Source organism: Gorilla gorilla, chromosome 12 (genome assembly GCF_029281585.2).
Source record: "Gorilla gorilla gorilla isolate KB3781 chromosome 12, NHGRI_mGorGor1-v2.1_pri, whole genome shotgun sequence".
Lineage (NCBI taxonomy): Eukaryota > Metazoa > Chordata > Mammalia > Primates > Hominidae > Gorilla > Gorilla gorilla.
Window position 1 is genome coordinate 127,172,115 of NC_073236.2, and position 72,089 is coordinate 127,244,203.

Below are 72,089 nucleotides of genomic sequence, written 5' to 3' on the forward strand. Positions count from 1 at the left end.
TATCAAAAATTGTAAGACTTGGACTTGATAGTGGTTTTCAAACATATTATCTCAGTCCATTCAGGCTGTTACAACGAAGTACCTTAGGCTATGTAATTTATAAATAATAGAAATGTATTTCTCCCAGTTCTGGAGGCTGGGAAGTCCATGATCAAGGTGCCAGCAGGTTCAGTGTCTGTTGAGGGTTACTCTCTGCTTCAACATGGTGCCTCTTGCTGTGTCCTCACACGGTGGAACGGACAAGGCAGCTCCCCTCAACTTCCTTTATAAGGCCACTAATCTTATTCATGAGGACAGAACCCTCATGACTTACTTCCAAAAGGCCCTGCCTTTTAATGCTATCACATTTGGTATTAGTTTCCAGCATATGAAATTTGGAGGGACACAAACATTCAGACCATAGCACATATATACAAGTGAAACTTTTCATTTTCCTTCCTAGAAGTCTACATAACAACTAATGTGTAAAAACTGGTAAAAGTGGAGCTGCTTCGGTTGCAGCAGGGGAGGGTCTCTGTAACCTCTGTTTGACGGATCCTAATAGATCCTCCATTCCGGTACCACTGCCCAGTCAAAAGAACTCTGCCCTGGAATCCCTGTGGCTGATCATAGTAACAGTCACTATTCCAGCCTAGGCAGGGCTAAGCCCTTCACACACTTTAGCTCAGTCAACCCTCCCAACAGCCTTGGTCCTCATAATAGGTAAGTAGTTCACAGCAGCGTAGAAACTCAGAGCCCAGGCCTGCTACCTCCCCACGCCTCTGCCCTCACTCCTGTGGCCCAGGCCCCTTGACCTGCCCCAGGTCCAGATTGGTAGAAAAAAGGATAAAGTGTCTATCCCCAAGGGGATTAGAAAATGAAAGGTTTCTACTGGCTAAGTCTTCAGAGGGCAAGGGAGCAGGAGCTTGCTGGGTCTGGGTTTCCACCGAGATGGAAGCTCATTATATAGTGGCTTGGGGTGTGCATGCCAGCAACCCACCCCCGGCCCCCAGCAACCACACAGGCGAATGGTCGACAGTGCACGAGTCAAATGGGCATTCATTAGGCAACAGACCCATGTCTGCTTAATCACAGGCAGGGAAAAGAACAAAAAAAATTGGATCAGCCTATATGTGCCCTAGCAAAAGCCAATGATAGGTGTCAATACTTACGAAGTCTGCTCCTGTTATAATAATGTGCATCTTAGACAGCCAGGGTTGGAAGGAAATTTTGGAGCATACAGAGGCCACCCTCCCCTGGCACAAATTATATCCATGAACAGTTATTTGCTGAACACCTCCATGTGCCAGGCACTGGGTCAGGTGCCTGCTGCTGAGCCAGGCGCTAAGGACACAGAAGGGATGTCACTGAATAATAAGCACTTTGTGAATTTAGAAGACTGGTCCAATTGGCCAGGAAGCCTCTGCTTCAGCCACATCCTCTTGTAAACCACAAACTCCAGTCTTTGCAAGATCTTTTATGAACTCCATCCAGGGCTTGGCATTCATGGTGTTAACTTGGATAAGTCTCTAAATACTTCTCACACCATCCTCCCTGCATAGAGTGCTGCTGCTGTCTCTCTTATTATCTAAGTTCTTTTCGTTCCGGACTCTGCTTCAGGTGCTACCCCTTCCAGGACACCTTCTGACGGACCTAGACAGGAGTTGTCCATCTGATGGGCTTCCATCAATCCTGGGTGTGTGTACCCCACCACTTGATTCTACTCATTGCATTTGTCTGTTTCCATGTCTCTTCCCAGCACACACTGAAATAACAGGTGTTCAGCAAACATTTCAGGAGAGAATTGAGCTTCTCTGGGCCGTAGTTATTTCTGTTAAGTAAGGTGCACTACAGATGTGACTGTCTATTGAGCCCCAGCAACCTTGATATTCGCGGATCTCAGACTCAAGTAAGGGCTGCTGGGCAGATGTTGTTGCTGGGAGTTGGGTGGTCTCCTAGGAGGGTTCCACTCAAGTTTGCAGCACATGGCTTTTCCTGGGGAAACCATGTGTAGGCCTGGATTACTTGTGCCCTACGCAATCCTGGTTACTCCAGAGCTATTACTGCACCCTCCCTGAGAACATCTGGACTCTTAACATTGTAGAAAGAGTAAACAAGCTTTGTGGCTAACCAGACATGGGGTCCAGTCTTGGGCCTAGCACTTACAAGTTTAACCCTGGACAAGGCATGCACATTTCTGGGTTTATTTCCTAATCTGTATTAGGAACGTAAGTTAGGTCACCTACAGTTGTTGTGACGATTAATTCAGTGTGAGCTATTGCATCCAGATTGGACAGCATATGCCCCAATACGATGAAAGGGAGATTCCATGTCTTAAAAGTAGTAGCAGTGGCTCACCCTGAAAGAGCAAATGCCTGTAAGATGTGAGCTTCTGCCTGGTGTGTGGTGACCACAAAGCACAGGTGGCAAAAAAAAATCATCATTTTCCAGACTCCAGCATTTTAGTTAAATACGCACAATTTTATTGATTGAAGAGATTAGGACAAAAACATTAAACCAAATACAGGACAAAGCACCAGAGGCCATAGATCCCCACCATGCATGTCACCAACCTCTCCTCCTCCAAGGTACTTAAAAAATAGGGGAGAGGGAAAAAAAAAGGTCCTTCTTGACACAGCACCATCTTCAGAATGTTAAAAAAAAAAAACAACCTTCTCTCCTTTCTATCTTCCATTAGCAAAATAGAATCAAGGGCAAATCCATGGCCGCCTTGTCTCCTGGTTACGAAGGGTGAAGCCGCCCTCCTGGGAACGTGAGGACAGGGCTCCTGCTGCGCAGGCATAAAGCATCCAAGAGTCTGCACATACATGCCACACACTATTATGAAGCACAGATTCAAGTAACATTTACATACTAGAGTCCACGTGTCACCTACCCAAAAACAGGACCATTTCACAAAACATATACAGGCAGTCAAATCCGAACAAGTGAGGTACTGGGAACACAAATATTTATGCCAAAAGAGTTCTGTATCATACAGCAATAGAAAAGCCGTAATAAAAAACATTTTGCCACTCGAAATCAAATAAAGCTATCTAGAAAAGCCAAGTAAAAGGTTATTTCAGAGACAGAAATACTCAAACAAGGAAAAAGAATTATAAATGTTAACTACAGCATGTAATATGTCATCCCAAGTCAACCCGTAATTGAAGTACTGGCTTAATACATCACAATGTGACATTTTCCTTAATAAATAGAAGAGTTCTTGAAAATACAAAGGTGCGTATTGGGATAGAGAGCTGTTTTTATTTATATCATCATAGCTTTCAGCTAATTATCCTTCCCGCTTGTCTCTACTGAGGGTTTTTGTCCAAACCAGAGGGCCTTACAAGCCAAAAGGATCATTCTCCGTAAAGAAAACTAAATAGCTGCCCTGTATTTTATACATGTGGGACAACCTGCTTTGTTTCACTAGTTTCTAATAAAACAAAGACAAATGTTTAGTTGCGATCAGAGTACTGCAAAAGCATCAGACTCCAGGAGCTTGCTAAAATCTCAGGCCATTGCTATCATCTCAGCAAAGAGGAATGCCTGTCACACAAACCCTCATTGTTCAAAAGCAAAACATGAAAAAGGAGTTGGATTTCTCTTTTCCTTTCTTCTTCCCTTTTCTTTCCCCCTTTAAACTAAGATAGCAGTAATGCATCTGGACGTTTGACTTCTAATAGCTTCCTGCCACGAACCAATTGACACAAAACAGAATAGCTTGTTAAAGGACAGATTTTTTCCCCCTTCAGGGAGCAAAGCATTAACATGTCATTTCCTGACCAGGATATTAAATAGTTTATTTAGAAGAAATGAGTTGAAGTGAGCGATTAAGAGACACAAACTGGACTTTTGTTTTCTTTTACTGTAGCACCCAGGTTTCATGTCAGTCTGTGTGCACCGAATTTTTTTTTTAAGTGAACCTCATTAATTACCAGCTAGGTGGTTGGCTTGTTTAAAAGAAAAAAAATTCTTGGCCAACTGTTCCTTCCCTGAATCCTAACAAGAAGTTAAATGCTAACAGTGCGATGCCAGGATGTGTGTTTGAGGCAGAGAGTTTTGATTCTGTCAGGATCTGCAACTATTTTGGAACAAAATGAAAAGTGGGGTAGGCGGAAGTGGCCCAAGTGGCAAGGGGTGGTCTCCCAGGCTATGTTAGGGAAGACAAGCTCCAGCGGGCTCCCATCCATCTCACCCCAATCCCCATCCCACGCCTCTTGCCCCCATGCTACGTGGTCAGTCAGCTCCTTGAAGGTTTTCCTGCTCTGAACCAAGAAACTTAAGAGTGTGAGTGTCTTTCTTGCTACTCAGCCAGGCAATTCGTGTCCCCTGGAAGAACTCCTTTCCGCTGCCCTCGCTCACTCCTGGAACCTGCTAAGTCTCCGTGGGGCATGAGCTCAGTTAAAGAAAGGGTCCAAGTTCTCTTCCATGTTGACGTCCGGCACCAGCTGGTCAGACACTTCCTTAGCACCATATCCTGAATTCGAGACGCTAAAATCTGTAGAAAACCAAGGATGGTCCAGAATTTCCTGCGAGGTCAGCCGCTCTGAGGGCTCCCGACGCAGAATGCTTCGGATGAGGCACTTGGCCTTGGGCGACAGAGTCTCTGGAATGTTGAACTGGCCACGCCGGATCTTGCTGAAGAGGGAGCTGGGTTCAATGTCATGGAAAGGGTACCGCCCCACCAACATGGTGTACAGCATCACCCCCAGGCTCCACACGTCGGCTGCTTTGCCCGAGTAGCTGCCACTGGTGTTCAAGATCTCTGGGCTTACGTAAGCCGGGCAGCCATGCTTGTCGGAGAGGGAATCATCATCTCCCCGCAGAATGTAGGCGTCTTCCAGGCTTTCCAGCTTGACCCGAGTCCTGCAAGAAAGGAGGAAAACATAAGCTCCTGAGGGTGCTCAGAGGCACGTTACCACCAGCATCATAACATAACCGACTGTAGTGTTTCTGAAGACTCCTCATTCACATTCATTCATTCACGCATTCATCTGACCAGCCAAACATTACTCACTGAGCACCTTCTAGCTGCCAGCTACTATTCCAGGGCTGAGGACACCCACATGGGTGAACAAGACTGACAAGGTCTTTTCATGCAGCTGATAATCCACTGGGGAGCTCAAACCTTGAGCACCTTAGCGAACCATGAATCACATTATCATCACCCCTGCGATGAGGGAACAAGAGATTAACTAGCTTTCTCAAAGTCACATTTGCATAATGATAGGGCACCACAGAATTCAAACCGAGATCTAACCAACCAGGAAGCCCACAGCTTTGTCTACAACTTTTGGCAGACTTGTAACTAACATGACAGACCACAGTCCACAAAGACCTTTCACCTTACTTGCATTTTGGCCTCACTACAGCCCTTTGTATTAGACATGTAGGATATTAATATCCCATTTTACAGATGAGAATATCGAGACTCAGAGAGTTCAGGTAACTTCCCCAAACCTGTTAGGTGGGAAATGGAGAAGACTTGATCCCACATCTTCCTAAGTTGATGCTGCTGCTCTTTCTGCTATACCATGTGCCTCTCTTTAGGACCAGGCAGGAAGCAGGGAATGTTCAAGCAGGAGTGGACTCCTATCACCTTGTCCTTCTGAGGCAAACACCCTCATATCAAGACCATCTTCTTTCCCTGGTCAGGCCCAGTGTCTCAAACCTGTAATCCCCACACTTTGGGAGGCCAAGGCGGGTGGACCACCTGAGGCCGGGATTTCAAGACCAGCCCGGCCAACATGGTGAAACCTCATCTCTACTAAAAATATGATAATTAGCAGGGCGTGGTGGTGCACACCTGTAATCCCAGATACTCAGGAGGCTGAGGCAGGAGAATCGTTTGAACCCGGGAGGCGGAGGTTACAGTGAGCTGAGATCGCACTACTGCATTCCAGCCTGGGTGACAGAGTGAGACTCTGTCTCAAAAAAGAAAAAACCACCTTCTTTCCCCAGATTTCCTGCCGCCTTTGTCTTCTGTCCTGCCCCTCAAACTCCCAAGGCCTTGTCCTTGACCAGGTTCTAACATCTGACGAAGGTCACCCACATCTTCTGCCTGTGCACATCTGTGATTCCAATTTCCTACGTGTCTGCATGCGTAGGGTGTGTGTGAACAGAACCATGAGCCCAAGATCCTTCTCAAACTAGGCATCCTACCCCCAGTCTTTCCCTCCCATTTAAGGGCCATCGTGGTTGCTGACAGGAAAGTAGAACTCTCCAGGGTATGCTCAAGAAAAGAGGTAAGAAATCCTGCATTAAACTGCCTGGAACCCAGCATGCATCCTTACACAGTAAGATCTGATGTCATCGTTGTGTATGACATAAATTAAGTGCTCAGGAAATACTTTTGGAAGTGAGTTGAATTCTTATCATTAACTATACCTAATCTACTGTGAGGGCCAGGATGCGCGGTGACTTGTTCAAGGCTATGGTGAAAGTCACTGAGAGCTTCCTCCACCCAGCGCCCCAAGCTCCTAGACCAGCCTCCTCTCCTTAGCTCAGGGGCCTCCTAAGAATTCCTGTTTTCCTGCCCTACTGTTCTTTGAGTGGAAAGTTAGGAATTGCTACCTTCCCGTGCTCAAAATTGAAATCTTCCTCTGACTCTCCTGGCTAGGGCACTGCCTCACAGAGTTGTAGGTAGTCCTTGGGTCTCAAAAGCTCAGTTAATCTATCCCATCATCACACCCCTGGAGGCTTGCAGAGAAGGTGAAGAGGGATGGGGAAGAGTTGGAGTTAGGATTAAGACAGCATCCACAAGGGCTGTCTCACTCACATCACGTATTTCCTTCATCTCAAAAGCACACATGCAAGCGCACGTGCAAGCATCTGCCCTGTTTGCCCCGAAGTGCAAAAAAAGCTCAAGTAAGCATTGAATAAGAAAGAGCTTGGAAAAACCACATTGGGTCATAAGTCAGAGCTTGTGACTCAAGTCCATCTCCTGCTGTTTCTCTTCCTCCGTCTGCCTGAAGGTCTTAGCCTTTCAGCGTGATCACCACAGCCACTAAGAGCCATAGAAGGGGGGCAAGGTTCAAGTTAACCAAAAGATTGCTGCTGGGAGTTCTCTACAGCAAAAGGTTTGGTGAAATCCTGGGTTGACTCTAAGGCCTCATATTTTGATTACAGGAGTTCAAAGCTCAAGGAGTGACTACTTTCCGTATTAATTTCCACCAACGAACAAACAATAGTTGTGGTCATGGGAAAAGGCACTGGGCTAAGAGCTAGGAAGGCAGTTTCCAGCCTAGGCTCTGTCTCTCACCTGCTGTGTGGCTATGGCTGAGTCACTCAACTTCTCTGTTATTCAGACCTAAAGAGGAGCACTAGACAAGGAAGTCTTTAAAAAAAAATTACGTGGTAAAATAGACACAACATAACATGTACCATCTTAAACCAGTTTTAAGTGTACTTCATTGGCATTAAGTACATTTACACTGTCATGCAAACATCTGGACAAGGCAGTCTTAAAGTCTCTGCCAGTTTTATCATTCTGGCATTCTGTAATACCCATCTCTCCCCTTTTTACGTGCTCACTCACATTCTATTATAATCTATGGAATACATAGTCTTCGGCGCCTATAGCTAATGTTCTACAAAAACAGGAAGAATCTACATGTGCTAATCTGGAATGGAGCTGATTAAAAACAAATCTCTTTTGTCCTTTTGCGTTCCCTAATCTAAGGTGGCAGGTGGAGCTGGCCCACGAGACTTACTAGCTGTCGAGATGCGACGGAGGTGAAAAGGTGAAACCCAAGGGGCAGAGGAAAGGAGGAGGAAGGCGGGGATCTCGAACCACAGGCACGGTGAGTTCTCTCCACAGCTTCCTCTACCCCATTCTCACCCAGCGCAAGCCAGACTCCTCATCTCCAATTTCACTGTTTTAGCAGCAGAATAGCTATGGAAAGAATTACAACTGTGGAAATAATAGTAAGAAGAAAAACAAGCTCTCCCATCTGTGGGACAAGGGGCGGTCCAGTGGAGCAAGCATGGACCTTGGTATCAAAGGGCCCAGGTTTTGCCCAGGTTCCTCTGCCCCAAACCTGCAGTGGTGATGCAGCTCATCCAGGTGGAGGCCTAGGGCTTGGTCACGGCTGCAGGGTGACCCCCAGGGACTCTCGACCATCTCTTGGACCACACTCCCTCTCTCTCCATCCCAGCCTGTTTGCTGTTCCTCACATGCCCTGCTTGGCCCCAGTCCTTCTGAGGCCTTTGCCACAGTGTCCCCTTGCCCTAATTGTGCTTCCCCAACTGTGTGACAGCTCACTTTTGTCTTGTCTCTGCTCCAATGAAGGTTATTAAACTTGATCCTGTCCATCCTACACTACGGAGCACGCCCTCCTCCTCTTTTCAGCATGGGAGATATTGTACATTTACATTTCATGATTTACTATGTATCATTATGGTGATCATTTCGGGATGATCACCTCACTTCCCACCTCCAAGAGCCCATGGGCATGTGGTTGATGTCATTTTGTACGCAGAGAACAACACTTAAGTTTGCTGCTGTACCTTGAGTACCTAGATAAGTACCTGGCACAGGGCAGATACACAGTCCATCAATGACAGGGACAGTCCTGCTGTCGACCCCAGGGGGAGCTTCAGTGCACTCACCGGGAAAGGAACAAGGGCCGGTGCTCTGCCTACCTGGCCAGGGTTTAGTGGCAGTCAATGAGAGCTCTACAGAGGATGGGCTTTGTAAATGACAGCATCAAGGAATCTCCCATAGTGATAAGGGGGTGGGGATATCAGGCATCTGTCAGTAAAGGTGGGAGGGAGATATGACTACAGGGACTTGAATTTCTCCTCGCTCAGTCTTGTCAGGGTGCAGAGCTCACCACCTCAAGCTTTTCGTGCAAGGGACCCTCGACCATCTCCCTCTCACTCCTTCCCAGCCTGTTTGCTGTTCCTCACATGCCCTGCTTGACCCCAGTCCTTCTGAGGCCTTTGCCACAGTGTCTCCCCACCTGGATTGTGCTTCCCGACTGTGTCAGCTCACTTTTGTCACATCTCTGACCAAATCTGAGGCCCTTTTCCATTCCTATCCCTTTCCAGGTCACAATTTTAGATTCTGACTTTTTCCTTCACCTCCTCCTGCCCCCAGGTGTCCCCACATTCAAAGCATCCTAACCCCTCTTTCTGGAAGCCTCAGAAAATGGTTAAGGCCTCCACTCTGTCCACTAACCCTGGCCTTCTCCCAAGCTGGAGTTCACCTTTCACCTTTCCTACCTCAAGATGAGCACCCAGAATCTAGGCCCGATACTTCATGAATTTGAGAATAAAATGAAAAGACCATCCCACATGCTGCCAAATACCAGCTGCCCCTAAGCTCATCTATCCAACACTTCGTGCTCCTTTCCTTCAGAGGCTGAAATTTTAGTGGGGAGGGCCCAGGTCTGCTTGTCACATTTGGTTCGGCACATGCTGCAGAAGGACAACCACAAAAACCAGCCCAGGTCAGAGAGCAAAGCAGTGTCCTGAGGCCACAGAGACCTGGGTTCAAGATCAGGCCTTGAAAATTACAAAGTACCAAATGGCAGATGTCATCTATGTACCTAATGCATGCGAGGCACTTACACGTATAGTCTCTTTAAAGTTTAGGAGATCCATTTCCAAGGCAGGTACTATGATTCCTTTTCTCATGGACAATGAGCCTAATGCTCAGAGAGTCTGAGTAGGCTTCTACGGCTGCCAAGGCAAGGCAGTGGCTGGGCGCTCACCTTTCTTAGGCCTGACCCCACCTACTCAAGCAGCTGGCGGAGGAAACCACATCAGGGTTTCTCAGTTCACTAGGCTCCATCAAGGTGCGCTGTACATGTGCTTCCCCAGTGTCAGGGGACAGCCAATCCTTGGGGCAGGAGCCTGCTCTTTCTCTAGGGGAGAATCTGCATCCCAGGCAGGAGAGGGGCAAAAGAAAAGAGAAGCTGGGAGAAAGGATGGGGAGGAAATGCAGGCTTGCTGGCCTTGGTAGGTCATTCTTTTGACCTTGCTTCCTTCTCAGAACACTGTGAACTTGTTTACAAAACTTCTAGGCAAGGGTCAAGGCAACTGGTCTGGATTACGTCTTTCAACGAGGACCTTTCAGGATGCATACCACGCGAGAGGAATGGAGGGAGGTGTGACAGGCGGGGGTGAGTGTCAGCTCTGGTCACTGTGGACTTGCTGTGTAACTGCAGGGAGGCTGCTGAAGGTCTTTGCGCCTTGGCTCCCTCCTCTGGGAAAGAGGGCTGCCAGTCACGGTCTGAAGAATGTGTATGGGGAGTCCCTGCTGGGGCTCTAGCACATGTCAGAAATGGGAGCAGAAATGAATGAACAGTCTTGCAATGGCTCATGTCCCCTCACAGTCTGGGCATTATGAATTTTCCAGGCAAAGGAGCTGATTTCCATAAAAACCAACAGAAGCATCTGTGGACCTAGTAATTCAAATGTCCCACTAGTCATGCAGGCATGTAAAAGACATTTACCGAGCATTTACTCTGCTTGAGTTCCCCAACTAGGCACTGGGGAGACAGACATGACAACACCCACCTTCTCCGTTTTTGTGAGAATTAACTGTAATAATGCAAGTACGGTATCTACCGAGGAGCCTAGCATGGTAGATCTGCAAAAAACTGGGGGCAACAATAATGATCGATCTTATTATTAAGAATGAACCTTTGCACCTACCCTCAACCCAAAAGCCTAGTGGAGAAGACAGGTGAGGAAGCACGAAGTGCAAGTCCCCAGCATACGGCCGTAGATGTGAATTCTCATTCCTTCCTGGGTCTTTTGCACTTGTTCCTCCCACGGGCTGGAATGCTTTTCCCCAGCTCTGTGCCCAGCCCAGTCCCCTCACTTTATTCAGTTCTGACTACAGTAATCAGGATATGCTTCCTGGAAGTGGTGGTACCAGAGACAGTCCGAGAAGAATAAACATTCCCCAAAGAGACAAGGGGTGGGGGGGGTGGTGGCAATTTTTGTGACTAAAACGCTGTAAATGACAATGGTTATCTCCAGTAACTTCTCAGGGGAAGAGACATCTCCCTGCCAGCCACCAGCCTGGGGCAGGATTGGTTTGGCCAGAGAAGCTGGATCCCTGCAGGCCTTTTGCAAACTGTGCCTGGCATAGGAAGAGAACAGCCTGCTTTGCTCTCAACCTGCTGAATGAACAAGGCTTACACGTGGGCAGCCTGTGTACTCAATGACGGCCCAGCCCAGTGCCAGGCCTTGTGTCACCGGATCCCGGTGCCAGGTGAGGAAGCCAAAAGCAGCAGGGTGTGGTTCCTCTCCCAGCATCTGTGGAACAGCACAGGTCAGCACTGAAAGCCCCGATTCTCCCCCCACCCCCATCCACTCTCAGCACAGGCTCCAGAGCTCCCTTGGGCCACTAAGTTGAACTACCAGCGTGGCCCCTGGTTCTTTTGGCCTCCGTTTCCCTTCTGTAAAATAAGAACAAATAGCTACAGGGCCTGAAAAGGGCTCGTCTAGCTTCAGAATTCCAGATTTTAAAGTTTCCTTTAATTCTTAAGCTCTAGTGATTACAACACACCATATGATATCCTAATAATTATTATAGTAACAATAATAGAAACTATGTGTGAAGCATCTATAAGATGCTGAGATTACTAAAGCTTGCATCCTTATTTCTCAAAACAAAGTAAAAGACAAGTATGATATATGCATGCTTCCTAATATATAAGGAAGCTGAGGCACAGGGAATTAAATGCCCTAGGCCATACACAGAGAAGCTGAACAAGCTGAGCTCTGAATCTATGTCTGGACTCTAACGCCATTGTCCTTTCCAAAATACATTCTGGTACTAAAATCACTGATTTACTTAGGGCCAAAGAAAGAAAAACTTTTAAAGGGAGACCCTGAGATGATGGAGACAAATCTGGTGCAGTTTATTCAGCACTAGATCTGATACAAAACCATCCCATTCACAGCTAACTGCTATAGCTCATGAAGTAGATACAGGTGACTAGACCTGCCCATTTACCGGATGAAGAAACTGAGGTAACAGAAAGTAGATGTGACTTGTCCAAGGCCACCTCGCAAGCCAGTGGCAGAGCTGGGATTCAAACCCCGGTTTTTAACTCCAAGTTTAGTGCTCAATCCACAAGATCAAAAATAGTATCCACAAGCAAATCATGCCGTACTTTCCAATCTTTAAACAGCACCGTGGGCCCTTGGCAGGAAGAGATCAGGACAGGGTGGGCCAGGGTGGGGCTGAGCTGGGAGTTCAGCCAGACAAAGTGGGCCTGGCAGGGATGGGAAGTCCGGTGGCCTAAGGTCAGTGAAATCCAGAGAAGTCACTGAAGGCCGTCCGGTCAGGCGGTCCAGATAGGCTTAAGGGTCAAGTGAAAAGATCAGCTGCTGCCAGATCTGACCTTGCCCTGACTGTTACTGAAAAAATCCTCTGGGCAGCCAGTCCAGCTGTGAAAGCCAGGGTCCCACCTGGGGCGGCTGCTACCAAGGGCCTGGGAAGGACCACCTGGCACCATTGGCACCATCATGCCGGCCTGGCAGCTGCATTAGAACTTCACAGGCCACTAAACGATGCCAAATAAATTGTCGTTCACTTAATTCTGGTTCATGTATGCACAGACTTTTCCAACAGTCACCTCTGAGAGCCACCTCTGCACCAAGTCTTGTAGAGTCAGTGAACCACCCCAACTCCTACCTCAAATGGCCCACAAATTAGCAGGGAGAGCAACAGGTGAGCCACAGGGGAAGCATCTCAGGGCATCGTGGTGGAGGGAGAGATGTCTATAGGGAGAGAATATGCCTCTTGTGACCTTACAACGCCACACAATCTGGAAGGTGGGTGTGCCCACACCGATTTGATGCAGGAGACTACAGCAGCTTAGAGACAGATGAAGGAACTTGCTTGGAAATAGCACAGTTGGGATGGGAAACCCAATCTGACTCAAATACTCAGGGGTTTTCTGCAGTGCCATCTACCCGGCCACAACAGAACCCCTGCCCTGTCCGCATGCAGGTGCACAATCCTGCCCCTGACTCCCATCCATGGTGCCTGGATGAACAGGGGAGTCTCACTGTACCCGAACACCTTCCCATGCCCCCATGCAGACACCACACAAGCACAGCCTGCAGGCCACCGGAGCTTCGCCGAGGAAGTCCATCCTGTCGCCATAGGAACAGAAAGGGAAACCCAAGAAAGAGGAAGCCATGCTGACAGGAATTCCTCATCAATGCTCCATTCACTCCCTGCATTGAGACATTCAGCCATGGCTCCTGAAGAATCCCTCCTCCCCCATATCAGTGGATTGGCCTCTCCGCAAAGCTTCCGCAGGCTCAGTGCTGGCCAGGGGCACCCAGCGGTGGTGTTGCTGCCCTGCCCGGTGGCTTAGGAGTGCTTCAGGGTCCAGAATTTTCCCAGTCTTGTTCCAGGTGTGGGGTGGGAGTTCACAGAGCTCAGGGAGGCCTGTGAGTGCATCTCTGCACCCACTCGCAGGGCCAGACGGGGACGCTGCACTTGACAGGGAGCCCCACACAGGCTTGTGGAGATGTGTGCGTAGGCACGTAATGAATGAAATCAAGTCGTAAAACCTGGGTCCTGCACTTGGCTGTGCCACGGACACATTCGAGACCCTGAGGACGCCACTCTCCTCCTCATTGTTTGTAAAGATAAAAGGGTCGGGTTTAAAGCCCCACTTGTTGCCCCCAACTCTTCAATCCCACTGCCACAGTCTCCGTTTGAGCCACTTCTTCCTAGAACCCATGCCCGGCTGCTATTACCCAGTTCATCCTTCACATATACTTCCGGAATCACAAACCCGTCCCTGCCATCCAGAAAAACCTTTCAATGGTTCCTTCTGGGCTTCAGGTCAAGTTGGAGGTGAGGGGTGTGTCTTTCAGGCCCTGGACTCAGCCTCATCTCTGTCCTGGCACAGGGGACCCTCCAGCAGCACAGCCCTCCCTACACATGGCTCTTTGTGCCTCTGGCTTGACTCATGCCTTCTGGGACCTCCCCATCCCTACTACAGCACTCAAGCCAACCTCGTGCAGGAGGTCATCACCTCCCGGAGGTGACCATTCTCCACACCGTACTCCACTGTTGGAACTGTTAAATAATGCTTACAGCTAAATAACTATTGAATAATCATTACATCCATTAGGCAAGGACTCTCTTGTACTGATTCCTGTACCGTCAACACCTAGCACCGTAGGACAGAGTAGGTGCTTAATAAATGTTTGCGAGATAGAATGACCCCCATATCTAAGATTCCCCAACTCCAACATTCTATCTGGAGTTCAGGGCATCTAGGCAAGACTCTTCTTAAGCAGGGCAATGTCTAGAGTCCAAAGAAATTTCAAATAGCCTGGACTCGGTTTCATGATTTAGAGAAACTCCCAAGAGTATTGAGTAGAAAAAAACATTGAAAATGAGTTTCCATCCACTGCATTCCACTGTCAATATGGCTAGTTGATTTTTCTTATGATATTCATGCCACTGGGACATAAGGGGCTATTTGTACATCCACGGCATCAATGGTCACACATTCCTAAGTACTGCTAAGTCCAGTGCTAGGCATGGGGGATAGAAAAAGAAATGAAGCCCATTGTATAGTTCCCTGGGGAAAAACAAAAACAAAACAAAACCCACAGAATGGAACAACAGGACATAGGACTGCCCGCAGGGTTGGCTCATTGGTGGCCCAGTCCATGACTGCTCAGGAAAACTGAGTCGTGAGCCGAGTTTTGACCCTGGCTAGTCAGGTCCTCCTGGTGCACACCTGTTACCTAACTGCGTGAGAAAATTCTTTCTCAGGGTTGGGCATAAGAGATGGTATTTTACCTGTTGTCTATTTCCTGGAGACAACCTAGTATTTGAGAGCTTGGGCTCTGGAGCCAGGGGCCTGGGTACCAACCCCAGGTCTGCCACTGGTTGGCCATTAGACTCTGAGGATCAATTTTCTTATCTGTAAAACGGTGAAAATAAGAGTATCTTACTCACTGGGGTTAAATTGATTAATTTAAATACAGTAGCTAATCAGAATTAAATTTGTGAATCACATGTTATGAGTAAAACACATGGTGAGCCCTAGATATTATTTCATTGAAATGTAGGTCTCATGAGAACAGGGTTTCTCTCTCACTGGGCTCTGTAGTGTCCCCAACACCAAGAATAGTGCCTGGCACATAATAGGTGCTCAATAGATATTTGTTAAATAAATAATTGAATCTCCGGGCTGTTGGGTTATGAGGCTCAGTGACATCAGAGGATGCCCAATAGCAATAATGACGGCTATGTATTCAAGTAGCCGCAGTGCACCAGGCACTGTGCTGGGCACCTAACATATTAATATATTGTCTCTTCTCATGATTTCAGGGAAGGCGGGCTAAGACCATAGGGCTAAATGGAGTAATAAAAAAATCTGACCACTGTGCCTCTGCTTGGTTTGCTTGAGGACCCACACTAGCCCATCAACTAGTTACTAAGTACAAGCAGTAAGCAGCCCAGCAAGAAATCCTGCTGAAGAATACCTACTATTTAGTCTACTTATAAGCATGGAACCTGGAGGAAGCTCTCCCCTTTCTAACCGTGATTAGAAAAGCCCTTCATGAATAAAATTACAGCCTGCCATAGACACTGAAAACAATGTCTTAAATAAATGTCACTTCTGCATAAATCATTAAATTAAAAGGGAAATGATGGGTAAATTTCTCACTTGATGGGAAACTTTGGAAATAGCTCTCTTTGAAAAGGTGTCTCCACAGGGGATGTATAAGTTTTCTGGGCTCCCATTGATTCCAGGCAATGACCTAGACGCCAATACTCTATTTACCCCTACCTCTCTCTTTCTGTCATTAGAATCCAATCTGAGCTGCTCCCACTCAAAAAAGGAGACATTCCGTCAACAAATAGCAAGGCCCAACCTGTTCCAGGAGCAGTGAACATGAGACAGCCTATGTCCCCAGGAAGCCCCCAGCAGGGGACAAGGACAGTCTACAGATGCACACACGGACCATCAGAATACAGCAGGAGATGAGCTCTGATGAGGAAAGGGAGTGCCATGGGAGAGAGATCACTGATCCACCCTGGGGAACAGGAGGCTCGCCAGCCTTCCCCAAAGGTTGGCAATACCTCAAGTACATAAAGGGGTTTCTCATAAATAAGGGAATTCCAGGAGCTCCATTTCCTTCAAAGCAAAAACGAAAGGTATTTTCCCAAAATACAAAGCGCCTACAACTTGAAAAAATGTACACAGCTTTTAATGAAAGAAAAGCTGAGTCTGGTCTCCAGGGTTTCCATGCCTGCCCTCTGTACTCTGTTAGATACTGAGACCTCAATGGAGGCGGGTGCAACTTGAAGATCTGAAGGAAGAGCCAATAAAGATACTAAGAGCTGAGAAAAGAGTGCCTTGACCTCTGTTGGTGGGGGAAGGAGAAAGGCCTCCACCCCACAGGGAGGCACAGGTCTGTGAATCTGGGCAGGTGGCGCTTATTATACCGAAAGCCCCCGGGCCACTGAGTTCCTGCAAACAGTCGCAGCTTCCACCCTGCTGAAGCGGGTACTGACCGGCTTCCACAAAGCAGAGGAAATGAAACCTGTCACATCAAGAGATAAAGATCTTCTACCCAAAGAAGAAACATGTAAAGAGGCATGTTTCTCAGTTCACATGGGGTCCTTCTGTGCAAGGAAATGTCAACACTGAACTGAGACTGGAGGCAGAGTGGCAGAGGGATGGCAGGAAGCCTTGAACCCAGAGAGAAATCCAATGGGCAAAAGCAAACAGGAAGTGCTGTGGGAACAAGGCCCCACCCACCTTCCTTGAGCAGCATAAGGGTGCACCTGCTCAAAGGGCTCTTCGCATCTTGAGTGAGCCAGGGAACTGGCCCTGTGACCGCAGAGCGACACTGAGTGCAGAGGAGGCTTCCATCAGCAGCAGGAGCTCCCGTCTGCTGATGGCTGACTGTGTGCTAGGCATTGGGCTCCCTTGTATTAATACATTTAATTCCATGATGGAAGCCTTGTTGTTATTTCCACTTTGCAGATGAGGCAATCTGGGCACAAAGCTTAGGTAATTTTTCAAGGTCCTTTCCTAAGAAGTGCAAGAACAGGGATTGGAATCCAGACAGCAGCTGTGACTCTACATAGAAATAACAGGACTTCTCCCAAGCTCAGGCCTTCCCATGAATTAAAATGGAATTGGAGGGGCTTGAAACATGGGGCTTCTAAGAATAGACTGATCAAGCACGTCACCCCAATGCCACAGCAGAGAGGGGGAGGCGGAGTGCACAGGGCACGCGCTTTGGGGATGTGGGTACTGCCTTCTATCAGATTCTGAGCTGTAACCAGCAGGGTGGCCGCTACTACACACAGACCGTCTGAGATTTTACTACACGAACTGTGGATGCACAGGGTGTGGCCAGGTGAGTTCAACTGGGATTGGAGATTAACTTCCTCAAAATGCTGCTCAATGCCTCTGGGCCCTGAGGTTTTCCTTTTCAGCAGTATAAACAAAAAGAACCAGGCTCTGCCCTGCACAAACATCCCTGGGAACGAAGGAGAAGCAGCAGTCCAAGGCCTGCAACACAGAAGCTGATTCAGGCACGGTGAGGTATGATCCTCCACTCCCTACATGTGCCTGTGGCCGCCTACTCCAGTGCACATATGGTCAATCTGGCCTTTCTGAGCCTCAGGTTCCAGACCAGGTGCACTTGACCTTTGGCACTAACTTAATGATTATAATTAAACCAAACAGAGAGGAGAATGTGGCCTAAATCTGAACCCCTATGTCACAAGGGTGCCACTCTTCACTGAATAGGCTGCCCAGGCGAGCGACTTAATTCTTCAAGAACCCACTGAGTCCTGGGAACTGCTCTCCCATAATGGTACTATTTCGTCAATGACTCTAGGAACAGCTGTCCCTTCATGAGTGCCTGCCCTGCCCGGTGAGTCACAGAATCATCTCATTTAACCCTCACAACTGCCCGACAGGAATGCCATTATTATTTCTGCTTTGAGGAACCGCAGCTTAGAAACATTCAATGACTTATCCAAGATCAGGTAGCTAAGAAGAGCCAGAAGTTAAACCTAAAACTCAAATCAAAGTAAAATGGAAACAGAAGACTCTGAGCTACTGCCATTTCTACCCAGCAGCACAAGGCTTGCTGGCACTAGGTCCAAACATAACGCTGGGTGTCATCTGTGTCTGCCTGCAAAGCCACCAGTGGGGGACTGGACTGAAGGCGCTGGCAGTTCCACTAAGAACGTTTCCATGGATGGCCATGGATGCAGAGTCCCAGATGGCACACAATCGAAACTTTAGGCATAAGGAGTCAGCCCATAGGCAGGTCTTCTTCTGCACCAGGTGGGCCTCAGCCAATTTCATACGTAAAGCCTGCACTTTCGATCGCTTTCCAGATCACCAGAGTTCAAGAAGCACATCACTGAGAAGAAGACTGATGCGCAAAAGAGGTGTGTGATGGTCAGAAGATGAATAAAGCAGCACTTCCCAAATTTGCTTCTTTGCTTTTTCACCGTGGGACCAATGCCCAAAAGGTGAGAAAACAGACATTAACTCCGTGGTTTAGCTTTCCAAAAGCCTTTAAAATTTAACCCATTGCTTCCTTACACTTTCGATGTTGTTGAGGGAGAAGGAAGCTTTAGCTCCACTAAAAGTGATGCAATTAGGGTGGAAGATGAGAGTTCCCAGCAGCAAGCATGGGGCCAATGAGGTCCTGGGCCCCTGACACTTGGCCTCACACTCTTCCCTCAGGAAGTGCTGGCAATGTGCTCCATGTAGGCCACCATGCAGGCCAAATAAAAGAGAATCTGCCATGAAACTCAATGCTGCCAGGAGGCAGAGAAGGAGAAATACATTGTGGAACAAAAAGCAGAAGTTTCACATTCTGGAATCGAGAGGTTAAAATACAAAACAACGAGAAGAAAAAGGTGACTAGGCATGATTCCCCTTTCACAAAAAGTTGATAGTTGGATTTTAGAAAAACAAAAAAGCTCTTTATCAATCAATCAGCTACTGCTGAGAACATTCAAAATGTCCTTGAAAACAGAGGTGACCTTCTCAGAGCTGCCCAGACACTTGTCATGTTCCTGAAAGGCAAGCCCACTGGGACCTCCATGTGACTTGGGCTGGAAGAAGAGCTCTGGATGGAATGACAGGATTGCTAGGCTGGCTGCACCCTCAGACTGGCTGTGTAACATTAAGCAAGCAAGGTGACCCTGCCATGAGGCCAAGTAACCTCACGGATCAGATGGAGGAGTTCTCATTTTCTCCAAGGTCCTACAGGGCATCAGCCTCAAGGCTGGCCCATGGGGCAACACGGCTGCATGGCCAAAGGGGCTATCACACATGCCACCATGCTGTAGGGACTATATAGGCCAGCTCCCTACAGTCCCTTACATTCTCTTTTTACCTTGGAAAATGCTCTTGAAAATGAAAAAAGGATTTTGCTTTGACATGTTTACTCCAGGCAATTGTTTCAGTTTCACATTCACACTGGATACTCCTTTCTGGTTGGACAGGGTCATGCTCTTTCGCAAAAGTCAAACGTAACTTCCAGACGGAATGTCAGAGGCACACACTCCTGAGGTTGGAAGCTTCTTCCCTGGGTCCTGGGACATCAAGGATTTTGGCTGTGCGACGACACACTCATAAAGGAGAAGCAAAGGCTGGGTGGGAGTAAAAGCCCTCCACAGCCCAGGTGAGGCCTGGCTATGCTTCACTGGCTCCTAGCTAGCTGTGTGCACTGGGGCGTGCTCTCACCTCTGGAGTTCTGCCTCCTGGCAGCAAACCAAGAGAGTGCCACACAGACTATGCAACCTCCGGGTCCACTTTTGTTCCCATGTTCTATGACTTGGGGACCTCCACCCTGCTCTACTCATTTGCACAAACATGTATTCACTATGGGGTTCCTATCCCTGAACAGGCCATTCCTTCTACTCGTTGGTGCCCGAGAGTTCCTCCCTATGGAAACACAATCAAAGACGACACTTAAAAACACAGATCCCTGCGAGAGAGGGCATTTGCTGTCCCCATGCCCTCTGGCAGACAAATGAATTTCTTGAGAGCTGACTTACTAGTGAATGTGGCCTTACTTCTGCTCTTTCCTGTCCATAACTTTGGGACTTCACCACGTTGCACTTTGGAGCTCTCATCTATACAATGGACATGATGACATTCACTTCAATAGGGAGAGAGAATTAAACTTTAACCTTATGGTAAGAGGTAAACAAATATGACCTCTTATTTTTGTAGGTGCAGTTATTAAATCTCCAAGAAAGGTGGAACATAGAAGGGTAGAGAGAATACCTTTGTCGGTATCATTGGGGGTCAACATATATTCATCTTCTAAATGAGAATATTCAAAGAAGCACATACGCCAATTTATTATTAATTGAAAAGACCTTAGAGCCAATACAGCATACAGAAGGCAACAGAAGGAAAAATATGAGGCTGGTAGAGGGAGGGTGGAAACAGACGAAGGACCAATCCGAGATCACAGAGGGTATCAAAGGCAAAACCAGGGGAAACATCTCCAGGCTCCACGGGCAGAGGCATCTGAGCGGAAGAGAAAAGGTAAATGTGGTTCCACACTCTAGATCTTCCAACAGCTGCCCCTTCTCAGTTTGTTAATAAAGGTAAAGGCATTCACAAGCAAAGATCAAGATATGAGCTGGTCTCCACATTATGTGGGGCCTCATTCAGGAACTACGGTGAGCAATGAATACAGATTTGTTGCCTCTGTCCCTCTAAACTCATATTCTTAAAAAGAAAAAAAAGGGCTTGAAGGAGTTCTTATAATCAAAATCTGCTGGGAGAGAAAGCAGGGCCCCAGCAGGGTCTGCTAAATAGAAGGTAATGAGTTAATGGCATAAGCCAATTGCCTGCATCCTGTCCAGCTGTCTCCTCAAATAACCAAGACCTCTGCAGTGCCATGCATTTGCATCAGCAGTTTCCTCACCTGGAATGTGGTCTTTCCCACATTTCCTGAAATACAGTCATCTTTCGAGTCTTGGCTCCAAAATCACCCCTCCTATAAAACCTTCCTTGACTCCCCAAGTCCTAGGGAGAACTGACATGTCCCCACCACCCCAGTTCTCATCCCACCCAGCACGGACCTCTATTCTGAGCTGGTAGCATTTCCTTTATAGGTCCGTTGGCTATCTAATTCATCTAGATATTAATAGTACTGAGAATTGTGACTAATACCTAATATAAGCTTAGGTAAGAGCTACTGAATGAGTGCATGGATGAATGAATTATAAATGACTGATTCTGGGTGCTGAGTGTTCTGCGGGTAGAATTTTCAAGGCCCTGCCTTTACTGGCATTGAAAATGTTAAAGAGGTTTGCAGCCACCTTCGGAATTCAAGACACCTAATCATACGTATTCATTGGGTCACAGAATATCCTGGTACCTGTCCTTTGAGCACCAGATGACACCTTTAGAATAGTAGCTATTTGTTTTCCCAAACACTTGAAAATTGCAATATTCACTTCCTTTTGCCCTCCTAAGATTCCTTCCCCTCATCTGGACCACAGACAGTAAAAAAAACGTCCATTCAAGACTTTTCTAGGAAGCTGTTGTTAGGAGCAGTCCATCACAGTACCCAGGTCTGGACAGGATGAGACCTACCTCTCTTCGTCCTTAAAGATGAATTTCCGCAGCTTGAGGTCCCGCAGCACCAGCCCCCCGTCATGGCAGTGGGCCACTGCCGAGGCAATCTGGTAGAACAGTCTGGCTGCCTCCTCCTCTCTCAGCTTCTTGCAGGTGCGGACGAAGGAATGCATGTCCCCATAGCTTCGCTCAAAGAACACATAGGCTTTGGTCTCACCCAGGATAATTTCAGTGATTTGGTTGATGTTACTATGAGCAGACAGGCAAAAGCACGGTGCCAGGGATTCCTGGTAGCAGCTGATATCAAACACCTACGACAGGATTAACAGTAAGACCAAAGTCAGAGGTGCCTCTTGTACAACCAAAACACATAATGCTGCACCTCCCACAGGTATGGGCTTTTGAGATGACAGAAAATATGCTGAACTTGGACCCAGACCACATTGGCCCTGCCTCCTACCAGCTGTGTGGCACTAAACAAGTCACTTAACCTCTCGGAGCCTCCAAATCTTTATGTACAACATGGGAAACTGATACTTGACTCACAGTGTTAGGAGGACTATATGAGAAAATGAAGGTGATAGTGCTTTGCAAAATGTAATGCAGTACAGAAATAATAATTTTCATTATTTTTGTCTCTAGCCCAATTGCGTGTTTATAGAACTAAGGCAAAATTGGAGAGAAAGTGATCCACCTTAAATGACATCAACAACACTTTATTTACCTTCAAAAATAAAAAAAAAGCAATGCACATAAACAGGCATTATACAACACATGAGCAACTAAGAGAATAAATAGCTAGCTTTTGCCCAGTGGTCTCTAATTCAATACTTTCATTTTACAGATATGGAAACTGAGGCTCAGAGAATGAGCCAAAACTCAAGCCCCCAGTGGCAGAGGTAGGAATACGATAGAATCCTTCTGAATAGGGAAGCAGCCTTGCTTCTTCCTCTCTTCCCTCCACAGATATCTAACTCAATGAACCAGTTATGCAATGATTTTCTATGAATCAAAATTAGCCTGCGAAATGCCAACTCATTGTGGGGTTGCTTAAAAAGAAAAGGCACCATCAATACCTTTTGAAACAGACCTAACAGAAATTAACACTACAGAGAATTTTTGAGGTTATATAAAAGGCGCTTTCATTCATTTCAAGACCTCCACTAAATCAGGAATACAAGTCCCTGGGTCTGGAATGTGGTTTTTCTATCTGCCTGGGATGTGGGTAAGATGAATCTATTCAGTGTGTGCGTGAGCCAGGGGCATGCGTGGGTGAGCTTCGCTGGAAAGCATCTAAGGCAGGAACGCCCTAACAATACACTGCATGCTATCAGTTCACAATGACTTAGCTGCCTAAATCGCTTTTTCACTAGTTAGACATACTTTCTTTGATCATCATTTTGCAGTGTGGTAGGAAATATGCTGGACTGGAAGTCGGCAACCTTGAGGCACTAATCCTGGCCCTGCCACCAATAATCTGGATGAGATGGATAAAGAGCTTAGGGTTACTGGACCTCCCTCCTCTTCATAAAATGAAGATGTTGATTTAGAACAGTGTTAACCTTTTTTGGGTCCTGATGTCACATAAAATCTGATAAAAGCTCTGTTCCCTCTTAGCTGACAATGCCTGTTCTCAAATGCATGCACGATACCGGATTCATTTTAAGGGGATTCACAGGCTTTCTGAAGCCCATCCAAAGCCACAGACTGCTATTTAAGAATCCATGAGTTAAGTTGCTCTAAGCTTCAAAAAACTGAAACAAAATCTGTGAGTCAAACAGGGATGTAAAACCTCAAGAGAGTTGCTGCTAACCCGGCCAAGGAAGGAAAGTTAACAGTAATGTTGTGAATGAACCATAATGAGGCATCTCAGAAAAGCGGCACAGCTGCTGCCACTATAACCTAGAATTTAAGAAAGAATACTTCAACATCTCCAGAGACCACAAATCACACACTGATACTGTCAAATGATGACCCAAGAGCAGTGACCTAAGAGGCCTGTTCAATTAGGAATCTGAGATGCTTGAATCAACTTTAACACCCTGACTGCAGGCAACAGAAACCCAGGGAAGCCTCAAAAATTTCAAGGAGTAATAAGCTTTGCAGTGGCTAACGTAAACACTGCATTATATAATGAAGATGCTGTGTTCTGAAATACCAGGTTGCAGCTTCTGTCGCCAGTGCTCACAGAGTTATGATTATTTATAATATACTTCCTGTTTCCAGGTGCATTTACAAAAACATAAAAGGTGACTTTTGCTCAGCACTTTTAGCCTATTTTCCTGCTCCACTGCTGAAAAACTGAATGGAGACAGAATTTTTAAAAAACTAACATATTTGTGGCAGCTTCAAATGTAGCCATACCTTTTGCAGAAGAGACCAAATTCCAAGATGGTGGACAGAGTATGAAAAATAAAATAAGTACTTATGTTTTCCCACACGAGAAGGAGCCAAACTTTTATTAGTAGCTATCAGGGGCATTTAGGGGCTTGGACTGGTATTTAAACCATCATCTTCACGTGCAAAATCAAGCCACAAGCCTGGTGCCAGCTTCTTTACATGTTTAATTTGGAGCCTTGGTTATGTAATGTGACAGTTCAGATAAGGCAGTAAGATTAGGCCATCATTAATAACATTTGCAAAAAAAAAGTACCCATTCTGCCAAGATAGTAATTATGTCAATCTGCACAGTAGCTACCAGTATCTCCATGAAAACATACAGTTAAAGACTCCTTAAAGCGCCTTCATTCATCTAGCAAAAGTAGGCACATGGAGACAATAAGCAGCCTTGATTATTTTGTTTAAATGACTCTGGAATCTCTATTCCTCCAAATAGTGTCCTATGGAATTCTCTACGCAGACCCCTACAATAAATAGCATCTTTACATTTGATCTGTTTTTGCAAAGAATTTTTTCATTGGTCAACACACAGCTAGGAAACGTGAACCTTCTATTCTAAGACATCAAAAGGAACTGGATTCAATGTGTAGATTTCACTGAGCCTTAAAGTAAGCTAAGAGACCACAGCATATATATCTCTCAGGGCAGTTCAGAGAAGCAGCCTTATAAAACTCTCTTGGAGCTTCTTCGGAGATACACAACTATGCTTGCATAAGAAGTCACCCACATCATCTATGGTAAAAAGTCAGGAAAACAGAAGCTGCTGTGTCTTAAAGGGATGACCTCTGTCAAGCAGAACAATGATACTGCACTTAAATCCACTTGCAGCCACACTGTAATTGGTGAGGGGCTGATTCAATCTTTGCAATAACTAAACCAGCAGATTAAGTCCAATTTGAGGCCAGAGCACAAGTCTGCAAATGACACTGTAAGGTCAGCCCAAAGTGAAATATGTCTTGCAAAATCTGGAGAAAGAATGAGCAGAGCCCAGAGTCACCTCTGATTTTAAACAAAGAAGTAACAGCCAGATGCCCCTGCAGAATTTGGCTGCAGAGTCCCTATACTTAAAAGCATCTCCAGCCTTTGAAAAATATTAAAATGCTGTACTGAAGTTGAGCAAAAGGAATGAAAATATTCACTGCTGGGTGATTGTGCATATTTCATACAAGAGTGGCAGTTCTGTGGAATTCATTCATTTCAAAGGATGACTACCCTATTGTGCAACCTTGCAGACTTCTGAGAATTCAATCCAGCTACTGAATTTTGGTTAACCGGGCACAGTTGCTCTGGGTCTCAATAACTTAGAGAAGATGCAAAATACCAAATGCTCAGTACAAGCAAAGGGCAACATTTAAAGAGTCTCCGATTTCCCCCTAAGGGCTGAACTGAACAATCGCAAAACTGCCTGGAGATCTCCACTAAACCCAAATTTTGTAATGAAATACTCCAGTCCACTAGGAAATAAGGCAAGTCCACAAAGTAGTCTGTGGTGAATGGCAAAAGCGCGATGTGTTATTTGCAGCACAACCGTGCCCAGTGACCATTTCAAAGGCAGAATGGGTCCCCCACTCTCCCCTTACCCCCTTAAAAAAAAAAAACAGTCAGCAAATCTAAAATTAAGTGACAAAGAATCCTTGATCTAGGTCCAATTCTGGGTAGTAGTATGCTCTATTATAGTTATTTTCTTTTTCGCAACTATTTCGCCCCTCATCCACTTGTCTGGGGCCCGGTGGGTGCACACAAAGATACACAGACACACATATACATAAACCAGTCACTGTTCAGGGTTAAAGACAAAAAAGGAAACCGAAGTGTCCATCGCAGTGGTATTACCACTGCGGATCCCTAGGGCTCCAAACGGGAGCCTCTTAACCTTACAGGCAAAGGTGTGTGTTCAGGGGGGCACGGAAGAGAGGGGATGAGCAGACAGGGAAGTCTAGAGATGGGGAGAGAGACCAAGACCAAAGAGAAAGACCCAAAGCATTCACTATTCACCAGAAAGTGCTCAGGCTTTGATTTCGACCCCAACCCTCCTTTCAAGCCTCCAGGCAGAAGAAAGGTCTTTGTAAACTCCTTCCCTGCGCTGGGCCCCTGGGCTCAGCCGAAGGGGGCACCTTTGTGTGTCTGTTTTAAAGGGCACCTTCGGAACAAAGGTTTAACACCTGCCCGCTGCTAAGAACAATGGCTGCGAAAAGAACGAAGTCATCAGTCTTAAAATTACCGGGGGATTCCCTAATCCTTGTTGGAAGGGGAGGGGGCTAGACACAGGAAGAAATCCCCCCCGGGCAGCGGGACCCGGCCTCGCGCAGAGAGCTCCTGGAGCCTTCGGTGCACGCGTGTCCGTGGCCCCCGCGCAGTCCCGCCGCCCTCCCCTCCCCGGGCTCTCCCCGAAACGCCCCCACTGCAGCCCGCCCCATTGTCTGAAACGGTCTAAAAACTTCGCAACTTACCGAACCTGAGCAAATAAATAAATAAACCCATTTAATAAGGCCACGGTAATTATCCCGCGAATCTCCCTCTCCCAGACTCGAGGGCCTGGCGCCCTCCCGCTCCCTCGGGCCCCTTCCAAAGACAAAAAGCAACCCACTGGCCCTTTACCTTGCACACCAGCTCCTCTCCGCTGTGCAGATGCACGGCACGAAAAACGTGGTCTCCCTCCAGAGGTTCCAACAATAAGTATTTCCCGATACAAGAAACGCAATGCGACAAGTTCGGAGTCTCGGGCGGGCTCGGGGAGCCGAGGTTCGGGCTGAAACTCTGGCTGGGCTCCGCGGACCTTATAGACGACAACTCTTCGAAATCCTGGGTTTTGTTCCGCGATCTCCCATATCTCGCTATTGTGATGGGGGTAGACCTGTGTATGTTCATGAGTGTGAGGATCGCACACGACAAACAAAAAAAAACCCGCTGGAGAGATGAGTCGCTGGCGAGTGCGGCTGCAGGCGCCTCGGTGCCACTGATTTTAAAAGGGAGCGAGAGGGGAGGGGACAGAAGAGGGGCTGCGTGGAGAAAGAGTTAGAAGCCCCCAAATGGGCGCCGCCGGATACCTCGTCTGCTCCGAGCCCGGCTCCCGGGGGTCCTCGGTCGGCAGGCAACTCGGGTCTTTTTGTTACCCCAAAGCAGTCGGCGATGTGCAGAATCGCCGCACTTTTAGTTACTCTGTGTGTGTGTCCCCGGCGTGGATCTGGATGAGTACCCGGGCTGCTAAGGTGCGGAGCTGCAGCGCCAGAGCTCCCGACGCGACCCCCAGGCCGGCTTCCGAATCGCAGACGGGGCGGAGGAGCCCGCGGTAGTTTGTGCAGTCTTCGGGGCGCTCACGGCGGCGACTCAGTCCCAACGCGTTAGAAGCCAAACAAAAAGAGAAAGGAAACAAGCACGGGTCTACCGGCTGGCGACGCACGGCAGCCAGAATCCGCGCTGCACCCCCTTTTTTTGGTGGAAAGGGTGGGGGGCGTGTAAGGGGGGGGTGCGGGAGAGGGCAGTTACCTACGTTTTAACTGTAGATGGCGTCTGAGGCTTTTCCAAGATCGCGAGCTCTCCAAAAATTAAACAAACAAACAAAAAAAAGAAAAATTGCAAGGGAGCATTTAACTTGGTGCGGTCAGCGCTGCCAACAAAAGATTGCAAAAGCTGGACGCAGAGTTGCGGCGCGGGCTGGGCGCAGGTACCGCGACAAAGCCCTGGGCTCGGCCCGCCGCGCGGAGGTCAGCACAGGCTCATGCTGTCGCCGCTCGCTCGCGCCCCAGGTCTTCCTCCGAATGCAGCCAGACGTGCAGGAGAGAACGAGGACAGATCGGCGGTCTCCGATTTCGCCGGCACGAGCTTGCGGGGGTCCTGCGGGCGCTGCAAGGGGAGCTGCGTCCCTGGCCCTTCCAACGCGCGGCGTTCCTTTGCCCCTTTCCCGCTGGAGAACTGGATCTCGTCCTGGAATAATTTGCAATCACCCCGTCTCCCCCTACCCCGAGACCAAATTGCCCGGTGGGGTTTGTTTTGGAGAAAATTGACGGCTTGTCTCCTCCTTCTTTGATTTCTTGCTTGCCCCCCCTCCCAGAGAAAAGAGGGGACCGTGTATTTAAAAATTAAAGGGGACGGCCGACGGTGCCCGAGGCCAATCCCCGCGCTCAGCACGCCCGCATCCCCCGGCGAGGCGGTATTAATAGTTACTTACGTGGCCGGGGATCTCGGAGCGAGCGGGGCCGTGTGTGCGCGTGTGCGCGCGCGCGCCTCGCTCGCGCTCGGTCTCCCCATTCAATGTCACCGACACATTTCCACGGAGCCTCCGCCCCCCCCCGCCGCCCCCGCGACTGGCTCAGCCCAGAGCCGGCCCCGCCCCGCCCCCGCCCGGGCCCCCCTCATTGCGCCGGGCGCCCATCAATCAGCCCAGCCGCTGCCAGTCCTCGGGCGGCTCCCCGCGCCGCTGCCATTGCAGCTCGGTGCCGGGGGCGCCAGCGCCGGCCTCGCAGCTCTCTCGCCCGGCCGGGGAGATAAACAAAGTGAAATATCCTTCCGCGGCCCGGGGCCCCAGGCGCAGCACGCTGGGTGTCGGCTGCGAGCCCAGCTGCGGGCGGCTGGGCCGGGGTTACCAGCAGCGAGTCCCGAGCGGTTCCCCGCACGCTGCTCCCGCAGCGCCGGCTTCAGCTCTTCGTAGCTCGTTCATGTTCCTGGCGCTTTTCCCCAGAAAGCCAGGCACGCTCTGAGCATTGGGCCCCCAGGCTCAGATGTGGCCCTGAATGAGGAGCAATGTTTTGGAAGAATGCGCTTGCATCGGTATTGCTGCCTGGAGTTTCGAGAATTCGTTTCATGGTATCTCTCCGACATCCTCCTCTCCATTTAAAAGGAAATCCATTGCTTCCTTTTAGTTGGTGTCACCGCTTGCCCCCGATCCCCACATCCTGGGCTTGTATTTCTAGTGTTTTCAGCAGAAGAGGAACTGAAGGCGTCTTTTGACTCAGGTCAAATTTAATCACCAATTCTTCCCTTCCCAGTGCATTGCCTGGAGGGCCTTGGAGGCCAAGCTAGACAAAACTTTGCACCCACACCTCCAGGGAGCGCTGTTGGGTCCTATCCAGGGTGCTGGGCGTCCTGAGCCCTCTTCTGTTAGCCAGGTGAAGGCTGCACTTTCACGCCCCACTCCACCCCCCATTTCGCCACCCCCCCCGAATTATTCGTAACTTCCTTGGGAGATTCCAGTCCGCGGGCTTGGACAGGAACACAGGAAGAAAGGGGCTTGAACTCAGGCAGAGGCTTCAAACGCCAGCCCTGATCTAAGATATCCTGGTGGATGAAAAGCGATCTAGTAGAGGACAAACTTAAAAAAAAAAAAAAATCCCAAGGAACTGAGAAAGGGGAGTTGGGACGACTCCTGGAGCCCTCTGAGCTTTTGCATGCGTGTAGTATATTTTCCACTGGAGGAGGGGACTACATTATTGTCCACTGCAGGACACTTTCAGTAAAAGAAGGGAGCTATTTATAATGATGTCCACTTGGGACAACAGTCACTCTAATGATCAGGAGTCCTGGGAATGTTTCCAGAGATGGAGAGGACATTGGCTATAAAGCTTCCACCCAGCAGCACAGAGTTAAAAGGAAGGTTAAGAAGTGGACCCGTGCCTTCCAGCACCTCTCACCATCGTACTCCCCACAAACCTGCCTAGGGTTCAATCCCAGATCCCAGCAGAATAGATCTATTTCCCTAGGCGATCACCAGGACCACTGACCGAGCAGGGTCCCCTAATCCAGTCTTACCCCAGGAAGACAGTTGGCCTGTGTTAGGAACAGTCTCGAAGCAACCTCTGCTGTTGAGTCAGAAAGAGAGGTGCCTAGCCTCCTCTACGCAGTGGCCAAGAGAGCTTTGTAATAATTAGGGGTTGGGACACCTGTGTGCTAGCCCTGGCTGGGTCTCTGATTTCAAATGGAAATTGGGTGAAGACCTTGTTTTTTCTCCCTAGGTCCCTGTTTCTTCATCTGTAAGATGAGAAGCATAATACCCGCCCTGCTCACCTCATGTGGTTGCTTTAGAATTATATTTTCAATTCCAGGAAATCTATGAAGGCTTACTATAAGCCGGGCTCTGTGCTGAGTGTTAGGGATCCAATATGAGTAAGATCTGGTCTCTGCCACCCAAGAGCGCAGGGTCTAGCCCGGCAGAAAGACTGGGAAACAAATAATGTCATTGTGTAACAATGTGGCAATTAGAATATCAAGGCCTCAAGGGAGCATGGAGGAGGGAATGACTTTTCCTGAACCTCAGGGAGTTTTCCCAGAAAATGTGATTTTTATTACCTTGAACTAATCCAGAGCAAATATTTATTGAAACCTACTATGTGCCAGACACTGGATATGAAGATACAATGATTTAAAAAATATATTTCCTGTCTTCATGGACCTTGAAATAGCCCTATGAGTCATAAAATAAAATGAATAAGAGATTGTTGTTGGCATTTCAGGCAGAGGGAAGGAATGTGGAAAAGCAAGGGAGTGGGACGTTCTGAAATTTCTAGTAATGCACCATGTTCCAGCAGTGGCAGCTGGGAGCAGTGGCCAGGCATGTGGCTGGCAAAGTGGACTGATTGGGATTAGATTGGGAAGGGGTTGATAGACACAACTAGCAACAGTGGTCTTCCTAGTAGAGGAGATGGGGAAGCACGGCTGACATTGGGAAGTGACATGGTCGTTTGTGGGATTTAGATCCTGCTGCAGATCACAGGGAGTAGATACTACTGGGCTTCCAAGGAAAGAGAGAGCAGAAATAGTATAAACCTCTAGTGATGCTGTACAGGATTAATAGTGAATTTATGACTTCTGATGAAATTACACAGTGGCCATTCTCCTGCCTGTCCTTGAAGGCCAAATTCATGGCTTAGTGCTATGTTTGTTGATTAAATTCATGGAGCTATTGCAGTGCAGGATAAATTAGATAATTTGTATCAAGTGCCTTAAATATTTGTTATGTCTGTTAACTCGGTAATTCTTAGCAAATTGGAAAAGAAAAAAGCATGTAGTAGGAAGATCTGGGTGGGGATCTTTATTCATTCACTTTTTAGCCATATGACTTTGGTGAAGTCTGGAATATTTTAATCTATAAAGTGAAATTACAATAGAAATTTTGTCTTAATGTATAGCAATTATGGAAGATGTGTATAAAGCATCTGGCACAATGTCTTGCCTATAACAAAAACTCAAGGCCGGGTGCGGTGGCTCACACCTGTAATCCCAGCACTTTGGGAGGCCAAAGCGAGCCGATCACGAGGTCAAGAGATCGAGACCATCCTGGCCGACGCTGTGAAACTGCGTCACTACTAAAAATACAAAAATTAGCTGGGTATGGTGGCACATGCCTATAGTCCCAGCTACTTGGGAGGCTGAGGCTGGAGAATTGCTTGAACTTGGGAGGTGGAGGTTGCAGTGAGCCGAGATCACACCACTGCACTCCAGCCTGGCAACAGAGCAAGACTCCATCTCAAAAAAAAAAAAAAGAAAAGCAGCCGTTACTATTTTACTATTGTTGTTGTTGGAATTCATCCACAGAAAGCAATCCAACATGAAGTAATAGTAATAGATAACATGTTTACAGTATTGGCAAGGTGTGTGGGAGTTGTTAAACATAGTTATAAGAATGGTCCTATACAGTATGCAACAATAATAAAATATGTGGCAATTAAAAAAGGATTATATAATTACAAGGGGGTATATTTAAACCAGTCTACTCTGCAGTAGGACAAATCCAGTTGTCTTGGGTCAGTAACATGTTGTGCATGTTTTCTAGAACATTCTTTATTCTGAAATATATTTAGCTGCTCCTTCACTCACTCATTCACTTTATTGCTCATTAGTTCATTCATTTACAAACACACAGTGGACCTCTGCTAAATGTGAAGCCCTAAACTAAGTGCTGTGTGCGTTGATCAAATAATAATAAATGCTTTTGGAGAAGAAACCATAAGACTACTATATCACTTTAAGGCCTTTACCATATGTGACAACATTTCCCCTGTTTCAACTCTGGCAGCAAGTCATGTGTAGGCTCAAAACTATTTGACAAACTTCTAGGTTAAGTTGTAGAGAGTTTCACGTCATGCTGATGTGCATGCAGACTGTGGCCTGCTGAACTCCAGAACATTCCATTCTCACTGACAGCTCTGTGAATGAAACCCTGAAGTTGTGCAAAATGCAGTTGTCCTGGTCTGTTTGGGCTGCTATAATAAAATATACGCTGGTGGCACATAAACAACAGAAATGTGTTTCTCACAGTTCTAGAAGCTGGAAAGTCCAAGTTGAGGCATCAGCCCGTTTTGTGTCTGGTAAGGGCCAGAGTCCTGGTTCATAGATGGCACCTTCATACTGTTCTCACGTGGTGGAAGGGGCAGGACAGCTCTCTGGGGTCTCTTTTATAAGGACACTAACCTTATTCTTGAGGTCTCTGCCCTCATGACCTTATCACCTCACAAAGACCTCATGTCCTAATACAATCACATTGGTGATTATGTTTCAACATGTGAATCTGGGGGGACACAAGCATTCTGACCAAGCAGCTGTTAGAGCCTTAGACATAAACCCTTTGGCCTGAAATTCAGGAACTTCCCAACAACTTCATCTCTCACTCTTGGTTACATACCGGCCAGCTGCTCATCACCCCATGGACTCCAGGCTCCTACTTTTGTGTTTATGACTTGGATCATTTCCTCTTGCGTTTTTGGCGCCTCCATGTTTCCCTGGAATCTTTTCCAGGACATTCCCTTTACCTGGCTGCACTCCCTCAGTTCAAGGTTACATTCCCCAGTTCTCTTATTTGGCTGTGTGGATGTCTCAGGTTTTAAATGACATGTTCAAAATCCAGGTGACATGGTTGTGCTTGGACAACAATGAGGAGGTTTGTGGTGTTAATGCCTGAGCTCCAATCTAGATACTCCTGATGATGGAATCTACAGATTGCCTAGTGTCAGTCAGTAAAGGTAGCCAAGAAGATAAGTGCTCCCACTTACTGCTTCATGCAAGATTTAACCAATCCATGAATGGGAAACCCAATCAGGATACATCCTGCTCTGTAATGTTTTAGAAGGTGCCATATCTTAAACTGAGTCCTTCACCATTGCCTTAGTTCCACTGTTAGTGTTACATTACTTTGCATTCAATTTCATACTCCCTTGCTACCTTCCTTGAATGTTCTGCTAACTTATGAAGAGGTTCTGTCATCCATTTGTGTAGGTAGAGAAGAAGGAAGAGGTTCAGGGAAGACGGTGCACACCTTCATAGCTGCAGCCACTGGTCCACGTGATCCACATGATCCTTTGCTTTGAAGATAGTCATGCTGCCTAGCTGCATTTCGGTGGCCATGGAGTCAGTGACTTGCTGCTATGCTTTGGCTCATGTTGACTGTATTAACTCCTTGTCATAAATTGCCCCATCACTTTGAGAATATTCTCTGTTACTAACTTTAATAATAGTTGTACTTTAATTATGCCTTTTGAATGCTAGACCAGCCACTTTCTTTCTCTCTAGTTCTTATACAAACCTTTGAATTATTACTCCATTTTACGGATTGAGGAAACAGGACCCAGAGAGACTAATTAATTTATTCCATGGTAGCCCATTACTCAGTGGCCCTGGAGGTCATGTGTATGTGCATGTGTGTGTATGTGCATGTGTGTGTATGTGTATGTGTGTATTGAGAAGAAAGGGGGCAGGAGAAAAGTTTATTCTGAAACTATATGATTATTTTTTACTATATCACATTACTTGTCATTAGGCTTTCTAGAGTTGACTGAACCTTTGGACTGAATGGCCCATGTAAAATCCTTCCATAATGGTGGTTTCCATTCTCAATGTTTTTAACAGCTCGTGTTGGAGATGCAGCTGCTTATTTACAAGGTGTTTTTTAGTAGTACCTATTAAAAGGTCGCCTTTTAGATGTCACCTTTTTATGCAGATGTACTTCCCTGTTTTGCAGTGGTTGATGTTGTATTTATATGAAATTCTACTCACAGGGCCCCGATGCATGATCCAATAATTGTCTTCGATTTAGAAGGCTATTTGGACACAGTAGGTCATAGAGGAGGAAAAGGGACACAAGGAGAAAGTGCAGGGGAGACAATAGGGAGTGGCAGGAAGGAGAACTGTATCACACAAAGATCGCAGGATTTTCCACTTGAGTGACCTATGCCTTTTTGCTTGTTTGTTTGCTCACTTGCTTACTTTACCATGGCTAGGCTGGGGATGTGTTTTTGTCTCTGGATAAATTGTCCACTGGGAAAAGACCAGTGTATAAATACAGAATAAATAGTAATATTAGCACCACTTCTTTCTAGGCCCTGGTTTTGTAACTCTTCTTCTCATATAGGAAAATAGCTGTTGTGTGCTCACAAGTGAAATGAGATACAAGAAAATTTTGTTGTCGTTCTTAAATTAGAGTAGGGTGGGAAACCCAACATATGGGAATTTTCTGAGTGTTGCAAATTGCCTACCGTCCTGTTAAGTATTGCTGAGCAGCTAATAAAAAAAAGTAAAAGCAGGTAAAATGAAGCAGCTAGTCCAGGAAGTGCTACACATTTACATATTATGTAGAGTGCTAGGTTACTGTAAATGATTCCATTTGAAGGGTGTTCTGGTAAATCTAGTGCGTGTTCCCACACCTAGCACACAGACCTCAAAGGAGCAGACAGACCTGGGTCCAGACCTCCCCTGGTTTCACAAGCTTCAGAGGCCTTGAATGGTATTTAACTTCCCTGACCATCGTTGCTCTTAGGTGGAATGGAGATAATAATACCTTCCTTATGAAGAAAATAGGCAAAATCAAATTATCACTTAAGATTCCCTTCAGCTTTTACAATATAACCTTTAGTGTGGGAAAATCAGGCATGTAACAAGTAGACCAATATCTGAACACCGATGCATTGAGATTCCATCCAATTTGGGCACCAAATCAGTCATCAACTTGGCCTTGGATGACCCTGAGAACTCAGATTAAGGTTGAAGAGAATTAATATGTGTACCAGGCTTGCCAATTTAACAAACACCCTTATGCATTTTGTCTTATTTAATCCAAACAACAACTCCTTAAAAGAGGTTTTGTTATTAGCCTCAGTAGAAGAAACCTGCGTCTCAAGGAATTTACTAGCCCGTGAACACAAACCTGGTCATTCTAGTGGAAAATCCTGCAATCTCTGTATGATACAGTTCTCCTTCCTGCCACTCCCTGTTCTCTCCCCCTGCACTTTCTCCTTTTGTCCCCTTTGCTCCACTTTTTATTACCTTCTGTGTCCAAATAGCATTCTAAATCTAAGACAATTTTTGGATCATGCATCAGGGCCCTGTGCATGGAATTTCATGTGAATGCAACATTAACCATTGCAAAACAGGAAAGCATATCTGAACAAAAAGGTGACATCTGTAGAATAGTGGTTTCTGATTTGTGAGTCCTGGATCCTCAGGTGGACTGTAGTAGAGCAAGTGTAGCATGGAGTCTCAGCTCTATGTAGAGTAATCTACTCAGTAGACTATGGATGGAATAAACAATATGGCTCACCCATATCTCCACATTCTCATTACAAATATTTACACCTGCTTTTGTGGTTAATAAAATACAAAAATGTAGACAAATAACAGATTTCATATTTTTTCATTTAGGCAGTTAAAAACTATACTTGCTATACTCTGGACAATATGAAATTTGATATCATTCAAATTTCACGATTCAATAAAAGAGCTTACTAACAAATGCGAGTTAGACAGGATTTTGACTCCAGGAAGTAAACAGCTTTCTAAATGGCACAGCTGCTCAGTGACTCCAAGGTGTGATCTCTGACAGACCCTGGGGAAACCACATCTAGAAAAAAGCTGAATGCAAAAGTCAACCAACTATCATTAAATAGGCCAAGCATTTGCCTAAGTACTTCCTCTGAAGTTCAGTAGCTGTATGGCCTTAGGTAAACTATATAATATCCTTAAATCTTACTTTTGGCTTCTTTAAAATGACACAATAATAGTACAGACCTCATAGAGTGATTGTCAGGTTTAGATGGTCCACAGGTAAAGTGCTCACTTTCTGTCTGGTTGGCAGTGAGTGTAGGCTCTTACCACCACCACGGCCAATATTAGTATAAACACATTAGTTAAACTTCTCTTTCTCCTCCTGTGATGGTTAATACTAGATGCCAACTTGATTAGTTTGAAGGATGCCTAGAAAACTGGAAAAGTATTGTTTTTGGGTGTGTCTGTGAGGGTGTTGCCAGAGGAGATTAACATTTGAGTCATTGGACTGGGAGAGGAAGACCCACACTCTATGTAGGTGGGCACCATCCAATTGGCTGCCAGCCCCACGTGGCTAAAACAAAGCAGACAGAATAAGGTGGAATAAGCTGGTTTTCTGAGTCTTCCATCCTTCATCATTCTCTCGTGCTAGATGCTTCCTGCCCTTGGACATCAGACTGCAGGTTCTTCAACCTTTGGACTCTTGGACCTGCACCAGTGGTTTGCCAGGGGCTCTCGGGCCTTTGGCCACAGACTGAAGGCTTCCCTACTTCTGAGGATTTTGGACTCAGACTGAGCCACCACTGGCTTCCTACCTCCTCAGCTTGCCGAGGATCTATCATGGGACTTCCTTTACCTTGTGATAGTGTGAGTCAATTCTCCGTAATAAACTCCCTTTCATACATACGTATATCCTATTATTAATAGTTCTGTCATTCTGGAGAATCCTAATTAACACCTCCCCTCTCCTCTCTCTTTATCCCCTTGCCTCTTTCTCCTCGCTGACCCTGTGCAAGGCAAGAAAGTTAAGGATCTGCTATGATCCCGTGTCTTCTGGCTGCTCTCAGCCTGATGGGAGAGGCACAAACCTCAACATACGGGTATGACATACAGAAGGCATGGCAAGGATTCTCAGCCAGAAAATGGGGATTCATCAGGGCCTGGCAGAGCCTCTCACAGGCCAGCCCCACATGCTGCTAACATGTTCCTTTTATCTAAGTTCACTAAAATTCCTCAGGGAAACAGACAAAGCACACATAAGACTGAGAAAACATGCCATTGTAGGAAGCTCATCTCCCTTCCAGCCAGGGACCCTTGCTAGGTCATCTCAGACAAAAAGAAAAAAAAAAAAGAAAGAAAGAAAAAAGTTTTACCCTGATGCTATAAGAAAAGCCCTACGTCCCCAGATGATGAGAGAATCATCCTGCATTGCAGACCAAAGTGTTCCATCCACAGCCTGCCAGCATCTGGGGTACAGGGACTCTTGGAGTTAGTGATATTATGAAAGAATCCTGGTTAGCTTTGTGCTCAGGCCAAAGGAGGCTTTCTTGATTAGTTAGGTATCCAGGATCCCAACTAGGGTATGGAGAGCCAGGCACTTGTCTCAGGTGCAAAAATTGAAAGGGGGAGCTAAAAAAAAATCAGTAATCAAGACAAATATTTTCATACAATATTTTAAAAAATAAATATTAAGGCGAAAAACTCTGATGAAAAACCCATCGAGATTTTAAATAAATAGAGTGAATCAGTATGATGGATTTAACTTTTGCCACAGGCTCCAAATATCTGGCCTGGCCATCTTATTGATTCCATCTCTCTCCCTAGGGAGGAGCAAAGAAGGAAGGTTCCAGGAGGTAATACATTTTTCTACATTAAGTTTATGACAAGCACTTTGCAACCACTACCTCATGTCTTCCTTTTGGTAACGGTGAAATACAGGGAGGATTAACCCCATTTTATAGACAAGAAAAACAGATTCAACAAGAACGAGTAACTTTTGTTGGGTAGAGACAGAATTGAAATTCAGATGTGTCTGAGCCCATGGCCTATAGCAAACTTGTCCAACTCGTGGCCCATGGGCTGCATGCGGCCCAGGATGGCTTTGAATGAAACCCAACACAAATTTGTAAACTTCCTTAAAATATTATGAAACCTTTTTTAAAAAGCTCATCAGCTATCATTAGTTTAGTGTGTTTTATGTGTGGCCCAAGACAATTCGTTTCCCAGTGTGGCCTAGGGAAGCCAAAAGATTGGATACCTCTGGCCTATAGCTTTGTCATGCTACTGTGGACCTACTTAGTTGACTACACTACTTGGCTCAGTCTTGTCAATGACAGGACTATTCTGCTTCTGCTGCCATAATAACATGGCACAGCCTGGGGGCTTAAAGAGAAATGTATTTTCTCACAGTTCTTAAGGCTGGAAGTCCAAGGTCAAGGTTTCAGCAGGTTTGGTTTCTCCTGAGGCCTCTGTCCTTCGCTTACAGATGGCTGCCTCCTTGCTAGGTCCTCTTAGGGTCTTTTTCTCAGTGCCTGAGCATCCCTGGTATTTCTTCCTCCTGTTGTGGGGACACCAGTCCTGTTGGATTAGGAACCACCCTTACGATCTGTTTTAACCTTACTTGCCTCCTTATAGGGCTCTATCTCCGAAAATATAATCGTATTGGGGGTTAGGGTTTTGCGATAAGAATTTGTGGTGGGTCACAGTTCAGTCCATAACAAACAAGTTACTCTGCTTTGGGACTCTGTTACTATAGACATCACAGGGGCTGTGCATCATTGCCCTCAGAATTGATAATCGAATTGAGGTACATAATATTTGCATAAAGTAATTCTACTGCAAAGCCAACAGTAGATACTACAATTAATTATCAAATATAAAATAAATGAAGGCAGGGAATGTTATTTGCCATTTTATCCTTGAGAATACCCCTTGGCACAGAGTAGGGCATATATATGTGTGTGTGTGTGTGTGCATATGTGTGTGTGTATATGTGTGTGTGTGTGTATATGTGTGTGTGTATATATATGAAATATATATAATATATATGTATTCCATATATATATATTCCTCTTCCATATATATATATATATATATTCTTCTATATATATACATATATATATATGGAAAATTCAGAGAAGAAGAAGAGTCTTGCCAGCCAGGAAAACAAGGAAGGAACACTTTTAAACTGGCCTTGAAATTTGTGTAGACTATCAGCAGGTCAAGATAGAAGAGTGTTTCTAAGAGAAGATAGTGCACCAAGCCCTGGAGGCAGGAAGACACAGGTCTGCTGAGATAAGAAACAGCAGTTAGGTCTGTCTGAGGTAGAGACAGAAGCTGCAGAGAACAAACACAAGGCTGTAGTCAGACCATGAAAACATGTAGTTATTGAAATAAAACCCTAGGACTTCACTCCTCTAGCCAGATGCTCCCGTGGCTTCTAGATGAAAGATCCTTATGAGCCAGAAATCACATGGGGTGGTAGAAAGTGCAGTAGACTGGAAGCTGAGCTAGTTGAATTGTATTCTTCTTTTATACACTTGTATTAGTTATGTATTGCTACATAACATGTTATCCCCCAAAACTTAGTGGCTTAAAAAAAATCATCATCTCTCTGGGTCAGGAATCCAGTCATAGCTTAGCTAAATCTTCTGCCTCAGAATCATTCACAAGCATGTAATCAAGGTGTAGGCCAGGCCCGTGCTCTCATCTGAAGGCTCAACAGGGGAAGGATCCGCTTCCAAGGTCACTCATATAGTTACTAGCAGGATTCAGATTCTTGAAAGTTGTTGAACTGATGGTTTCATTTTCTCCTTGGATGTTGGCTGGAAACCACTCTCAGTTCCTGACCACATGGGCCTCTCCATAGGTCAGCCCACATATGGCAGCTTGCTTTATCCAGGGCAAATGTGAGAAGAACCAGAGAGAGAGTATAAACCAAATAGAAGCCACACTCTCTTCTAGGCTAATTTTGGGGTAGAGATTTTTATGTTTAACAGGAAGGAGGCAGAAGCTAAAAGCTACTGATATACACTGAGACACTTGATATCTCTCTAATACTGTGAAGATTCTTCCCTCTGGCATAGTGGTTCCATGGTTGGGTAGTGGGCTGACTCTGCCTCTCTGCCCCTCACCATCTTAGTCTACCACCTCATAACATCCAAGTATTTCCCTAGACTCTAAGAATGGGCAGAAAATTTCCTACTGTGGAGACAAGAGGCCTTTGAGACCTAGAGCCTGTCTTGTTTCCCTCTATACTCACAGTGCTTAGGATGGTGATAGGCACATGGTGGTTGTCATCACTGTTTGTTAGATAAATCAATATGTAGCATTCTTTCAGATGCCTGGCACTAGGGACAGAGCCTGAGCTTTTTACTGGGGCAGAGAATCCTGGGATTTACACAGGGGCCTCTGCTTTTTTGTGCCCAACAAGGACCCTCCATCTGTGCCTGTGTACAGGGGGCTGGATCTTGCCATGGAGTCTTGAAATGCTTGTTGGATGTTTCAAAATGATAACTTTTAAGCTCACATTTCACAACTAAAATGATTCCATTGTGTTCTGAAAAATCTTTTTAATTGAATGTTCTCTTTGTCAACCCAATAAACTGCTAGTGTTGCAATAAGATTCCCCTGGCACCTTTCCTGGAAGGTTCAGTGTGAGAAATTCACTCACATAACAATATAGTAGCAAAATCCTGTCAGCTAAGTTCTGTGGATTGATCACCTTCTGTATGCCAAGCACTGTGCTAGGTGCTGGACACAGGACAGTGGGTCATGTAGGAACTCACAAAAGAAGGACAGAAGCCTCTTTTATGCTGCACTATTTTTTTTACTGGAGATTTTTTCTTTTGTTTCCTATCACAGGAATCAACAAGACTTTCTTACACACACAGCGTGACCATAAGTGGAGAGATAAATGTGCCAGAGTAAAGACAGCCATACATACTTGACACTTCTCCCATTAAAAAGTGGAGTCTATTTCCTTCCACTTGAATCTGCACTGACCTGAGACTGCTTGGACCCATAGGAAATGGCGGATATGACATATGGCCAGTCCCAGGCTTTGCCTTGGAGAGACCTAGAAACTTCTACCATAGTCTCCTGAAGCCTCGAGGTGGCAGGAAATAAATCCAACCAGCTACCTGGCCGGAGAAATCAGCAGGAAAGGCCCCAAGAATATGTGAAGAAGGAGATGGGCCTGGTAGAGCCCAGGCTTCCAACCAACTGACAAGACTCCAGGCATGGTAATAAAACCATCTCAATACTTCTAGCAGCAGCAGCAGCAACCAACAGAACATCACTAAGTGACCCCAGTTGTGCCATCTGCCCCAGTTCCTGCTGCACAAAACCATGATATAAAGAAGTGGGTTGTTTTACATCAGTAAGTATTGGGTTAGTTTTATACTCAGTAATAAATCAAGGGAACATTTTACAACAGTTTCCCAGAAGATGGGCACAATAGTGGCCCCACAGGGTGGGGTGAGAAGAGTTGCTGAAGCCTTAGCATGAGACTCTCCCAGAAATCCCTTATTTTTGATTTTCAGAAAGCCCTGATGCTACAGTAATAATAGCTAATATTTCTTAATTGCTATAAATATGGCCTTATTTCCTGCCACTTTGGGACATGCATTATACTCACTAGTAACTGATGCTTATGCCCCTGGCTGCTGGGAATAAATATTCTTATAGCCTCTATAAATCTTGCTGATCATTCAAGATTCCTCTTGGGTACTGGCAACTTCAGGAACTTTCATGTTGACCTAAGAGTCTCTCTACTTTTCATAACTCTATCTTAGCCAAGTTGTATTTTGTTGAAATTATCTCTGTTATCTCCACAAGTTTCTATTTTCCACTGGTAAGATGGTTGAAGATACAGATTGCATCTTCCTCATGGTTGCATGTATGTACAATTTTAACAGAATCTGCACATTGTAAATGACCAACCTAGCATTTGCATATTGTATTACAGTTTATAAAGGGTTTTCATGATTATCCCTGTTGAACAGTTAAATTGAGGCTCAGGGAGGAAAATGACTTTCTTAAAATCCCTGGGTCACAGGGGCTCCTCACTCAGAGGCTTGCTAATTTTCTCCCCCACATACTGAGGATATGGAGAACTTCTTGGTGGGAGGGAGAGAGCTGAAGCCCTAACCTCCCCATGGATACATATCCTTTGTTTTCAGTGTCTGGGAAATGCCCCAGGATTCCCTGCTGCGTTACCCTGGGAGACTATTGCTCAATCCCAGCAGCTGCTCTGGAGGAAGGAAAAAGCAGACATTCTGAATGTATCATACATACAATGCAATATTGAATTGGAGGTTGCTAATGAGCGAGAACTCTTTTATTGTGTAGTCTACTTCCAGTGAGGTCTAGCTCTTAATTTTCAGTGGGCGTAGCAGGAAGTACTAGTGTAAAAAATAAAACATATATATTACTAATACTGTTGCTATATAAAACAATATTTGGCCAAGATGGTTAAGATATGATTCAGTCTTTGTTCATCAAGTTGCTAAATATTATTCAGTGAGTGGAGTCACCATATGGCATAACTGAATTTTCTTGGGAGACTGGGTAAAATATTGTGTTGGATATAGAATTTGGAATTGTGCATGTCTCTGGTGGATAGAGTCTGGATCAAGCTGCAGACTGCTAATCCCATTAATCCCTCAGGCAAAGACTCTAATGCACGTGGCAAATGGAAATGGCTTAGCCCTGCATGTAGCACTCCACGAGGGCGAGTTTCTTCTCAGAAACTGAGGAAGGGTGGGCAGAACCACACATCTAGACAGATGCAATCTTTAAAGAAAAGTGTGTGTGGGCAAGTACAGTACCAGCTGGGAAAATCTAAATGACTGAAACCTATGACTCAGAAATCTTAAATTGCCTTAAAATTAATGAAGCTCTGTGGAGATGACTCAGTTCATTCATGTCCTTAGCTTGCAGGCTCGAAAGCTTGCAGAAGGAGCTGTTGTCTAAAGTTTGGAAGATCAGACTCCACAGAAGGAATGGGTCACATCCTTGGGGGTGGTCTGGGGTGCATGTGCTGGAGAGCCAGGTGAGCTGGTTTGCATCCTTCCCAGGGACCGAGTGACTTCTGGCAAGTGAAACCTCTGAGCCCTAGTTTCCATTCCTGTAAAATAAAAAGCAGTGATTGAATTTCTAACTTTTCATCAGCTCTGATATTCTGATTACTCAAAGTCCCAGCGAGAAACAGAATTTGCCCTGGGTGGTTTGGATGAAGAGATTTTAATAAAGGGACTCCACAGATGTGTATGCTAGTTAAGAGAACAAACAAGGAAGAGGAAGGCACCCACAGATGAGTAAAAGCTTCTGCTATTACCATCTCCATGGTCAAGACACCCAGGAAAAATGGTGTTACTGGAACCCAATGAGAACCAGATCTCTGGAGGAGAGCCATCCTCTACCCGCCCCCCGACCCCGGAAGGAGCCATCTTCCTGGGAGGAGGAAGCCCCTGCCAGAAACAGTCTTAAGCAAGAAGGGAGCCAAGAAGAAGTGACCTGAAGCTTAACGTATTTCCCTAGTTCTGCTCTTTGGATGAGTCCAACTGGACGCCATTCAGGAAGGGAAGAAAGCTGTCCACAGGAGTTGGCCTCATGTGGCACAGAGAAGAGCAAAGAAGAAAGGTAGAGAGTGGGATCTAGAGTGGGTGAAAACAGAAAAACCAGCACACGTTTTATGCTTTTATAAATTTCATTTCTGAGTTAGGGAAAAAAGCAGAATAAATATTTTTTCTGGAATAGCTGAAGAATGACTCTCAGCTAACAGAGTTTCTGACTGTAAGGACAAGGTTTTGCTTACTTCTTTAACCCATCAGAATCTAGCATGATGTTGGTGCTATGGTAGATAATCAGGGAATATTTATTGAATTAGAGGCTGGTCACAAATCAACATTCATAAACATCTACATGTGTATAGAGCATGATGCATGGTACATGTGAAGTGAAAATCTGTTGAACAAATAATGTGTAAGATTCAAAACAAATTATGTAAATCTTTCAAATGAAAACTTCTGTAAACCTCAGACAAATACTTGGCATTTTAGTTCTAGGAGTCATTTTGAATATGATTTATAGTTGTCATTGCACAATGTGTAAATTTCTTGGACTATGAAAATGGGGCCTAAAATGTGAAGTAATAAATAAGCAAGGAGGGACTTAAAAGAGACATTTTCTACCTATTGTTACTGTTCAGAAGTTATACAAGCAGGAGTGCTCACAAAAGTAGAATGTTCAGCATATTCAGACATACATGAAATCACCTCTGACATGTGGATGTACTAACAGAGGGATGCTATTTACAGTCAGGCAGGCCAGGAATGCACACCTAGCTATAGGATCTCTCAGTATTCTGACTTGAGACAAGTACTTGAACCTGTGAACCTCAGTTTCCTTTTAATCCCTGCCTCGGGATCCATGTGAGGGCTGAATGAGATGATATGTGTCACATTCCTAGTAAAGAGCCTGGCGTGTCATAGATGTCCATCACTTTGTTCCATCTTTCTAGTGGGGTCACTGATTTTCTTGGAGTTGACATAAGGTGTAAGACCAAGGGGTCACTGATTTTCTTGGAGTTTATATAAGGGGTAAGACAAAGGGGTCATTGATTTTCTCAGAATTGATGTAAGGTGTAAAAACAGTCACTTCTTTTGCTAGAGGGGAATCTCTGCATGACAGAAGCACAAGAAATGGTGAAAGTTACAGAACACATCCAAACTATCATTATGTTTCATGTGTAGGAACTGATGTTCACCTGTGTCGCCTTAGCATGTGGAGGAGCACCGTATGTATGTGTCACTAATTCTTCTCTTCAGTATTCACCTAGCTCATATGGCAGGCAGTGCTGTTTGTATAAGCAGCAGCCATTCTCCCATCTACGAATGGTCAAAGCCAATTCTCTTCACAGAAGCTGAAATGCCAGATACTTATGTTTCCAGCCTTCCATGCAAATAAGCAAGGCAATATGATACAATCCTGGCCAATGGAACTTAGGGAAATTCTATCTGGGAAACGTTGGGGTAAGATTTTCCTCTCCAGTAGAAGTGAGGGGTTCGTGGGTAGAAGCCCCATTCCTGCTCTGTGTATTATCATGGAGGCTATGATGCCTAAGGCTTTGGCAGCATCTTGAGACCACAAAGGGAAGCCAGGAGAACTGAAGAGATGTTGCCCAGAGATCTAGTGTAATTGAGGTGCGAAATACCAGATTCCTATCTCGAGAATTTTTGTGTTTAGAGACTCATTTACAAACACTGATTGTTTAGGCCACATGTAGACATGTATTCTGTTACGTGCAGCTGAAAGCATGCCAACTAAAAACCTATTTTCAGATTTCTTCTGGGGAAATAATTGAGTTCTTATGTTTCTGACTCTTCTCTCCAGCAGGTCATTAAAAGCCTAGCATCCAGAAACTTCGTTAGACATTTTGAATTCCTCCATCCATTTACTTATTCATCCATTCAATCATTCATTATTGATTCAATCAATTCAATATGTATTCATCCAGTATGTGCCAATTCTTTTTTCCATTAATTGACTTTTGTGAGCTTTTAGAATCCTGCTCTAGCATCATGACCTTGAGGAAGTCTTCCTGGACGCCCACTTTCAGCTAAACATCCTTTCTCTGTGCATACTTAACAGTCACACGTAACATCTTTGGGGGGACCTCTCATGTTATATTGAAATAATTTACCTGTATATCTTTCCAACCACAGTGTACTTTTTTTTAAATGCAGAGACTAATTAGTAGTCCCCTTCCTTCCTTCCTTCCTTCCTTCCTTCCTTCCTTCCTTCCTTCCTTCCTTCCTTCCTTCCCTCCTTTCTTCCTTCCTTCCTTCCCCTTCTCCTTTTTCTCCCCCTTCTCCTTCTCCTGATCCTCCTCTTCTTCCTTAAGTTTGCATTATAGCAAACTTCTTAGCTATCAATGAGTATTCAAAACTCTTTGTAGACCAGACAGAATTAACTGTGTGTCATAGGAAATACAGAAGAATCACAGAGTTAGCAATTAAGGACAGAGACTATGCCTTTTAGCTTTGCAATCCTAGTGCATGACCCAGAGAAAGTGCTTTGTAAGTGTTTGCTGAATAAAAAATAATTGTAATTCAGGAGAATATATTTTATTGAAATGACCAACTGGACCTAAGAATCATTTTGGAAATGGGTCAGTGCCATCTTATGTAGCATTAGGTAATACTGGTGTATCACAAATATGTATTAAACAAATAATTCATGCCCATATTGCATCCAGAATTTCAAATGTAAAATTTTGTGTGGTGTGAAGTATGGCTCCATCCTGATTTTTTTTCCAAATCAGCTACTTAATATCTCTGCCTCATTTTGTGAATATTCCCTCCCTGACATTTTGAAATATCAACTTCATCATATACAAAGTACTCATAATAAGTGGGTAATTTTTTGGAATCTTCAGTTACCTTTCAGTTGCCTTGCAGCTCATACAGTATCTATAACTGTGTATACATTTGTCTTCCTTTTATTTTAGATCTTTTTCAATAATTTTTAGACATTTAACTATCCAGGTAAACTTTGGGCTCAAATGTTAAGCTTCATAAGTATCTCAAAATTCTCTCTTAAAGTTGAGGTAATATTTATAGATTATGCCATGCAATACGGCACAGCAAATAAAAGCACTGTTTTGCAGTCCACTGCCCAGAACTAAAAGAATGACTTTATAACTTTTTAGCCTATGAGTTTTGCCTAGTCAATGAATCAGTTTCTTCATTTGCAAAAATGAAAATAATATCTATGCATAGAGTTGCTAGTTAGATTAAAATAAGGAAATTCACATAAAATATTGATCCTAGTGTCTGGCACAAGGAAAGTATGTAACAGGGGTAATTAGATATTTAATCTCCCAGCATTATTCTAGTAACCTTTCACAATCACATCAGACTTGGGTAGAGAAGAGAAGTGAGTTTATCTTGACTTTTCCATTCAGTTGTTTTCAGGAGTAAAACTTGGGAAATGTAGCTCATTTTATTTATTTGTCTATATAAATATAAGGAGAATTATAACATTGGTCTGTCCGACTCACAGGTGACTTAAAAAATCCAAGGAAGTGATAGATGTAGAGATGTTTTCTCCAATGAAAAGGATCACAACCGTATGAAAACTGTAATTACAGTGCTCACAACTGTTGAGATTGTACCTAGAAGGTCAAGTCTTGAGGGTTGCATGAATGAATTGCTACTGGATTTTGATCTTTAAATGGCCCTCTTTAGTTGCAATATATTTGGGATTATAGAATATAAAACACCTTTGGAATATGTGTGTTTTATAACTAGGAAATATGTCTTAGGATCCAAAGACAGACATAACTTACGCATTGCCACATTAAATTGACCTCAGCATCCTCATCTGCAGTAATTTTTAAAAGGTATTAACCTTGAAGCATTAATGGTTAAATCTCCAGTAAAGATGCAAATGATTAATAGAACAATGCAGTAGGGAAGTTTTCTTTTGCTGTACATGACTCACCATTTATGGGAAAGACTTTGTAACATGTTTACCTGCTGGGGACTAGTCAGATTCACCTTGAACAATGAGGACATATCGAAATCCCTTGTGTTTGTGCCAGAAAATAAGCATATCATTATCTAAAACTTTGTGACCATTTCGCTCTGACATTCTATCACTGCATTCTGTAGCAAAGACCCTGAAACATGTCACTTTTCCGTAGACCAGTGTGACAGAATTTGAACAGGCCTGACACAAGTGTTGTGACTTGTGATATGGTTTTCTTGTTAGCTGGTAGCTAGCACATAGGTATTGATATAGCTTTAAAGTTAGATTTTTAAAACTACTTTTGATTTGTGACCATGAAAGAGCAACTCGTTTTCAGCCAGCTTTTTGAAATTTTTTGGTAGTTAATCTAAAGGAGGTTCCTCTTAATTAAATGTGAATAGTGATTTTTAAGGGCACTTAACGACATGTAAGTAGCACCTAGTAAGCACATCAAAATCCTACACTGTCACAAGTTGCCATTGCAGATACTTACTCAGAACTTTCTTAACCCAAATATTGGACTTTTTAAGAGTTGAAGATCAAGGGCAATTGGGGAGGGGAGTGACATTTGTATAAAAAGAATTGACATTACATATTTTTTAGAAATATGTATTTATTGAATGACAAATTAATTTTATAATATTGGTGGACCTATAAAATAGTTCTATTCAAACCTATTTTCAAAAGTAAAATTCTTTTTAAAATTTGAAAAATTTCAAACAAATCTGTATCTGAACAAATGTCGACCCTTCTTTATATTGAATATCTGAACCATAAAAGTTAGTCTAACCTGAATAATTAGTCTTGGATTATATTTATCTACTTTGAACAATTTCTTGGCCATTTGTGTCTTCAAAACCATGCCATAGTATCTTTCTGAAATTTAAAAAATATGGTCTTATCTTTAATTTTAATAAATTGTCTCTAATCCTCTTCCAAGTTTCATTGTAAAGTTATAATTTTGAAATTTGACACATTCAACTGACACATTTCTATAGACCCTATTTTTTAAATTGTGAAAACATTCTCTATGGCTGCTGAAGTATTTGGTAGGATTAGAACAAATTCTACTGGCAGAAGATACTCTTAATAATTTTCTTCATACTGAAAAGTGTACATATTTCACATCAAATAGTGTCCCAGTTCCTATCTTCGCTTCCATTCATAGCACCTTTCCTCCTTCAATCTTTTATTAGAACTTGTACGTCATTTACATTTTTCTCATCATTCAGGTCTTTCCTTTCTCTTGCAGGGACAAAGGTGAATGTCCTGTTATTTGCAAGCTTTTTTTTTTTTAAATAATTACAACTTGTTAAGAGCTTCAAAAGCTGCAGGGTTTTTTGTTGTTTATTTTTGGGCAGAGGGCGCACTCCACTTGCTACCTTGATTAAAGATTCCCAACCAATTCTGAATAAAATGTGACCAAATTTAGAGACCTGTTTACAAAAAGTTTAATGGCATTGCAGGGCACTTAGATTGATGTACAGAGTAGTTCTGAATAAATCAAAAATTTCTAAAATCTGATCAGAGAAGAACAAAGAATGTAGACACACACACACACACACACACTGATTATAAAAATATTCAACATTAGCTTTGTCAAAAATTTTGTAATTTAGTTACTTAAGATGTTTATATGTATATCTGTACGTTTTGACAATGATGGATTTTATTTTGATTGGCAGATTATTTCAGCTTCTCTGAATTTTATTGTTAATTTTGTTTATCTCACAAGAAATTCCAAGGACAGTCTGTTCCGTAGATTTCTTAATTTTGTATTTACATTACATCACAAACACATAATTTGATCTTTGATATTGAACTTTTAATTGAATTTTCAATTCATTTTAACATTCAATTAGGTTTACTTTGATTCCATAAAATGGAAAAACAAAAATTTATTATTGAAATTAATCTGACTTCCTATTTTTAGGATTTTTTAATGAAACTGAAATTATTTAACTCTTTATGAATTTCTTCTGCTAGTAAAACCAACATATTAATAATTATAGTTTTACACTTGGTAGAGGTTCAAAAATACTTAATTTTAAAAGTGGGTACAATTAATTTAAGGAATAATTTGATCTAACTGCAAAGTCATGCTCTGTAGAATGATTGTAATCTCACCGTCTACCACATCATATGTTAAATCATACTTGGCAGGCACTTCCTTAAAATAATTTTGAAATAGATACTGATGTTTCTTCAGCACAGTTGGTCTTTCAGTTTCCCTGTGGTTACTAATATTACAACAACATGCATGGTAAAAGAAAGCATTGAGGAGTATTTTTTGCCATGTCATGATTCATTTTCTTGAAAAACAGAAATTTACACTTTTCATTAATTAACTATACTTTTTGGTTTTTGATGTTAATATGATTAATAGCAAAAGAAAACTGTTATCAAATAAAATCTTTAAAAAAAAATCTGTAGAGTTGCATTACATAATAAATGGCATCTTCTTTTTTTTTTTTTTTACATACTTTGTATATATTTAACCTCTATTTTACTTGTTTTCTACACACTTCATCTGACTTGTGACCTAGGAACTTTGTGAAACTTTCAAGCTTCACTATGGCCCTGGCCCAGTGGGTAGTATACCAGATGACTGGCAGCAGCAGCTCAAATACTTCCCTCACTGCTACTCAAGACTGGGAAGAGTTAGTTCTCCCTATGTGCTAGTGTTTGAGCACATTTTGTTTTATTTGCAAGTATCCTACATACTTTCATTTGAAAGAGAAGTGTTGGTTACAGTTTGTCTGGAAAGGGTCAAGAAAAGAGATGTTATTTTTGGTCATCTTTCAGATTTAATCATAGGTTGAAGTGGGGTCTCTTGACTGCACTCATTTCAACTTCACTAGATAGATCATAAAGGAAGTTTTAAGTGCCAAGTGAAGGTCTACCAAATCCAACTTAATTCATTTCAATGCATCAAATAATTATTACTCTGTCTAAATAAAATAGATAATGGACAATGTAAAATAGATGAGACACAAAACAATAGGTTTAAACTAGGTCTGTGCTGAGTAAACTGTGATACATGGTTACAATACATACAGAGATGTTAGTTAATATCATAAAATTACTGCTTAACAAACCACTGCAAAACTCAATGGCCTAACCCAATAGTCATTCCTTCTCCTGGCTCTGTGGTTCAGCTGAGGGTCCCATTTTGCTGTATTTTGCATGCTATTTCAAGTTCCCTTGGGTCAACTCACCATGGCTGGACTCTGATCTGTGTGTCTCTAATCCTCTCCTGGGATCAGCAGGCCAGCCTGGGTGAGTTTTTCTCAAGGCAATAACAAGCAGAAGAGAGCAAGCCCAAAACTGCACCTGCTTCTCAAGCCTATGTCATAGTTTATGTGACATCTAACATCTCATTGGCCGAAGCAAGGCACATGACTAATTCCAGAATCAAGGGGTAGAAAATTAGTCCACTGATATGGGTAGGGAGAAAAAAGTTAATATTTTTGAACAGTAACTGAAACTACTACATAGGGAATTTTCAAGGAGCCCCAATTAAGAGTTTTACCATTTCATTTTGTGGATTTTTCTGATGCACTATCTTTTTGCGATATGCTTTACAACATATCTATAAATATATTTCTGATTTAATCCTTAAAGTTCTATGAGATGGGCATGTTATTATTTCCAATTTACAAATAAACTGAAACTTGGAGAACTGAACTCTTGACCACAGAGCTAATGGATGACAGACAAAATTCCACAGGTGTGAATGACCTCTCGGCCTCTCCTCTTAACTCTTTTGCTAAAATGCTTTACCAAATTATTTGGCACTAAGAAAATGATTTCCTGACTGTTGCTAGAGGCCCTGCTAGCAGCTTGGAACACATAATCATTCTCATCTAGCAGAATATAATTATTGGTATAATTCTGAGCTACTGTAATTTCATTCTACTAAAAAATCACAGCATGAATTTGTAATATCAGGAAGACTTTGGGGCTAGAGAAAATAAAATGTGTGGAAAAATGCTGCCATATGTACAGGATTCAAGTGGCATCTGCGTGTGCTCATTACACCACATCATTCTGTATCTGTCCAATTTGTTCCTCAGGTAACTCAAATGACTCATGGGGTTGGAACTATGATGTTCTGAAGGCCTTCAGTTTTTGCTTCCAGCTTATGCCCAATAAAGCATTTTTTTATTATTCTGCGTGTATCATACATAAAGACATTATTTCTCCTCTCAACTAACTGAATACCTTCCCTAGATATGTTTTCTTTCCGCTGAGAATAGCATGTTTAGTATAATGCACATCAAGTCTCCCCACCCCATGCCTCTGAAACCAATGATATTAGCTTAGAATTCTGCTTCAAGGAGGGATTAGGTCCAGGACAGAGATTTGGATGGGAGTGGCAGTGAAATAGATTGCTGAAGGGCAGAGGGACCAGAGGAAGAGGAGCGTCAGGACAACCTAGAATCAAACATAGTATAAACCACAAAATATGGAACTTACTGAGATCCTAGAGTCTGCTCCAAACTTCTCTTTTTACAGTTGAAGAAATAAAAGGTATTGTGAATTCTGAATGATTCCAAGTGAATTAACGAATGGCAAAGTCAAATTTAACCACCATTCCTAGCCCTGTATAATGGTTAAATTGTCAACTTGGCTAGGCTATGGCGCTCAGTTGTTTGGTAAAATACTAGTCTAGATGTTACTGTGAAGGTATTTTGTACGTATGACTGACATCTACAGTCAGCTGACTTTAAGTAAAGACAAAGATGGCCTTGATAAAGTGGGTGGGCCTCATTCAGTTTAAGGCCTAAAAGCTAACACTGAGGTTTCTGGAAAAGAAGAAATGCTACCTTAAGACTGCAGCAGATGGCCGGGTGCAGTGGCTCACGCCTGTAATCCCAGCACTCTGGGAGGCCGAGGCAGGCGGATCACGAGGTCAGGAGATCGAGACCATCCTGGCTAATATGGTGAAACCCCGTCTCTACTAAAAATTACCAAAAATTAGCTGGGTGTAGTGGCGGGTGCCTGTAGTCCCAGCTACTTGGGAGGCTGAGGCAGGAGAATGGCATGAACCTGGGAGGCGGAGCTTGCAGTGAGCTGAGATCATGCCACTGCACTCCAGCCTGGGTGACAAAGTGAGACTCCGTCTCACAAAAAAAAAAAAAAAAGCTACAGCAGAGAAAATCCTGTTGAGTGTTCAGCCTGCTGGCCTATGCTGCATAATTCAGAGTTGCCAGTATCCACAATTGCATGAGCCAATTCCTTAAGGTAAATGATAAATCTCTCTCCGTGTCTTTCTCATTTTCTCTCCCTATACGTGTGTGCATGCACACACACACACACACACACACAATTTGTTTTGTTCCTCTGGAGACCTCTGACTGATACAGATATTGGTATCAAGAGTGGGGTGCTCTGTAGTAAATACCTATAAATGTGGAATTTGCTTCAGAATTGAATAACAAGTAGAGACCAGAAGAATTTTGAGGCATATGTTAGAAAAAGCCTAGATTTCCTAAAAAGAGACTTTTGATAGAAATATGGGTGTTAAATGTGATTCTGGTGAGGGCTCAGACAGAGACAAACACAGTGGGATTGCTGTGTGATAAGCAGAGATTGGAGTGGTGCTGCCATAAGCCAAGGAACTCCTGGGCCTACCAGAAACAGGAAGAGGCAGGGAGAGATCTTCCTCGAGAAGGTTTAGAGGAAGTGTGACCTTGCTAGCATCTTGCTTTTGGACTTCTAGTCTCCAGAACTGAGAGAGAATAAATGTCTTGTTTAAGCCACCCTGTTGTGGTGCTTTATTATAGCAGCTCTAGGATACTAACACATCTGGGATCTGCTAGGATTCTGGAACAGTGCTAGACTCTAAGGCTACTAAGAAGAGTAAGACATAGTCTATCTTCTCAAAAAATTGATCTTCTGCTTATTTAGGTATTTACAAGTAGTATAGTAATGGGCTGGTCTAACATACCTGTGGAGTAACAGGGAGCCGGCAGAACACTCTAAATATCAGGCCGCCGCCATAGTCTGGGGATCAGATTTTAGTTTCTAAATCCAATATTATAAATGAGCAGTTTTAACAATGTGCTATGAACCAAAAGTACCAGGTCTATGTGGACTAGAAAGGATAGGCAAAGTTTCCTGGAGGAATTATTGCCTTTAACTTGTCTGGAATGATAGATGGGATTTAAATGGACAGAGTACAAAGAAACCCATTCTAGAAGAGCAAACTACAAGCAAACACATGGAGCCTGGGATGGATAAGCCACTATTAAGCTCCTACTATGTATTGTGAGCTGTAGGTTTTGTCATAATTAACTCTCAAGCATCCCAATAAGGCAGGTATTATTTTCTCCACTTCAAATATGAGGACATGGAGATTCAAAGACTCACCCAAAGTCACATGGCTGGTAAGAGGCAGAGCTGCTTTAATGCAGAGCTTGCAGAGTTCATGCATATTCATGGATGGTGAGGGGCCAGTCGGGCAAAACCAAAAAGCCTCTCTTCTGTGTTATACTATACCTTACTGTTACTATCATCACCTTATACAACACCAGAACTTATTTCTCCTATCAAATTTTAACTTTGTACCTGTTGACCAACCTCTCCCCATTTCCCACTCCATTCCCCAGACTCTGGTACCTGTTCTCTGCTTCTATCATACTAACGTTTTATTTTTATTTTTAGATTCTATAAATGAGTGAAATCATATGGTACTGTCGTTGTATCTGGTTTATTTCACTTAACATGATGTCTTCCAGGTCCATCCATGTTCTTGAAAATGACAAGATTTCATTCTTTTTTATGGCTGATTAGTATTCCATTGTGTGTATGTACACATTTTTATCCATTCATTCATTATTGCATGCTTGGGTGGTTTCCATATCTGGGATATTGTAAATAATACTGCAATAAACATAGAAATGCAGATATCTCTTTGACGTACTGATTTCATTTTCTTTAGATATATACACTGTAGTGGGAGTGCTAGATTGTATGGTAGTTCTATTTTTAATTTTTGAGGTAATCTTCGTACTGTTTTCCATACTGGTTGTATTAATTTATAATCCCACCAACAATATGTATAAGTATTCCCTTTTCTTTTTTCTTACTGTACTTTTCTTTTATCATTTTGATAATAACCATTTTAATTGGAGTGAGGTTGTATGTCATTGTGGTTTTGGTTTGCATTTCCCTGATGATGAGCAATACTGAATATGTTTCCAAGTACCTGCTGGCCATTTGTATGTCCACTTTTGAAAAATATCTATTAAGGTCTTTTGCCCATATTTAATTGGGTTCTTGTCATTGTTGTTGAGTTGTTTAAGTTCCTAATATAATCTGGATACTAACTTTTTGTCAGATGTATAGGTTGCAAGTATTTTTACCATTCCATAGATTGTCTCTTCACTTTGCTAATTGTTTCCTTTGCTGTGCAAAAGCTTTTGAGTTTGATTTAATTCTATTTTTCTATTTTTGCTTTTGTTGCTTCTGCTTTTGAATTCTTATTTTAAAAAATCTTTGCCCAGCACAATGTCATAACATGTTTCCCCTATGTTTTCTTCTAGTAGTTTTATAGTTTTGGGTTTTACATTTAAGTCTTTAATCCGTTTTGAGTTGATTTTTTACATGGTGAGAGGTAGGGGTCTAGTCTCATTCTTTTTCATGTGGTTATCTAATTTTCCAGGTACCATTTGTTGAAGAGGCTTTTTCCCAATGTGTGTTGTTAGCATCTTTGTCAAAAATCTGTTTGCTGTAGGCTCTCTATTCTGTTCCATTGTTCTACGTGTCCATTTTTATGCCACTACCATGCTGTTTTGGTTACTAGAGCTTTGTAATACACTTCGAAGTCAAATAATGATGCCTTCAGCTTTGTTCTTTTTGCTCAGCATTGCCTTGGCTATTTTGGGTCTTTCATTATTCCAAATGAATTTTAGGATTGAAAGAACTGTTTCTTTCTCTTACATTTGCATCAGCTGCTTTTTTGGTAGGTTAAGTTAACGTGGTAGATTGTCTGAAGATACAGTGAGAAAATCAATTCTAGGCTACCTATGCGGCATTTTAATAGTTTAGTGACTATTTCAAAATATATGTAATTATTACTGAGGCAAATGGGAGCACATTAACTATCTATTTCTATCTATTGTCCTGGCACCGGTGGAATGCTATTAGTCCCAGTCTGCTGTGTGGCTTTTCCCTGTAATAGAATCACTGGTTCCCTAGCACTAAGCTGAATTGTGTGGCCCAGCTTTATATTGTTGTTGTTGCTTTAAAATAAATTTGTCCTGTGTTAATTGCTATTACATAATATCCAATTAGCAGTTCATTTGGGACATACCTGTGTTTGAAGCTGAGATAATCAAGGTAAAAACCTGGATTCTGTAGTCCAAATATCTTGACAGACATTACTCTGCATTCTGTTGCTTCATAATGTTGGGGGAATAATCCTGTGCTTGGAGCTGGGCAATTGCAAAAATGTAGCTGACATTTATTGAGCTTAGCTATGTGACATGTATTGTACTGAAGGATTTAATGTAGGACCTCGTTTTGCCATCAAGACAACCCTCTGAAGTAAGTACTACTATCCACATTTTATGCAAAGGAAGCTAACTCTCAGATTACATAGCTTGCTGCAGTGACTTAACAGAGCATGAGATGTAAATAGGTATTTGCATCCACGACTATCTAAATCCAAAGTCCATTCTATCAATCACTTTTCTACACTGACCTTCTGGGTATATGGTAGGTACTCAGTGATCAAATGGGTTATTGAATAAAGGACGTTGTCTTTGACACACATCATCTCATGACTTTTGGGTGAATTTTTCCCTCTGGGTTTTATATTCCTATCTTTAGAATTCAAATATTAGATTAGAAACCTCTAAATCTCCTTCCCCCTGTGCCTGTGTTTCTAAGATTTAAAACCTTGGTTATCTGAGAAATTTCAAGAGCATAAAAACCCTCCAATTAATTCTCATCTTAGAGACCTCATATAAAACATAAAACATGCTTCATTGTCCTGGATCGTCTCTGTTTTGGTTAATCTAATACCTTCATTTAAGTTATGTACTTATTTTCATCTCTTTTTCCTAAGGATTTGAGAATTTAAAAATTAGAAAGAAGTTGAAAAAGCAGAGTAAGGCAGAAAACTAAAATGAGATGACGGTAAAGTCAGTAATATAGACATAGGAAGACTCAGCATAGTTAGAAAAGGTGGGTTACCTCTCTAGCTGTGGGCTTCTCAATGATCAGCATTTCTAATAGAAGAAGAGCGGCTCTGTGGAAGCTTCCTCATTGCATAGGCATGGAGGCAATTTACCACAGAGGAATGACTGGAGCTAGGCAGTGAGCCTGGGCTTGATGCTACCCGGTGGGCAGATAACCACCTTGGAGTCAGAGCCATCTCCCTGCCAGACAGAGACCTGGTTGGGCTGGAATAAACTACAGAAGCCCTACGGTTTAAGGAGGCTTGGGAAGCCTCTTACCTGTGGTTTCAGCATACGAAGCTGTCAGTCAGAGACCCACAGATGCATCTTTGGGTGTGTTACAGGCAGTGATGGCAGCAGGGTTGTTGTAGGAGGTGGCGTAATGGCTACTGAAGGTAAAAGCTGAGATTGCTAATCTGAAATCAAGTTGTTGATCCACAGAAGCTGATTAAGGATTGGAACAAAAGGGGGATGTGGAATCTGGAAAGAATGCAGAATAAAAGCAAGAGAGCCACAGACAGACCACAGATGGCAAGCTACACAACTCCAGAGTCAGAATGTGCCAGGTAGCTACAGATAAAAGGTTAAATATCTGCACAGGTTGCTACTCTATGTTCACTTTATCTTATGTAAAGTGCTGATTTACTGAGCCTGAGACAAATACATGATTGATGATTCTCTTAGCTGCTCCTTTTCACTTGTAATGTGGATTCAGTAATGTTACCATACCCTCCCTCTTTCCCCTCCAGCCCTCTTTTCCCCTTTAAATATTGGAGCCTTCAAAACCATCCTTAGAGAAAGGAACAGACCTGTCTCCTGGTCATGTCATTTACCTTGGCAAAATAAACTTCTGAATTGATTGAGACCTGTCTCAGATACTCTTTGGTGGACAGGGCCATGCTGGGTATTTTTAAGGAGCTGAAACAGAGTGAACAGTAGACAGGACTGGTAATGCATCTACTCTTGATGCATCCAGTAGCCTCTCTAGGGCCCAAGGCAAGAGGTCCTGTTCAGGGCTGCCTCCAAGCCAGTTCTCCTTCTGTGTGGGCCTCACCATTTCCAAATGACTTCACCAGAGGTCTTGGCAAAAGGTTTAGAGTTCAAAATGGAGATTAAAACTCCCTCAGAGATTGGGGCATGAATGAATAGGAAGGGAACCACCTTTGCTTTCAGGATATGGCCTCTTTGGGAGGGTGTTCATACTCACTGGTGGGAGCACCACAACCTGCCTCTCTGCATGGCCACAGGCACGTCTGTTAACTCTGCTGACCTTTCCTTATAAATGCCAGCATTCAAGGTTCCCGCTTGATGTGAAGACTGGCCGAAGTCATGGTATCAATCAAATTGCAGTGGGATGAAGCTGGCTCCTCTGCACCATGGTGTGTAAACTTGCCCTCTTTTGTCCAGATGCAAAACCACCACACTCTCCTCACAGCCGTATTTCCATTGCAGGCCCTCAGAGAGCAGTAACTCATTTAAAATTGAGTCAGGTTTGGCCAGAGCCCTGCATGGAACAGCTCGTACATCTGCATAATCTTTCTTTCTCTTTCACTCATACTCTTTGTCATTGGCAATACTTTGTAAACTGGAAAGCACTAGTAAACATCAATTCATATGATTTACTCATTCAGTCAACAAACATTTCACATATAAGGCTGAGCACATTCTACGTGCCAGTTGCTGGGTGATACAGGTATGAGTAAGACCTAGCCACAGTTCTCAAGATTCTGGAGGGTTGGGGAGAGGGACCATAGATGTTCATCATCACAGACAAAATCATGTGAAAGCAAACCGAGAGGCTGAAGGAAGCCCTGACACTGGGCCCTGCCTTGGGGGTCAGTTCTGGATGGAGGATTTTTAAGAAGGGGGATCAGAGAAGGAGATTCGTGAACTAAGTGTTGAAAACAGGGTCCCAGGTGGTTAGGGAGAAGGAACAGCAGGAGCAACAGTCCCGATGCAGGAGAAAGCCTGTTGTGGGTGAGGGAGAATTAAGTAGGTCAACATATCTCAGTTTATTGCAGCACAGAAAAAAAAAAATTAGGATGATTACTAGCTGAGGACAGCAGCAGGCTACGATGGTTCACAAAGGGAGGTGGACTACTTGAAACAGGCAATGGAGAGATAATTGTTTTCAACAGGGAGGTTATCTTTATTTATTTTTATTCTATTGCTTTATTATTATTTGTTGTTATTATTTCAGAAAGAACCCTGGCCATATCAGAGGGTCATCCCCTCTTAACGAGAATGTGACTGGCCTATAGAATTAATAAAAAAAATACAACTGGATGGAAACTACCCCTCCATGTAGTGACTCAGCCCTCCTTGGTGTGAAGCCCAGGTGATTTGGGATTCCAGGCGGGAAGGAGGCCGTGAGGTAGCACAGAGCATGGAGGCAGGTGGGGGGATGGAGGCAGGCAGCTAAGCGGCTTTTGTAAGGGCCTGAGCTCCTGACTGCTAGGCAGGCGCCATATGCTCAGGGAGGGGCATTGGTTTTCATCTGTTACCTGGGACTCCATTCACTGGTTCCCCACCCATGGGAGCACCCACTGGACGGTGCATGGCAGACACCCACAAGGAAGACAGCACTGGCCTCACTGTAGGGCCGTGTGGTCTAATGCAGGCATCCTCACCAGCTGCACGTGAGGGTCATCCAGACAGCTCTTAAAGCAGTGATGACTGAGCCCCACTCTAGACCAATTAAAGTAGAATCCCACTGGAAGCCATCTGTCCTTCCTCCCTGAAGTGCCAGGTTGGAGAAGAGGGTGTGCTCAAGGCCCTTTGGGACAGGGAGATGATGTGGAGAGGAAGGGGCTCTGCTGCAGGAGGTGGCATGTGAGGGGCATGGGTAGAGACTGTGGTGACTGATACTTTAGCCACTGGCTGAACAAAGGGCTCTAGTGGAAAGGCGCTGCTGGCCTGGGTCTAACTCCTGGACCTGTCCTGGTGACTTAGGTTTTCGTTTAACATCTCCATTTTTGAGCATCTTCAAACATAAACTACCACAAACTGGAGGGCTTAAGCAACAGACACTATCATCTCGCAGTTCTAGAGGCCAGAAGTCCAAGATCAAGGGTTTATAGGGCTGATTCCTTCTGGAGGTATAAGGGAGACCCTGTTCCTATCCTCTCCCCCAGCTCCTGGGGGATTGTGGGCCACATCTGGTGTTCCTTGGCTTGTAGACTCCTCACTCCGATCTGATCTCTCCGTTCATCTTCACACAGCGTTCTCACTGTGCGCCTGGCTCTATGGTCAAATTTCCCCTTTATGTAAGGACATCAGTTATGTTGGATCAGGGCCCACCCTAATGACCTCATTTTGATTTGATTACCTCTGTAAAGATTCTAGCTCCAAATAAGGTCACATTCCAAGGAACTGGGGGTGAGAACTTCAACATATGAATTTGGGGGGGGTGGGACCAAAATAAAAACCAATATTATTTCTACCCATTTTTTGCCATTAGGTGACAGAGTCTGCATAATATTATCTTATTAATCCTACCCCAAACACTGTATAATGTAGAGTATTAATCTTATTTTAGAAATGAAGAAACAAAGCTGCAAAGAAATGCAGTATCTGGCCTGGGATCACAAACAGAAAGCCGATGGTAGAGGATTTTCGAAGGCAGGTTTGCCTGTGTGTGATCCATTATGTTCCCATAGGATGGAGCAAGTCTGATTGAGCCCCACAAGCCCTTTCAGGCTTCTGAGGTCTGTATTTTTCTGTATGGGAAAGAATCAAGGCTGATTCGGCATTGCCGTTGTCAAGAAGATGCAACTCGGCAGGACTCATGGAAAGGTATGCACGTATTGAATCAGTAACAGGGTCCTGAAGTGCCAGCTGTCTTTCTTTATTCATAGCTTTTCATAGCTGGAGGTATAGTGCAGGAGGAGGAGGAGGAGGTAAGAGGAGGACAGGAGATTGTGTAATTCTTACAGGAAGAAAGCCAAAAGAAAAGGAAAAATGCAAGCCGTGTCGGCACACAGGCAACTGTACAGAAATAAGATGAGTGTTCAGCTGTGTCCTGAAATGGTCATGGAGCACTGGGCTAGAGGAAATGTTGCCTTTTGCAGTTTTGCTGGAGGCATAATCTAGACTTCATAAATTATCAGCCAGTCTGCTCTGCTCAGCTCAGCTTTGTTCAGAAAACATGTACTGAGAAGCTGTTTTAAGCTCCACATTCACATAGACCATGCTTTGCAGAAGCTCGGAGTCCATAGGGGCTGCAGACCCACAAAGGGATCACCATGGTACAATGTGCAGAAAAAAGCAGAGGCAAGTAAGGCAAAGCTGAGGGGAGGCTACCAAGCAAGCCTGGGCTGGGGGAGGAATCAAGGAGGACTTCTTGAAGGAGGTGATGGCTGAATCTTCAGAGATGAGCAGGCAGTAGCAGGGTAGAGGTGAGAAAGGCAATGGTACTAACAAAGGCACTCACGTGTGGAATAGCATGTGTGGTGACCAGTGTGCATGGGTATTTTAATTTGGGCTAAATGTGCCTCTTGTGATGAGATGAATAATGCCAAGCTTCTTTTGCAGGCTGAAGGCGGCACACCTGCCTAGCCTCCTTCATTAGCATCTCATGGGGACTGGAATATATGATTCCTTCACCATTGTAATTGTGCCTTGGCTCAGTAAGCTTTCAGTTGCCAAAAAAATACTTAGCGGAATATGAATCAGAAAAATCAAAGCACTTTAAGAAAAGGATTAATTATTAACAGCGTATCTATTAAAGCTTAGCACTTAGAAAAGAGCTACAAATTGGTTCTGAATATGGCAGTGTAGAGATTCTGGACATACTTATATGGGTCTTGTGCCATAACATCTTGCAAAGTGTTTAGCTGACCCAGGTAATTCAAGAAGAAGTTCATATAACCCCTGCTATTAAAATTCTTCCATTACTTTCTTTGAGAACACCCAAAGATTAGCCAAACATTAGGGAACATATCCTGCTGTGGCAAAGCTTTGTGTACTGTGTCTTCCTGCTGATCAAGTGATGCTTCGTTTGTAAAAGTAACAAGGGGCAGAAATTCAGAAAAAGAGATTTTGTTCATATAAATAACCTCCCTTCCACTGCGTTATGCTAACAGACGTATCACATGAAACAATCATATCACAGAGATACATTTTTCCTTGGAAGAAAAACCTGTTTTCTTTGTAAGGTTAATCCTAATGTGGTTTTTAGAAGAAAATTAAATATTGATGAATTTGTGGATAGTACTGTGTCTTAATTCATTATAGTACTGTTAAAGAAACTGATGATTATTCTTTCAGAATTACTTTTATGCCTGTAAACACTTTGACTTCTATTCAAACAAAAGTTTTTACTGTCAAATTATCCATCTGAAGTGGAACCTATTTTCAAAGGGAGGTATTTTAAAAATGGAATCCTTCTTTGTACTGTTTTTAGTTTTATAATGCATGGATTTCTATTGTTTAAAATTATGCTTGTGTGTCATTCAAGAAAATCAGGAGCCGCTTTAAGTATTTAGAACAGGAGGAATTTAATCCAATGAGTTAGCTTCAGTGGTGATAGAAGATCAGAGAAACCAAACAGAGTAGAACAAAGCAACTCAGAGATTAACACACACACAAAAAAAATACGGAGCCAGGTCCATCCCAAACTGAACAGCAAAGGGACAAAGCTGTGCTTTCCAGGTCAAGGGGCAGGGATTGGAAAGGCTGAAGGGAAGAGGGAAAAAGAAAACAACCCAGACTTTTTCTTTCTTGCCCTTTCCTATCTCTCCTCCAAGACACTATGGCCAACTGAAGCCCAAAGCCAGCTGAGAGGGGAGTCTGGGAACTGCAGGGTGCATCATCAACCCAGTGAAATGCAGACCAGAGCAGAGGAAGGCCAGGATCTGCACAGCTCATTCGCTTTTTATGGACTTACTTTCCAAGGAAGAAGGTGTGAAACTGTATAACCCCATCTCTGATAAAGATTGATGAAGGGAGAGAGAGGAGGAGAGAGGCAAGTGTTCCAGGCAGAGAAATAGAGACACGAGCCTGAACTGGAGCATTGACTTCCTTCTCTCCCTTTCTCCTTCCCTCCCTCCCTTCCCCTCTTCCCCACTCCAGTTCTTCCTCCCTTCTGTCCTACATTCCTCCCTTCCTGTCTTTTTCTCTACACCCTGGAGTCTGGAGTCTGTGTGATGTGTTTCTGTTGTTGTTATGTTCTTCTGACTCTTCTGGTTTTCCTCCATGCCTTCCTTAAATTACTCCCAGGCCCTGCCTTGTGTCTCATGGGTCCCTCCCTGAGAAGTATATTGGCTGGGGAAAAGCTCTGAGGGAGCAGAGCATGCATTAGACACAGAAGGGTCGGCTTCTCCCATCTTCTTGTCCTTTGACTTTTGCATATGTGGCCCTCCCCATCTCATCAGCTGCTAGCCTGGAGCTCCTGAGCGTGGAGTCTCCTCCATGCCTTGCAGGCTGCTGCGTGCAGCAGGTGCTCAAGGCTGCGGAGTCAGGATTTGAAGCTGAGCTCCAGTATGAGACACTGGGGAAGGTCTTAATTCCCAAATTCCATTTTCCCATCAGAATAATGGAATGGGGTTTTCAAATATCAACTCTGCACAGTTTTTATGGGAAGAACTCATTGTTATTGCAGTCTATGAGGCATGTGCCTGGAGCAATGTAAGTTTTGATTTTTCCTTTTTTTTAATACATGATTCCTGCCTGGATTACTGCAGCAGCCTCCTAAGGGCCTCCCTGCTTTGACTCTCATCTCCCACTGTGTCTCTCAACATACCAGCCAGAGTGATCTTTTCACACCGCAAGTTGGGATCTCCATGCCGCATCTTGCTCCCAGCCTCACCATGGCACGCGTTCCACCTGGGATGAACACTAAACTCATTCCAGAAGTCTTCAAAGCTCTGTGTGGTCCAGTTTTTTCCATTTTGACTCTTCCCATTGTGTCTTGTTTACTCTTCCCCAATGTGGCTCACCCCTGCCTTTGGGCCTTCCCATTTACTGTCTAGAGACTCTCCCCCACTGCCCATATGGTGAACCCCTCATGACCTGCAAGCCCTGAGGCCTCCTCTGACACCTCCATTAAAATTGCAGCTCTGCCAGGTGTGGTGGCTCACACCTGTAATCTCAGCACTTTGGGAGGCCAAGGTGGGTGGATCACGAGGACAAGAGATTGAGACCATCCTGGCCAACATGGTGAAACCCCATCTCTACTAAAAATACAAAAATTAGCTGGGCGTGGTGGTGCATGCCTGTAGTCCCAGCTACTCGGGAGGCTGAGGCAGGAGAATAGCTTGAACTCAGGAGGCGGAGGTTGCAGTGAGCTGAGCTCTCGCCATTGCGGTCTAGCCTGGCGACAGAGCAAGACTCAAAAGAAAAAAAAAAAAAAGAAAGAAAATTTCAGCTCACCCCCTACACCTTGCCCAATACCCTGGCATCTCTAATCTGGCTTCCTTCATTGGTGAAATGTAGCCTTCCTTATCTGCCCTAGCATGTGGCATCTTCTCACATCCTAGATCATTCTCGCAGGGCTAGGTATGATTCCCTAGAATCCATTTCAGCTGGTGAGAGACCGAGTGGTGGTTCTACTCTTCCCAGCAGGTGGCAGGGCCCTCTTGGGGCTTCTGTGTCTTCATCACCCCTGTGAAAGGGCTGGTCTCTATGAGCTTCAACTTCCCTTTGGAGTTTAAATTCCACTGTGCTGCCCATACACACATTTTGAGAAGCCATTTGCTCTACAATTGGGGAGAACGTGTATTTCTTTTCCCACATCTGTCCCTATTGTCAGGCTGGAAGGTGAGAGTCTAAATCCACAAGTGAAGGAATGCAACATGGGAAGTGTCTCAAAGAACATCTCCAGAGGGACAGGATGCTCAGTGGAGTGGGCTGACTTCTCCCCGCTGCTGCCCAGGGCTCTCCCTTCACTGCAGTTCCTAATGTGGCTGCTTCATTGACTGTGTGGAGGGAGAACAGGATGCTGAGATGACCAGAGGCCGAGTCAAACTTGCAGACCTCTAAAGGAACGTCCGAGCTCCCCAGCCATTCATCCATTCATCTGCCTATTCAATGATTTGTTCATTCTTTCCTCCAGATTATAGTCCCTTAGACACCAAACGTCTTTAAAGGTATCCCTGGTATTTCTTATGGCTCCTTGATATGGTTTTGCTGTGTCCCCACCCAAATTTCATCTTGAATTTCCACGTGTTGTGAGAGGGACCCAGTGGGAGGTAACTGAATAGTGGGGGCAAGTCTTTCCCATGCTGTTCTCATTATAGTGAATAAGTCTCATGAGATCTGATGGTAATATAAGGGGGAGTTTCCCTGCTCAAGCTCTCTCTTTGCCTGCTGCCATCAATGTAAGATGTGACTTGCTCCTCCTTGCGTTCTGCCATGATTGTGAGGCCTCCTCAGCCATATGGAGCTGTGAGTCCAATTAAACCTCTTTCTTTTGTAAATTTCCCAGTCTCAAGTATGTCTTTATCAGCAGCATGAAAACAGACTAATACACTCCTCTTAAACCCTTAGCTATGTAATTTTTGTTGTCCTCTCTCTGAGCCACCATTTATGCCGTTTGCTTAACTTCTGTGCACACCTCCATGCTTTTGTCTGTCATGGTCTTCACCACTCTTGTCAGTGCCTGTGGCAGAGCCCAGCCAGGCTCACTAATAACAAGGAGCTCCCTCCATTGACCAGACGTCCTTGCCCTGGGCTAGTTGTGCGAATAACCTGGCCTAAGGACCCTGGATGAGAATGGCATGACATGCATCCCTTCCAGATGAGGTGACCTCCCAACACACTCTGCTCTCCATCTGCCAGCTGATGACAGTAGCTCAGCTCCTGCCAGAAAATGGTGGGAATGGTGCAGCCACATAATAGAAACAGCAGAGGTCCCTGGGCAACCACCTAGAGGACAGCTACTTTGTGGAGTGCTGCCCAAGGGAGTCATACACCTGTGTGGTGAGTGAGGAACAAGCTTTGTCCACAGAAGCCACTGTCAATTTTGTGGTTATTTGTAAACAGGTCATTCATCCTGCAAATACATTCACCTATAAGTACACGTGCTGGGTATCATGCTAAGCACAGGGTTTATAATGATGAATAAGACAAACCTAGAACTTGCCCACTGGGAGCCTGTAGCTTAGCAGGACAGACAGATTTGACTCAGCTCTCATGGGATGTCCGCAAGGTTCTGAAGAGGAATTATGCAGAGAGAGAATGGGAGCTCAGACTGTGGTGTCGAAGGTGGGGTACCAGTGCGACTGGAGCCAGCCTGAGGTTCCAGATGGATTCCCTGAGCAAGTAACATCTGAGCTAAGATCTGAAGGATGAGGGCACTGGAGAGTGGAAGGGGGGAAGCTTTCAGGATCAGGGGCTGTGTGTAGGGTGCCCAGACTGAGTGGGGGAACTGGGGACACTGAAGGAAGGCCGATGGGGTCAACTGCGTGTGCAGGAAATTTAGTACAGTGCCTTGCTCATAATAGGGATTAATAAATGTTTGCCTAATATATCACTACATGAATGAACGTTCCATTTAACTAAAAATCGAAAAAGATTAAAGGAAACAGAAGCAAGAAAATGAATAAAAATTTGGGGGTAAAGGGTGGCTTCTCAAATAAAAAAAATCACAAATCTATATCTATACAAAAAGAGGTATATGAGGAGTGTCTCTATTTAGTATCTCCCTCAATCCCAACCCCATTGTGGTTAGAGGGAGGCATGCAGAGGGCTTTCCTAATATATCTTTTATGACTTGAAGCTTATCAGGGGCCTAGTCTGTATTTCCACTCCAGGTAGAGGGATCCTCTAGAGCCTGAGTCTCTCTCTCTGTAGGCATTGGGAAGCAAAATCTGATTCACAAGCAGAGGAGAGGAGAGTTTGCTTTTCACATATTCTACAGAATTAAAAAAAATTGATTGGTGGATCTTTATGAAAAATCTGGGCAGGTGTTTGAGAGAAGATACAGCAATCTATTTCTAGTCTCCCACACTGCCACAATGGAGTAACCCCCTGTGCTATTTGGTGGTTAATGATCACATAGTTTATATTTTATAACATAAACCCTCAGAGTTTCCTTTATGTAATGACAATAGACTATCCACAGCTACCTTTGTGGAACCTAAAAATGTCATTGCTTGGGGCCAGATGTAATGTGCAATAAATAATTTAACGAAAGATATCTTCATTCTGTTTACAGTAAGCTAGAATTCATCTCCGTGGTCAATGTGAAACACCACTTAGTGGATTGGCAAATTCCAACTATAACTCCAGTGTAACCCGATTCATACTGAAAGGCCTCCAACGATTCCAAAGATATTTTTATATATATCTTGGAAGTTCTTGGGCCCTCAACATTAGCATATGTCTTCTTTTTTCTCCTGGCTTTATTTTTTTTACTCCAAATTAATTCAGCCCTTGATATGCATGCCTATTTCTTTGTATCTTTGAATGCATGTCTCACCTTCTAAAATGCTTTGTATAGAAGCTGTGGCATCTTATTCCCTAGCTGTGATGTTAACGTTATATGACTAAAGAGCTTGCAGATTCCACGTGCTTACCACAATAATTCAAATAGGAAGTAAATATATGGAAACCAAGCTTCAGAGGGCTCTAGACATTCTCAAGGGGACCTAATTGGTGCTCTTTTACAGTCAAAATATTTAATAAGCACCTGTTACATGCAAGATGTTGTAGTTACAATGGGCACTGGGTTATGATGCTGGCAAAGTCAGAGGTTGCCCTTGACCTCATCAAATTTACATTGCACTGGAAAAGATAGCCATCAGCTGCAAGTGATTTTGTAACAGCTGTCGCTGGGATTGCAGAGGTGCACAAGGTAACAGCAAACATGAAGTCAAGTGGCCTGGTGAGTCCTGGAGGCCAGGGAAAGCCTCTCTGGGGAAGTGGCATGCAAAGTGGGAGTTAATTTGCTCCATTTTGAGTAAAGGGACTAGCAAGTGCAAAGGCCCTGCAGCAGGACCCGCTTGAGCACTGAAAGAAGATCTGCATTAAGTGGCAGAGGTGTTCTACAAATCCATGTCTTTTGATGTCAACTGTCATACTCTTTCCCTGTTATAATGAAGGGATCTGGGAGCATTTGCCCTGGTTGTGGCCTGAGAAGATGACCTCTACCTTTCAGAAAAAGAGGTTTTTTCACTCTTGAGCCACAGACTACTTTGGAGCATGACAGACAACTCATAACAATTCTTGGAAAACACACCCAGGGCCTCCTTAATTAATGGCAAATGACAGTAGTGTCTATTTCTTGGAATGGAAGGGAAGCAATAATGAGAAAAATCCACTGAGTAATATTAACTCACATTTTGATAGCACTTTCCTATATAATTGTTCTTCAGTCTTTCAACAATCATACAACCATCATCATTTTGTACTTGAGGTTACTGATCTTTGGAAGATAAAGTTGCTTGCCCAAGAGGCTCAACTGTTAAGAAGCAAGACTTGAATCTAAGTTTTTTGTCTCAACTATTGTATTTTCTCGAATCTAGCTTGAATCATTGATTACACCCATTGCAACTCTGTGACATGCAGTGAATTACTTAACATCTCTGCACCTCAGTGTTTTTCTCTGTTAAATGGAGATAGTGATAATGCTGATTCATAGGATTCGAGTGATGACTAAATCAGTTCACATAGGTTCATATAGACTTGGAACAGTGCCTAGGACAAGGTAAAAGCTGTACAATTTTTGGCCATGTCATTGATTCTTCTTGTTATTATTACCTGTCTCCGGAACAACTTGGTTTGATATTTTAATTTTATATGAATAGCATTTGACCCGTCTATCAGCTTATCCTGAAACTAATATAAGTAGATAATTTCACCAAAAAAGGTGTTCTGTTTGATAAATATAAACAATTAAAATTGGATTAATGGACCTTGAACTTCAAAAGAGTCAGGAGCCTTTAGGTTAAAACAATTGCTCCCTTTTCTAACAAACCTGTCAGCCACAACACAAATTGTTCATTAGTGTCTTTCTTCCTTTCTTTCTCTTTCTCTCTTTTGCTTTCTTTCTCTCACTCTCTTTCTTTCTTTATCTTTCTATTTCTTTCTCTCTCTCTTTGTCTCTCTTTCTTTCTTTTTTTCCTTCATATAGCATTATTGAGCACCTACAGTGTGTCAGATACCATTCTAGGTACAACAATGAACACAACAGGCAAAATTCCTGTCTTTATAAGGCTTACATTCTAGTTAGAATGTAAAGAAAGAAATAAGAAAATAAGGAGTACAATGCACACTACATTACATGATGATAAGGGCTTTGGAAAGAAAGAAAACAGAAAGGGGGAATGAGGGGTGCAGGGGGAGGGCATGTTAAGTAAGATGATTAGCGAAAGCCTCACTTAGAAGGTGACTTAGAGAGTGGCCCACGTAGCTGCTGCATTCATAGCATGCTAGGCAGACGATTTTACATGTTCTCTAATTGTTTCATATTGATTACTTGGAGGAAAGAGCCATACCTGACACTTGATTAATTAGTGATTTTCATCCATTTATTAAGCCTTTTGTGATTACGTGCTTTGTTCCAAGCTCTGCCCTGGATACCATGGCTTTTGATAAACAAGAGATTATCCTGGCAATTACTATATGAGTCACAGTGCAGCTGGGGAGAGGAAAAGCGAGTCCACAATGACCATGCTGTGCAATAAGGTCTCTAGCTCAGAGCAGTATGAGAACAAAGAGTGACCATCCCAAATACCAGGGTGAGAAGGAGAGGGTCAGGACCTCAGGCCTGCAGAAGAGGCTCAGAGGAAGTGACAATCAAATGAGCCTAGGTAAAGGAGGGAAAGTTGATCAGGTATGGCGTTCCATGAAGGGGAGCCAGCATACTTAGTGACAGGTACAGGGGTGTCCTCTGCTGGCAGAGCAGAGGGTGGGAGGGGTGTGGTGGGAAAGAGGCTGGAAGGCGAGCAGAGCAGGGCCAGAGCTCCTGGGACCCACACACAACAATGAGGGCTGTGCCCTTTATCCTGGACCAGGAAGGGCCACATGAGGACTTTGAGAAGAGTGGGCGGGGTCGTATCTGTTACTTAAGATGACTAATTCCATAGCTGTGAGCAGGAGGAAGGACTGACTTTCTAATAGCACCAGATTGTGAGACTGAAGATAAGGAGACCAGCTCACAGTGTGAGGGACAAGAAAGCCTGCTCAACAGAGGAACTTAGGAGGAGGGGTTGGCTTCTAGGCTTCTAGATGTGGCAAGGAGATGGATTCAGGAGGTCTTGATGACCTCCTGGCTCGGAGCGAGAGGGAGGAGGCTAGGAAGGGGCTCATGCTTCCGACAGGGGTGAACAATAGGGATGATATCATTGCTGACCAAGATAGGAACTCTGACAGTACTTGGGTCAAACTTGGACATGCTAATTGAGAAGTTCTCCAGGGACATCTACAAGGGAGTTGAAGATGGCTTGGGGTAGATTTGGGTCAGGAGCCTATTTCCACCAGCAGCATCCACTGTGGGCCGTCCCTGTTCCCAACAGAAGCAGATTAGCCTGGCTTGGGATCTGTTCCTGGAGTTCCAAGACTTCCAAAGGCCCTGAAATGCAGTGTTCCCATAGCCTGGAGACAGAGGCAGCTTGTCTTAAAAGTCCAGACATTGCCCTCATGATAATAATTTGTAGATCCTTAGTCACATGCCAGACACTGTTTAAAGAACTTGATATTAAGTTTCACATTTTGACCTTCAAATGTTCTCCAAATGGCAGGTACTCATATTATTTCTATTTTATAGATAAGGAAACTAAGGCTCAGGGAGGTGCATTAACTTGTCCAAGGTCATCCAACTGATAGCAGCTCCAGGACTTCAACCCTGGTCATGTGGCAGGGCCTTAGTCGGCATTTTTCACCACTCGGGGTTTTGTTGTTGCTGTGTTGTGTTTCAGTTTTTCCACAGCTCTAATTGAAAAGAGGGCAGGTGGAAACTTTATGTGAAAATAAGCTATTCTTGAGGAAATATTCATTATAGAAAGAGAGCCTAAATAAAGACTGGTCTTGTTTAAAGTGGATTCAATAATAAACTCATGGATACAGGAAGAGATGCCTTGAATTTCCTCCAGGCTCCCCAGTGCCCTACATTTATTCACCACCCGACATTTCCTGATCATCAGCAGGCAAATGGAGCCATGATCAAAACAGACGGCACCTCCACCCTCAAGGAGCTTCCCCAAATGAGAAACCAAAAACGAGGCTCCTGAATTGGCCCCAAACTGAGCACTTTTTGACCACATTTTCGAAACTAACATCTCAAAAACAACTTGCCTTCATTGTGCCTGGTAACAAAAGACCCAATGCCCTTCTCAACGGCTTTCTGTAGAAGATCACTCTCAGAATCCCAGGAGCCTCTGATAAGCAGGCAGATGCAGCAGGGAAAAGAATCCCTGAAATGAAAAGGAGATGACATTTAAACGAGTAGTGGTTGTTTCACCATCATTAATAATAGCTAGCACTTTCATTAAACTTTAAAGGTGATAAAGATGAACAGCATCTCACAGCAATGCTGTAAGATTGTCATCCCATTTAATGGATGAGAGCAGTGAAGCTCACAGATGTAAAGTGATTTGCTGGTTAGCAGCAAAACCTGGACTCAGATGTCAGGATTGCACCTCCAGGCCCCTTCCCCTGTCGGGGTACCTGGCTGTTTTTCTGTTTCAAAAAAATCTTGTTGAAGTTGCTCTCTTTTGAGATGCTTTGAGAGAATACTGAAGCAGAGGGAAGCTTGTGAAAGGCTTTTGTAGGTTTAGTAGGGAATTATTATCTTTTACATTTCAGCTTCCAAGGCAGCAGCTGCAGCATCAGACATGGAAAGCAAAGATGGTTGTAAACCAGTTGTCTTTTCTACCACTTCAGAGGGTAAAGAATGGGAAAATATCAACTCCTTGGGCTTTATTGTTTAAAATTTTTATTTTTTGGAGGAGACTGGTTGCCTTGCTTTTAGGTCGATATTCTCTTGAGGAGGTATTTCCCATTCCAGGAAGCTTCATGGCTTAATTCAGAAGCAAAGGCTGTGATGATACCTCCTGGATTGGCAAAGTAGGAGCTTGGATTTTCCTGGAGTCCCCACCAGCAGAACTAAAACCGGCTGGAGTTTCTCCAGCCAAGATCTGCTACGTCACGTACCATCTGTGCCTGGATACATGCTCCCCTTGGACCTCAAGCATATTTTTCCTGTAACCCAGCGCCACCAGAAGGAAGGCTTTCCCCTCATAGCAGGGCAGAGGCCCACCCCTCAGTTACAGTCACATGAGCCAATGTCCAAGGCGCTGATTATGCTGCTTCCATATTCACAGCAAATTTGCTTTACCCAGAATTGGGTTCCTGAGAACAAAGAAAAATAAGAGCTCTCATTTTTTCCTTTAAAAAGTGTGGAGTTGTTTTTTTTTTTTTTGTCTTTTTCTTGCTAGTGTTCGTGAGTACATATACATGCTTGCTGAGATGGAAAATCTGGAAGGGCTCCCAAATTGTGTTATACTCCAACCCACACACCAGGAAAATCCTTAGGGAAACAGTGAGAGAGTGTCAGGGGGCGTTGTTTCATTCAGGGAGAACCTGGTTATAGCATACGAAATGTATCATTCCATATTATTTTGCTAAAGATTCTGTACCCAAATATACACTCAGAAAAGTCCTCCTGGTGGGTTATGTTCCAGAAAATAGGGTGATTCCCCTTCCCTTT

General features: G+C 44.1%; 1 protein-coding gene across 3 annotated transcripts; it reads right to left on the reverse strand.

Moving 5' to 3' along the window:
• Positions 1-2,439: 2,439 nt before the first annotated feature.
• TRIB2 (tribbles pseudokinase 2) lies at positions 2,440-28,259 on the reverse strand. Of its 3 annotated transcripts, XM_063696054.1 has the most exons (4): positions 27,020-28,103; positions 26,571-26,826; positions 21,591-21,883; positions 2,440-4,851 (listed from the first exon to the last, which is right to left on the reverse strand). In XM_063696054.1, the coding sequence occupies exons 3-4, from the start codon at positions 21,743-21,745 to the stop codon at positions 4,383-4,385; spliced, it is 624 nt and encodes a 207-aa protein (XP_063552124.1). In that variant the 5' UTR covers positions 21,746-21,883; positions 26,571-26,826; positions 27,020-28,103; the 3' UTR covers positions 2,440-4,382. The 3 variants fall into 3 exon arrangements, with proteins under 3 accessions (XP_063552124.1, XP_018876946.1, XP_063552125.1); XM_019021401.4 differs by having other exon boundaries at positions 26,571-28,259; XM_063696055.1 differs by lacking the exons at positions 26,571-26,826; positions 27,020-28,103 and adding an exon at positions 28,141-28,252.
• Between the last annotated feature and the right edge of the window lie 43,830 nt (positions 28,260-72,089).

Excerpts from the sequence above, each read along its gene's own strand:
- TRIB2 (XM_019021401.4), bottom strand. The coding sequence starts at position 26,840 with ATGAACATACACAGGTCTACCCCCATCACAATAGCGAGATATGGGAGA. Across the intron at positions 21,884-26,570 it reads GAGAGGAGCTGGTGTGCAAG|GTGTTTGATATCAGCTGCTA; the intron begins GTAAAGGGCCAG and ends ATCCTGTCGTAG. Across the intron at positions 4,852-21,590 it reads ATCTTTAAGGACGAAGAGAG|GACTCGGGTCAAGCTGGAAA; the intron begins GTAGGTCTCATC and ends CCTTTCTTGCAG.